At 40.0% G+C, this 52,193-nt stretch overlaps 6 protein-coding genes across 13 annotated transcripts; 3 read left to right on the top strand and 3 right to left on the bottom strand.

Moving 5' to 3' along the window:
* Positions 1-282: 282 nt before the first annotated feature.
* On the top strand, positions 283-6,238 carry LOC308118394 (cell surface glycoprotein CD200 receptor 1). Of its 2 annotated transcripts, XM_080477794.1 has the most exons (7): positions 283-663; positions 2,803-2,841; positions 3,367-3,669; positions 4,519-4,782; positions 4,859-4,958; positions 5,047-5,089; positions 5,202-6,238. In XM_080477794.1, the coding sequence occupies exons 1-7, from the start codon at positions 597-599 to the stop codon at positions 5,289-5,291; spliced, it is 906 nt and encodes a 301-aa protein (XP_080333920.1). In that variant the 5' UTR covers positions 283-596; the 3' UTR covers positions 5,292-6,238. The 2 variants fall into 2 exon arrangements, with proteins under 2 accessions (XP_080333920.1, XP_080333921.1); XM_080477795.1 differs by lacking the exon at positions 2,803-2,841 and having other exon boundaries at positions 416-663.
* Positions 6,239-8,489: 2,251 nt separating this feature from the next.
* LOC308119323 (uncharacterized protein) lies at positions 8,490-12,093 on the bottom strand. The gene is made up of 4 exons (XM_080479266.1): positions 12,010-12,093; positions 11,325-11,344; positions 11,216-11,247; positions 8,490-10,985 (listed from the first exon to the last, which is right to left on the bottom strand). Exons 1-4 carry the CDS (start codon positions 12,027-12,029, stop codon positions 10,803-10,805), a joined length of 255 nt encoding a protein of 84 aa, XP_080335392.1. The 5' UTR covers positions 12,030-12,093; the 3' UTR covers positions 8,490-10,802.
* Positions 12,094-12,468: 375 nt separating this feature from the next.
* LOC308119322 (uncharacterized protein) lies at positions 12,469-18,994 on the top strand. Of its 4 annotated transcripts, none has more exons than XR_013935944.1 (6): positions 12,469-12,655; positions 16,696-17,016; positions 17,116-17,154; positions 17,235-17,363; positions 17,464-17,495; positions 18,266-18,994. XR_013935944.1 is itself a non-coding variant. In XM_080479264.1 (6 exons), exons 1-6 carry the CDS (start codon positions 15,089-15,091, stop codon positions 18,539-18,541), a joined length of 885 nt encoding a protein of 294 aa, XP_080335390.1. In that variant the 5' UTR covers positions 15,042-15,088; the 3' UTR covers positions 18,542-18,994. The 4 variants fall into 4 exon arrangements, 2 of the variants coding, with proteins under 2 accessions (XP_080335390.1, XP_080335391.1); XM_080479264.1 differs by lacking the exon at positions 12,469-12,655 and adding an exon at positions 15,042-15,176; XM_080479265.1 differs by lacking the exon at positions 12,469-12,655 and adding an exon at positions 15,042-15,176 and having other exon boundaries at positions 17,235-17,263; positions 18,266-18,993.
* Positions 18,995-21,693: 2,699 nt separating this feature from the next.
* Positions 21,694-33,777, bottom strand: LOC308119217 (OX-2 membrane glycoprotein). 4 transcript variants are annotated; one of them, XM_080479086.1, is made up of 7 exons: positions 33,577-33,777; positions 33,084-33,195; positions 32,682-33,002; positions 30,484-30,813; positions 25,140-25,424; positions 23,909-24,010; positions 21,694-23,380 (listed from the first exon to the last, which is right to left on the bottom strand). In XM_080479086.1, the coding sequence occupies exons 2-7, from the start codon at positions 33,154-33,156 to the stop codon at positions 23,373-23,375; spliced, it is 1,119 nt and encodes a 372-aa protein (XP_080335212.1). In that variant the 5' UTR covers positions 33,157-33,195; positions 33,577-33,777; the 3' UTR covers positions 21,694-23,372. The 4 variants fall into 4 exon arrangements, with proteins under 4 accessions (XP_080335212.1, XP_080335211.1, XP_080335210.1 ...); XM_080479085.1 differs by having other exon boundaries at positions 33,084-33,170; positions 33,577-33,774; XM_080479084.1 differs by having other exon boundaries at positions 33,084-33,170; positions 33,624-33,746.
* A 1,209-nt stretch (positions 33,778-34,986) lies between these two features.
* LOC308119119 (Golgi pH regulator) lies at positions 34,987-40,002 on the top strand. Its single transcript, XM_080478956.1, has 14 exons — positions 34,987-35,230; positions 36,088-36,147; positions 36,272-36,375; positions 36,453-36,559; positions 36,648-36,749; positions 36,885-37,005; positions 37,102-37,182; positions 37,426-37,535; positions 37,612-37,700; positions 38,377-38,469; positions 38,584-38,679; positions 39,236-39,325; positions 39,429-39,494; positions 39,580-40,002. The coding sequence occupies exons 1-14, from the start codon at positions 35,189-35,191 to the stop codon at positions 39,784-39,786; spliced, it is 1,368 nt and encodes a 455-aa protein (XP_080335082.1). The 5' UTR covers positions 34,987-35,188; the 3' UTR covers positions 39,787-40,002.
* Positions 40,003-40,272: 270 nt separating this feature from the next.
* pdzk1 (PDZ domain containing 1) lies at positions 40,273-46,939 on the bottom strand. Its single transcript, XM_080478955.1, has 8 exons — positions 46,875-46,939; positions 45,219-45,428; positions 43,915-44,128; positions 42,783-43,115; positions 42,502-42,698; positions 42,209-42,433; positions 41,805-42,125; positions 40,273-40,782 (listed from the first exon to the last, which is right to left on the bottom strand). The coding sequence occupies exons 2-8, from the start codon at positions 45,423-45,425 to the stop codon at positions 40,729-40,731; spliced, it is 1,551 nt and encodes a 516-aa protein (XP_080335081.1). The 5' UTR covers positions 45,426-45,428; positions 46,875-46,939; the 3' UTR covers positions 40,273-40,728.
* Between the last annotated feature and the right edge of the window lie 5,254 nt (positions 46,940-52,193).

The following is a 52,193-nucleotide window of genomic DNA, read 5'->3' as shown; positions in this document are numbered from 1 at the left end:
ACGACATGAAAGATAATGCTGTTGTTTTGTTACGTTGCATCAGAGAGGTGTGAAGATGTAAATTGTTATGAAATCTGTCCCTTTATTCATTCATTCATTTCTTGACTCTAAACAACTTTACCTTAAAACACATGAGTTGTTTATGAGACTGTGTGACTGGGGCGCTTTTAGGATGTAATGAGGTTTTTTCATGTTGTGGTTTATGTAAACCTCTTTCGTGTGTTTTCACACTGGCTGTGTTGAAAGCAGGCAATCATGTGCGCCACGTGAGAGGAAACCGTTATTGTGCAGAGGAAGATGTCACCCTGAGACGGCGTCTGAGTGGAAAGCAGTTTTGGAGACGGGGAAGGGAAAGAAGAAGGGAGGGATTTGTTTGTCATACGTCCTATTTATATTTTCCCCAGGAGGGGCGAGGAGGATCAGAAGTTTATAAGTCATCTCAGAGTGCAGGAAGCTGCAGAAAGTAAAAGAACACGAGGAGGAGTGAATAACATGACAGTACAGAGGGAGACGTCTCAGTTCGGTGGTGCGTTGGACCGGTGTCGTTGATGATGTGAGAGGAGCCGCCGCTGCAGGTTTTCAGAAGACGAGTGAAGATGAGAGGCATGATGTGGATTTGGGTCCTGCTGATCTGTTTTTCTGAAGCGTGGAGCCTGGATCCAGGTTTGAACACCTGCTCTCATGAGATCTAATGTGATGGGATGTCTGATTGTCGCACAAACCTTTATGGCAACTCATTTTAACCAGTTCAATTCCTCCACCAACAACTTTTAACACCTTATTTTTGTGTGTTGTGTGCTTTTGGTAAACCTGGTAAAAAAAAAAAAGTAAAGGTTTGGTTGGTGTGTGATATTTAAAGAGCATGCCTGTGGGAAAAAAATCAAGGGAAACATAGAGAAGGTGGTGACACAAGTGTCCCAGAGCAGAAGTGCGAGGCGTCTGAGAGGGTTTCCTCACATTTTCTGAATGAGCAATGAGCTTACATGTAGAGAATGGAAATCATGGTTTGATGTCAGAGAATGTGATGCCGGGGGTCTCTGGCTTGAGGTGTCTCTCTTTATGTCTCAGACAGCTGTGGTTTAAACCTCCCACCTCATGTACAGTATGTATGTGTGCGTGTGCGTATGTTAGGGCTACACTCAAGCAAATAAACAACGTTTGCTCAGGCATCTCATGTGGCGCCACATTATTTACCAAAAATATAGGTATCATATAAGATTATAACTCTGATCTTCATATCAATCATATTCTTGTCAGTGATATATATAAAAAAAGAAAGAAATTAAAAAAAAAAAAATCAGCCATATAACAACTAATTATGGAATAATGATCAGTAGTATTGTTCCATTTAGCTATTTTAAAATGTACTAAATTCAATAATATAATAACTTATAATATAACCATAATATCCATATTCAATAGTTAAATTATACAAAAACATTTCTCAAAAATACAGTTGCAGTCATGTATTGTTAAATTACTGGCAGCATTTGTTATAATACTACTACTACTACTGCTACTACTACTACTACTACTACTAATAATAATAATAATAATAATAATAATAATAATAATAATAATAATAATAATAGTAATAGTAATAGTAATAGTAATAGTAATAATAATAATAATTATAATAACGTATTAAATTATTGAAGTGACTATTTCCATCATTTAAAATTGTGATAGCTGTAATGTAGTGATACATAAGAGGACTGCCTTTTTTGGAAGCAAAATGGCATTTTGTGCAGTTTTTGTACACTTTGCAGATCAAAAACAGATATTGTGTGACATATTTATTCACTGATGAACATATTGACCTGCACTCTATAATTTTGTTGCAGTTTTGTTAAATTATTGGTAAGTTATTCTCTTATTGACAAGTAAGGTTTTAATAATTTTTACAGACTGTATCTGGTAACTTTAAAAAAAAATTCCAGACTTCTGACTTTAAAATCAGTTTTATGTATTTGGGACAGTAGGACTCAGCAGTGTCAAAGATGTGACGACAGGATCTTCTGATACATCTTTTCCATTTGGAAGAATTTCTAATTCAAGCATGGTGGAAAATGTAAACGATGGAAATCTATGAGTTAGGTCAGATTTTTCACTTTTCACATTTGATTGTGAAGTATTCACAATCTGTTGGTAAGCTGAGCTACTTTAATCCCCTCTAATGTACACGGTGAAATAAATGCAAATAAAAATAAATAGATAAGTAAACTGTCGCTGAAGGATATTTCAATAATTGAAGATGTGTGTATAAAGAATGTATTCAATTGCATGCGAGTTGTACAATCAAATATCTTGCAAAATGTTATAAATCAAAAAGATGTACACATGTTGCACCATTTAACTATCACCTATACATTATTGAGTAGTGCTGTTCTACATTGCTGATGTAATAGCAATTATTCTCATTTTTATATATATTTTTTAATGCAAATTCATCAAACTGGTGCATTCACTGGAAAAAAGGTCTAGTTAATTAGTTTTTTTTTCTTTTCATTGTTTGTCAGTTTATAACAAAAATAAATGCATAAGTATGGCCCCCTTGCTCAATAAAGGATGAAATGACAGTTTGGTTTATTTGTTTGTTCATTGTTTTTTCACCTTGCAGCATGTTGATCTATCAGACCTTTTTATTCACATCACTACTTAACCTTTACAAGCTCACAAATCAATCCGCTGAATCACCGCTGACCTATACTACTGTCTTAAAAAAAAAGAAAATCAAGAGTTGCTAACTTGCTTATTCTTTTACTAACTTTCCTTTCATATATCCCCGTCTGTGTTTCTCAGGAACTAATGAAAGCACCCCTATGAACTCCACTTCCTTTGGTAAACTCCTCTCACCATGTTTCTTTCCTGTTGCCTTAAATGTCATGGAAGTTGTGCGTATACTATGTACTATAATTGAACTTGAACCCATTTTTACATACTATGAATTGAGAATCAGGGTTTTTTTTTATTTACTTAGCAAATAAGCTATTATTTCATTCTGTAATACTCCCGTGGTGTTCTATGCGTAAATACCTGTTATTTTCAACAAAAAATTGGGTTTTCAGACAAAATTCGTGAGCATAAAACTACAGCTTTTATTTGCTTATAAGAAAATGTTTTACCCTTTTTATCACTTTGATGCCTGAAATCCTTCCCTTTGCAATATGTCATTTACAATTTGCTTCATACGATGTAGATTTTAGACATAAAGATTTTTTTTATTTGTCACATTTATGCTGTTGAAAAGTGTTGTCTGCTTAAACAGTGATGACATTTGGGACGGAACTACATCCCCATCACCCACATTTCAAAGTGCTTTTTGTGCGCCGATAGTAATGCAATTCTGCTTTTTCCATTCAACAGGTCGCAGAAATTTAACGTTCAATCTTGGGAGTCAGGTCAACCTGACATGCAGCAAAAGCACGTGGAATAAGACTATTTATGTTATCTGGCGTGTAAAGTTGAAAAACAGGGAGTGCTCGATATCCATAGATGAAGCTCAAATCGTGGACAAATGCAAAGACGGGAAGTCGCTGCAGAATATATCCAGCTCTCAGTCGTACCTGAACATCCCAAACTTCTCCACGGAGGATGTGGGGATCTACAAGTGTGAGGTTGTTTATGTCGGAGGGAAAGAAGATCACATCATCAACCTCACAATCATGGGTGAGATGACAAAATAAGCTTAGTTACAACTAATTCGCCGCATTGCAGGCACTCTGTGGGTCAGTTACCAAAGTGAGTCGGCGGAAGATGTTTGAAAGTTTCACACTTTTTGAAAGAAACATATTTATGAACGAGTGAAGACGAAGCAGTGACAGAGCGCATGAGATCCACTACCATCATGCAGAGCAGCTAATGTGGATACCAGACAGTTAATGCCGAAAATAAAAAGATCAGGAAGGATGAGTCGGTTCGGGATTAAGTGATCCACTCTTATTAAACAGGAATTTAGTGTAATAGTAACTGTTAATATTTTACAGTAATACAGGAAAGTAAATGCATCACCAGCTCACAGAAGTTGGCCACAAGAGCCAAAAAAATTTAATTCAGCATTTGTTCTTAAGTCAATGTTGTTAATTACAACAGGATTACTCTTAATTAATCGGTTTTACTCTTTTCCGACTGATTTTTATTGCATATAAATCACACGTAGTTGCAGTTTTAGAGGCTGAAAGTCATAAACATAAAAAGAAAAAAGGTTTTAACACAAACAATGTAAGTCTTGACTTGTTTTCTAACATTTTTATGTTGACATTATCCATTTCCAAATATTTCAATTAGTGTCCTATAAAGGGTAAAAGCATTTTCCATCCATATGGTTAAACTCTTCACATCTTACTTTATTACAACTTTATTACAATTCAGAACCAGTACTATTGTTACATGTATTTACTCCATTCTGTGCCTTTACTTATATACCAAAGTCTTAATTCACACAGTTTTCTGTGCTCCACTGAAGCAAATAACTGGACATCAAGTCATATTTGTCCTCTCTTATCTTCCCTGTCCCAGTTCCTCCTCAGATTCGCGTCTGGTTAGAGCCCAAGAACAACAAGATGGTAGCAGTGTGCAAAGCCGAAAGGGGAAATCCTGCTGCCAACATCAGCTGGAGTCACGCAGGAAACGTACGGCTGTACAAAGTGCTGCCACAGTCGGATGGATTCGTGACTGTTGAGAGTCAACTGGAGCTTCCTGAAGACGCCGACACGACAAACCTGAGCTGTGCCGTCAGCCACCCGTCCTGGGATCAGGTCAAGATTGTAGTACTGAAAAAAGGTCAGAGGGCAAGACTTTTATATGATAATCTTTATTATGTCTATGAAATTGCTAACATGTCTCTCTCTCACCGCAGATGATTTTCCTTGGCTGTACGTATTTATTGTGGTGGCGGTGGTAATTGTAGTTTTGGTGGGATCTGTATCTTTTGCACTGAAGAAACTAATGACGTGGAGGTGAGTTTGTTTTAATTCCATGAATGTTTAATAGGATTATCATTTGGAAACTGTTCTGTGCTGACATTTTCTGTCCGATTTGTGTCAGGCGATGCCGACAGCCGGACATCTCCTCGTCTAAGCTTCCACGAGTACGTATTTCTTCTTCAACATTTGAAAAATGTACAAAAAAAATAAAAAATTCAAATCACTTTGAAATCTCTTGTTTAATTTTTTCATGGCGCCTGTGTTTGTTTCTTTCAGGCAGAGTACGTGGAGGAAGTGGAGCCATATGCCAGCTACGTTCAACGTGTTAACTCCATCTACAACTCATCTGCAGATCTGTGCACTTGAAGTACAGCTCAGGCTACGCACACACACACCCCCCCACACACTGACACACACAGACACACACACTCCTACATGTGTGCACAGTAGTTTCTATGTGAACAAGCTGGAGGCTGTGAAACCTGTGAAGCAGTAGAGAAATTAAAACGAGATGAAAGACTTCCGCTCGGTGAGAGAAGTGTTTCACATAAAGTCTCTGTCTACCTGATGGAACAGGGGTTATACCTGATGCTCACTACACTCTGCGTCACTCTCATGGAAAACATTAATAAATGGTACGGTGTGCAATCAAATGCAAAAATCGGAAAAATGCAATCTTGTGTGAAGCGTCGACGGCGGATGTGAAAGTTTTATTATCCGATTTTGATCTGTAATTGTATATCATTAAATGTATATGTAGATTACATGTGAAGTTTAACACATTTCAGGGATTTTGTCTTAATAAACGCACAAGACACTTGTAAGGATTTTCACGCAACTGTCTCATGATGTGACAAAAACCTTTTACAATTTAAAATAGGTTTTAAGAGTGTGGAGCTGGGATCCCACGCAAGACTTACTCGCAGGACAATCCTGAAGTTCAGGGGATTCCTTTTCCTAGATGTTTTTATTTATTTTTATTTTCATTTTATAAAATCAGGATAAAAACAAAGAATGGTGAGTTAAACTATTACTCATTTAATTAAAATATATGATATTGAAAGTGATTTTACTCTACTGTATGTGTACAAGAGATTGTCTCAAATAATTAAATAAGCAAGTTTAGATAGTGTATATATATATAAATAAAGACTTTAATCAATGAGCACAAGAAGTTTTTTTTTTCTTTCTTATTACAGTAGATCTAAAAAGCTTTTAACAATGAGATCATCATTCAACCAAAAAGAACTACTTTTTGTGATTAATGTGGTTCAATCTGTGTTATTAGATGTTTATACAATAAAAAACTATTGAAAATACAATGTTTTTCACTTCTTTAACAGCTGGTTCATGAATATACAGGAACCTAGAGTGAAATTCACTGCTTTCTGCCAGTTTTATTAGACATTAACCCTCATACTATGAATGAGGGTTGTGGGCTGCTTTCACGATGAATATAAAAACATTTCTCAAGAAACAGAAACAGGAAACAGGAGTACATTTGCCCTGTGGTTCTTGATGCACTGATCATAAAGTATTGCACGACCGCAATGAGTCAACATGTCTGAAAAGAACAAATCAAGATCTACATGAATGATTTGTGACACGGAAAACTAATATATAATTTGTTTACACGTATTAAAAAGTTACTCCTCCCTCGACTTTAGTCATCGAAATTAGTGAAATGAGATCTCCCCTATGGCGACCAGACTAAAGCAGAACTCCTCACGCAATTAACTCTAAACTCACTTGTTTGACTCACCAGCGTCACTGCGTGTGGTACATTTTGATTCAATGCAGTTTATCCAATGTCTTCAATATCAAATATCTCATTTTCATCTCGTGACCTATAAGCAATAATAAAATATGTTCTATTTTTGGAATGACACACACATTTGCATTTTTGTAAATGGAAAACTTTTCAGTGTTTTCCACCATTTCCTACTGAGGCGCCGCTCTCGGGTACAAGCCTTCAATAAACCAGTGGCTAAAGTAAAGTTTATGCCCTTCTCAACGTAGGGCAAGCTCGACCAGCGCCACCTGCACATGCATGATGTTTTCATCATAGGAGCCTATCAGGGAATAGTTTTCCCTCAAATTCCCTTGCAGTCAGATGGACTTTGGTCTGGATGACCGTGAACATGCCTCCAACTTCCATTAGCACCCTCCCAGGCAATTTCAAATAGGATAGCATCTTCCAAAAGAAGCACCGCTGTTGGGTCTGTCATGTGTTTTAGGATAAATTTATACCTAAAGGTCCGATGAAGAGCCTGCCTCTGTATTTGTGCTGAGACACAGTGGATGAACTTTGTGATTAATGCACTCATGGGTTATTGTGGCCGCCTGCAGCAAGAAATAGGAAGTTAAGTCGGCCTCACAAATATATTTCTGTCATGGCCTGACTCGTGTGGACTCTGAACACATCAACATCATTTCTACACCCCAGTAATCAGCAATGTTTTCACCTCATAAATCGTACAGTTTTTAAATATATGCAGAGATGTCATTGGTAAATGCAAATATACATTTTTCTTAAAAAAAAATCATTATTAAACAATGTTGCTTCTCCATCCATTTAACATCAATTCATTCAAATGTATAGTTTTGTCGTAAGATTCAACAATGCGTAGAATAAGTTTACGATTTTTGTTTAAAGTAACAAATTATATGCATTCAACAGGTCATAAATGCATGTTAGAAAAGTATATTTGGATCATGTGTGGTGGATAAACTGAGCGCAGTGCTGCTAAAAAAAGCAAAAAGACAAATGTAGAAATGTGTCGATACCTTTTCTGACAAATCATGTGTGAAACTACAAAACTTGGTGACTGGGCTAAATATATTGTTCAGTACAAACACCAGGCTCTGAAAATGTGACTTCCTGAAAGACTCATCAGCATCGTGATCATTTGTGCAAACAATGCAAAAGCTTGTTATTCAGTGAAATTCGGAAAAATATCCTGAAAATATTGAAACAGGAAGAAGCCAATTCAGTCCATAAAGGTGAAACAATATATGAGTTTTAAATGCTACAACAAATATAAAAAAAAAATAACAAATTTGTGCTAAACCTGCAACTCAATTCAAGACCAAGACACACTATGCTCTGTGTTTTATTGATATGGAGTTAATCTCAGTCATCTCAAAGAAAAGCCCTATGTAAAACTCATTTACATTTTATTCATTTAGGCCTTTTCTATTGCATGTCGTAGCTTGCAATGAAATAATAATAATTCATGCTCATGTTTAATCAGATGCAAGCTGTACGTCTTTACAGTTCAGTGGCGTTACTACCAGAATTGTGGTGCAGAAATGATTTCTGTCAGAGCGAGTTTCCTCAGTAAAAAAAAAAATTATCTAAATAAAACATGTCCACCCCCTTTGAGGAAGTCATGCCTCTGTTGCACATTGAGTGGTGGTGTTGAGTCATTTGGCACCAGTTGTTTTTTGTTTTTCTTCACAGGTTTGGTAGATTCAGTGGTCCAGATTTGGTCCATTGGGCACATGGCATCAAGCTGTTTATCACATAGACTACAGCGCCGTATAATAACCCCGAGCTTGACCCATTGTTTAATCAACTTTAATCAACTGTGACCAACCTTCCACAATGAAAATAGAGCTTTTGTATGTTTAGTAACAATTATTGACATGGCCAATCTGTATAATGATCAAGCTGCATATTATAAATACTTTCTTAATATAACAAATAACTGCATGTTGTCTTCCAAAACGCCGGGTATGAGAAGAACTATGAAATGTACAATGCTGTATATTAAAGAAAATCTAAAACATAAATTCCTAGAAATCTTCAATTATTTTCAATATTTCAATCATAGAGTGCAAATCCAGTGTCTTTTATATCGCTTTATTCAAACAATTACTGTGAGGCGCTGAAGCCAAGCCCAGCTGTGAACACAGGGAAACACTTTGGACGGGTCGTCAGTACATCACAGGGCAAACAAAGAGAGACAGACACTCACACACACTCTCACAATAAGACCTCCTGACATTTTAGAGATCTTCGTATTTGTCTGGACTGTCCAACAAACCTTGTAGAAAACCTATAGAAATATACGAAATGACTTATCTGCATTCGAAATCTGTATTTCCAAATGATTTGACCCTTGTCTAAATTCATGCATGCGCTCAAAAAGCATCAGTGAGAATCTTAACAGCTTTTCCAGCAAATAAATCTACCATCAACTCATCGTGTTGAAGTGAGAAAGGCCGAACTGAATGGATTCAACCAGAGAACTGTATTCAGCGTCAGGGCTCACGCTATCACATCTGAACTGGGATCCAATGACAAAAAAGGCAAATTCACGCAAAAATGTTGACCAAACAATAAAACCATTTATTTATTTTTTTTAGCTACCTGGTGAATTTGATGAAACTACCACAGTGTTGTGATTGGTGCTGGTGGTTTTAGCAGGGTATCGCTTTGGAAGTTTAGGACCATCATCTCCACAGGATCAACATGGAAAAGTTCAGTCTGTCATTAATGTCCACATCCATTAAAGTGTTGTCCGTAAATGTCTTCCCAAAATCTCAGGATCTGTCTGAAACCTCCCTGCCCAAGCTTGAGTTTCATGTACTTTAGAAACTCGAATGAAATCTTTAGACAAATGAGAGTTTTGCCTTAAGTGACTTTACAACGCTAAATTTGTCCCACAGTCTTTTGTCCCCACCTTACAACTGCTGGTTCAGCTGGTTCACTTTTTCAAAAGACAGATCCCTCAAGGTGTTGTGACCTGAACAAATCCAGGACATTTTGCACAAATAGCTTGTTGGTGAACGATGCAATGCTGCTCAGACATTTTACGAAGCAACAAATCCTGAGTGATTAACGGGTCAGTTTTTTTTGGGCCCAGTTTTAGAAGTGCTCCTTGGTAAACCCGGCGACTTCATTAATGGAAGCAGACAGGCAGCTGTGCCGTGCGAGCTCGGCGAGGGTGCGAACAGAAACCTGCAGACACACATCCATTAACATGCATGTTGTCATTGGTCCAGGGAGGAGGCGTCTCAAGAAATTGTAACTTGAAAGTTTTCCAAGTGGTCCGTGGCACAACTGCCCCGCAGTGAAACTCATCACTTCTAGTAGAGTGTCCCAGTTGAAGCGGGTATCTAGGTGAAGGTCATTAAGATGTTTGGGAGCCAAGCGGTCTGGTGACGACCCGGGGGCCTTAAAGCGTCCCAGACAGCGAAACAACGGGCAGCACCTCGGCCGCAGTTTCTTCAATGATTGATGAAGTGAATTGGTAAGTCCTAGGAGACGTTGCTTTGATAAAATGCCGCTCCATGTTGCAGATTTCCTGCCGCAGATCAGACAGGGCAGGCGTCCAGGTTAGACGTCTTCTCATTGGCATGACTGAACTCTTTAATATCCTTAATTTAGACTATGTTGTTTACCAAGTAAGAAATGCAGTTTCGGTTTAACAGTCTGTATTAACTGTTCATCCAGCTGCTTCTTTTGGCTCAATACAACAGCTTGTGGTGTAAACTTTTATTGCGAGACTAAACTAAAGCTGGGAGACGTTGCTGAGTGCAGTAAACATACCAGCAACACAGCCCAGTAACACAAACCATATTTTTTTGTCTTAGAGATGATATTATAACTTCTTTTGTCTCTAAATTCCCCTTTATTTGGCGTTACATTGACTTTATCATCAATCCTGATACTATTTATTGTATCTTTCAGGTTTTCTCAAACGTGGAAAGAGTTGAAGGGAGGTAAAAACAGTCCTGATCTTGATTTGCTGTCGACAAATCAACTTTCCAGCAATGCTTCGCCTGCTGCCACAAGACCACAGACATTTCCTCTCGTTGTTGACGTTGCGTAGTTGTCTTGTCAAATGAGTGTTTTCTTCTCGTTCTTGTTCAGCTCATAAGAACATAATCATCGTCACACTCGTCTCTGGCTGAGGACTTTGGCTGTCGATGCTTTGGCGCCGGGACTTTAACCAGGGTGTAGTCACAGTCGCCGAAAGACTCGGCCCTCGCTCTCTGCGGTCTTTGGAAATTGTCGTGGTTGATGGTGGCATAAGTCACATCCTCATTTGGCTGTCGGGGGATAAAAAGCACAAAATGACGCACTTGTCCTCAATGTGGTTTATTCATCTCCTCTGCAACCAGCGGACATTGTGCTTATTGTCTATAAAAACTAAGCATCTGTTCATCCAGCATGCAAATCAAAGGTCAGACTACGCTTTTATAGAGGTAGGAAAACTGCTGATGAGTGTAAAGATGAAACACAACACAAACAGACTCGGTGCTGCTGTGTGGACGTCTACCTTTTTGTGTCTATCATCCACTGCAGGGTCGCCTGAAAGAATAATGGTAATATTAATGAAATGTAAAAATACTGAATACTCGTAATTAATGATGTTTTTTTTTTTTTACCTTGTCTTTTCATCTTCAGCCTGTAAACAAGGAAGATAGAATTTAAACATCTTAACATAAACACAGTTGGATGGCTTTATTTCTAAGACTAAACAAGTCTCTATAATGTCATAATGTCCGTTCATTAAGAGGGTCGGTATATGAGCTTCAGGTCTGATCCTAATGCAGAACCGGGCTTTATAGTAGTTACCGTATCTGGTGTTACTCATTTATTTTTGCCCCACATTTAATTTCTCGAACATCGACTACAGTCTTGTGACACCACAGCAAATTCTGAACAAGTTAAAGACTATCAAATAATTTTTGAAAGTTTTTTGTTTTTTTCTAGTCTGTCGGTATTTCCTTGACAGCTTCACGGACGACAGCGTGTGCTGCAACAGGAAGCATCAGCTCACAACTGAATTCTTTGTCAGTGTCTACCGGGTTAAAAAAACTGTATAACAGGCTGAAACTGAGTCTGCTTTTAACATGAAAGAAGTTCAGAGCTGCTTACAGAAGAAAAGAACGCAACTTAATTCTACTTATCTTATAGTTTGAACTAGTTTCTTGTAGATCTAGTTCCTGTGTGACCATGCTTGTCTGAAAAATACTTTTCTTTTAAATTGTATAAGCAACATATGAATGAACACGTTATATCATAAATATCTTATGAATGACTACTTTGTTTCTGAATGCGATTACTTACACTGACGTGCAGTTTCCCATGATGAGCCGACAGGTTACCTGACTGTGACTTTCAAAGGCTGATGCCTCAGAGACTGACGTCTCCTCTTCTGGGTCATGGGGGGGGGGGGGGGGCTGTCAACCTATCTGTGCGGAATTATTTGCCATTCTGATTTCCTGTTCAACCCAACCGCAGCTACATCACATGTACCTGCTGCACACACAGAAACAAACACAAGCACAGATGCATGGAGGCAAAGTTAATAATTATTAAAGGTGTTTCACGTGCATCGCACTTCACTTGTATAAATGTATCGCACTGCATTTCACACAAAGCACACAGTGACTGCACACGGTCGCCAGTAATTTCATAATAAAGAATTTGGTCCCTCTAGTGCAACAGGGTAGCACAAGCTGATGTGCTTTCCAGCCTATAACAAAAATGTTCATAGCTTATATCTCAAACCTACAGGAAGTATCTACAGTCATATGCAGCAACAGGTTCATGCTGACTGGGATGTTGGCATTGCCCCATTCACATGATTGTGCAGATTTTCTTGCCGTGCAATTTGAGGAAGTCAAAGACGTCTTCATCGAACAGCTCAGAGTCGGTCGGAAAGGTCATTCTTTACAGATGTCAGTGTCATGGTATATCTTTGATACACACAGTAAGTACCATCTTCAAATGAAAGTGTTAAACTCAACCGAAGGTTTCAGCATTGTTTTGCCCCTAAATGAATTATAATGCTGGCTGGGTATTCATCAGGAATTCTAAAACAATCTATCCATCTACTAGCGAGTTAACAGTTTCTAGAATACTTATGGTAATACTGGGAAATGTCATCATGTGCTATTGTATAATATTAAAATCCAGTGGTGAGCAATGAAGTGACGAGTCAGAAAAAAAAAAATACCACTTGTATTCATTTTTTTTAAAAGTGTTCACCAAAAACACACAGATTTAATTTCTTATTCCTAAAAAATATCTCTAAATGGAAACGTCCCTCCTATAACAGCTTATGCTATCCCACCACATCCGAAACCTTACTGAGTGTTTTTATCCAACAATATAATGTTTTTTAGCAAACAAACAGTCACCTAAAACTTGTTGTATGCATTGGGCAGAAAAGGCATAAAATAAATAAAAAAATTAAAAATCCCCAAGTTCATATCACTACGAGAAATTAAGGGAGAAGTTTAGTCAATTTTCATCATTGATAAATTGCTAGATATTCTGCACAATCTGTAGGTTTCTCAGTATGCAGCACCACTTTAATCGATTTATGGTTAGAATCAAGCTGACATTAAAGAATGTGGAGAGTTCGGAAGACTCAAACCGACTTGATCCCAGGCCTTAGAGAAGTAATGGGCTCGATACGAGGTAATAATACACACTAAGTGGACATTACTGCATCGCACACTAGATGGTGCTGTGTGCAGAGTTTCGCTTCATTTTCATTTCAGTATTGTTTTTATTTATGTTTAATGATTTGTGAGAACATGTTAACATATCATGGAGGTGGGGCTGTTTCTGCTTTTTTTTTGTTTTGTTTTGTTTTTTTGCTTTTTAGTTAGAGAAAGTTCTGCTTCGTCCATTCTCTCCTCCAGACAGCTCAGGAGTGTAGAGAGAGTGAAGATGAGAAGATGGATGAGCCTGACTTTGTTTATGCAGAGTTGAGTATCGGCAGCATAGCGGTGGGAGGTTGTCAGTCCATCACAACACAGAAAGACAAACAGCCAATTTAGAGTCATTGTTTACTCATGCGAAACGTGCAAACTCAGCAGAGATAGTGCACATTGGAACAACCAATACCCGCGATAAAAGCCAATAACATAACGAATGCCAATAATGGAATAATTTGGGAATTTTTCTTTGTAATGAAACCAAAAACATAACGACTTGCCAAAGTTTTTTGAAAAATATTTGGCACATAATGATGGTAGTTAGTTATATTTTGTCACCATAAAGTGTCACGTAGAACTGTCCTTCGAAAAGGTATTTTAAGTGAGCGGTTAATGATTGTGTTTATTATTGATACCTTTTAGGTTTGCTGTGCACACAGTTATCAAGAAAGAATAATAAAAGAAAAAATATACAGTCAAAAGTAACAGTCATTCACGTGCAGTATAACTTATCAACACAAGATGGTGCTGTGGGAAAAGCTGGAAAACCCTCGGAGCTGCAACGTGCACACATTTAAAGGAAACCGCCGACACCATATCTTGTTTTGCATGGAAAGACATTTAAAATAAAAACATTCAACATTCCTACCATGAATCCACATACAGCGACCACCAACAACTGTAATCAAACACAGTATTTGTGTCCTTTATGAAAGAGACGTGTTAAACACCTCTCAGAGAAAACACAAGACTTCAGATCAACTGCAGCTGTTTTGCAGACTCAACTTTATTTGATATTTATGCATGAAAACAGATTTGAGTCTTTAAAAAAAAGACTGTCGAATTTGCTGAATACTAGTTTTGTTTTTTTGTTTTTAGCAGCAATGCGGCTAATACTGTTTCATGTCTACATCTCCATTTGCTGGTTATTTTGCCTTTTATTATTAAACTAGTTTTGATTTTTTCTTGTAGGTGCATGTTTGGTTCAACTACCTCAAGTTCAAATTGCACCGTATTTTAATTCCATGAAAATGTGATTCCTTCAGTTTGTTCATTTGGGTCACAGGCCTGTCATTTTAGAGCGAGCGTGGGTCCTGAAGCCAAACCAGTTGAGAAAGGTTGATCTATATGATCCAAATAATGGATTTTTCTTCTTCTCTTTTTCACAAATGTCTTTAAAATAGAGGGGGTTAGATGTTTCTTATGATCCATATACTTCTTCCAAGGAAAACAATGCCCTGTTTTTGCTTCTATACTGAACAAAACCCAAAAGCTTTTATGTAGTCAAACTGCTCGGTAAGGTAAGACTTGAGGTTTTTCGACACGCGTACAAGCACTTTTGTCATTTCAGGAAACTCTGCGATATGTACTTGTGCAGGGGGGGGGGCTTTTTAAAACGTATGTGGGTGGTCAGGAAGTGGTGCACTTGTCAGACATAATAGGTGAAGCACTCACAGTGGCCACACAAGTTTCCAGACATGAACATGCTGAGCCTCGAGGAGAGACTCAACATTGTCGTGATGCTTTTCTGCTCTGCTTTTGTCTGCATGTGTGGAGGAGCTGAAGGTGAAGTGTGGCCTACTTTCATTTGTCGTGCGACTTTAGAGAGAGGATCTTTATCTATTAAATTATATGTATATGGATGGGTACCAACTGAATTAAAGTGAAAAGGTAAGAAGGTGATAACAAGGGGGAAAGAAACTTATAGTAATGCAACTAACTTTTTTTTTTAATTGATGTATTAGTTTTTCCATTTTTCGTAGACTTCACTTGGACTTTTTTGCATTTGCTGTGTATAATGGAAGCGTTCATATTTGGAAACCTGGACCTCCCTTCATGTATTCCTCTAAACTGATGATGGTAAATTGTAGAAAAACAAGATGAATAGTTGAGAAAAAAAACAAAAACTTTATGGTGATTATTGAGGTATGTTTATTAAACTTCTAATAATGGCATGAACACAATAGTGTTTGACCTGTTTGCTTTAGCAAAGCATCTCCTGACCAGTTGCTGCACCTGATTTATTGATTCATCCTAAAAAAAAAAAAGATGTGGGAAAAACTGTGCTTGGACATCACCACTGTACTGCAGATTATTGTATTTTATTTCAAACATAAGTCATATTTAGTTTACTTTCTGTAAATACAATGTTACTGTACAGGTGACCTTTAATTTATGTGGTCAGTTCAAGTTTTTTTTTTTTTTTTTTGTTTCTTTAAAAGTAAACATTACAATTTAAAACAATTTCAGAGCACAACATTTCTAAAAAATATATATATATATTTTTTTTTTGCTGCACAGTAAAACGATGTAGCGAATTAAAACTAAAACCACAGAAATGCAAAAGATATTTTGAAACTATTTGGTAATAATTAACTATTTTTGAGATTTTTTGTAAATGGTAGGAGATGTGCCAGTTTGATGTTTTTTTTTATTATGTTATTATCATTTGAGAAACGTCTCAAAGCTCAAACTGCTGGTGTCAAAAACTGAAATAGAGATGAGTATCCATGCTTTTATCTCTTCTGATTTGGATTCTTGTAACAGTCTTTTTTACTTGTATAAAACAAATGAGCTTTTGGCTGTTTTCAGGGTGCGAAATGCTGCAGGTGTAAAAAAAAAAAAAAAAAAAAAGTTGTAGGATTAATTTTAAAATTATAGTCTTAACTGCATCAGTTCACCTCTGATCTGCTGAAAGCACCTTTTACTGAGGTCAAGAGGTCAGAATTTGCTGTTTATCCCACACACTTGGTAGGGATCAGGGGCTCCAGCCACTTCTCCCCCACCGTCTCTGCTCATCACAGACTACATTGACTCTATTAAAAACAGCTGAAGATCATTTTTATACATAGAAGCTTTGGATGTTTTGCATTTCATTTTATCTTTTGTCTCATTGTGAAGCACTTTGTGTGTTTTTATCTGTGAAACATGCCGTATGAATATAATAGAAATTTGTTTTGGAGTTTTCATAAAATTCACGCATAAAAGTGAGTTAAACTCAGAAACATATGATATATTCATACAATATCTTTAAAAAAAAAAAAAAAAAAGACATATCTTACTGAAATAATTTCCTTGATTCCAGATGTGTTTGCCGCATGCGAAGCTGCGCTTATTGTCCGAAGGGGCACGACACGGAGAGCCGTCCCACAACAAACAGTGACGGTCAGCTGTACCCTCAAACACTGCGGACAGCCTCTTAATATCACCTGGTGTAAAATACTGGAACCAGACCACTGTGAGCGGATCAATGAATCAGAGAACGTGGGGATAACACAGAAGCACATTTCCGAGGATCAACTGATTTTTTTTTTGAGCTTTACGAAGGTTTCTGTGCATGAGGACGGCCTGTACAGGTGTGAGTTGACGGGTCTGGTGAGTCATGCCATCAACATCTCAGTCTCAGGTAAGCACTTTTATTTTACACTCCCCGCAACTAAAATAATTAGTATTCTAACCCCCCCCCCCCCCCCCCCCCCCCCCCCCCATTCATTATTCCACAAAGACTTGAATCAGGGAGTTGAAGATTCTGATGATTATGCAGGTGAGAACTACTTTTCTTTATTTCTCCTGCGTGTAAAGAAGGCAGGTTCGCTCCACTAACCTTATTTTTCCTCTGTGCAGCAGAGTCACTGAAAACAGACCATAATGGGGTGAGGTTGTGGCTGCCGTATCTCGCCATCTTTTTCAGCATCGCTCTTCCAGTCGTCCTTTTGACCGTATTAACTCTTCAGACTTTCCGTTGCCGCCATTGTAAGATCATCATTATGAATTTTGGATTATTGTAAGAAAATGTGTCTATTCTATCAGATGAAAAAGCTTTGTCATTGTTTTTTGTGTCTTTTTTTTGCAGACACAGAGACTCACAACTGCTCAAAGAGACAGGTAATGACATGTATATCATTCAGTAATGAGAGATAAAGGACGTGACACTAATGAATATAATGTAGCAGACGTTAGTTGGTCAGATGTATTACGCAGCAAGGGAACATCATGTCTTCAAAGTAGGAAAAATGATGAGGATTTTAAAGAATTTGACAAGGACCAAACTGTGAAAGATAGACAACTGGAGCATCTCCAAAACTGCAGCTCGTTTAGTGCTTTCCTGCTCTGCAGTGGTCAGTTTTTATCAAAAGTGTTTCCACTGATGGCCGTGTGGAGTGAAGGCTGGCTCATGTGTTCTGATGGAACAGAGAAGCTGCTGTACCTGATTGAAGGCTGCTGAAATCCTCACATAAAATGTGTTCTGTACGGGTCTGATCGGAGAAGGTTCTGAACAGTGAGCATGTGAACATCAGAGCCAGTGGAGACGTTGAGACGTTTTGGAAAAATACATGTGGATGTTATTTTAGATTCTCATGAGGACTTTAATGCCAGTTGCTTCTTTCTGCAGGCGTATTTTCCCATGACTTTAGCATCCATACATCTATCTTGTATGACGCTTTATCCAGTTGAAGCGAGCTTGGCATGGCAGCCCATCACGTTTCACAATGGGTTTAAGCGGGGGTACATTGTGGACAGGTCAGATTTGGGTTTTTCTGGGGGCAATTTAGGGCACGAAGAGACCATTTTAAATTAAAAACTTATATTAACCATTTGGCATCATTAGTAAATTACTGTCCTGTGCATTCTCGTTCTGGTGTTTCATGTCACAGGACCCATTCACCCATGGAACAGCAGAACTTGCTGAGTGCAGCGTTCCGTCACCTCCCAGACCCGCCGTAGTGAGTGTTGCAGAAACTCCCAGACCACATCCAACTCTGACGCCCGCCGGAACTCAGCCTGCCGCTGCAAACGCAGCACATGGAAGTCAAGTGTCCTGCTCTCCACTGTATGCTGTCATCAACCACCGCAAACCTGGGAATCAAACCAGTGGACGGCATGCAACTGCTAAACCAGAGGGAGAATATGCTGCAATCATTTTCCCCTGACGTTTCATCGACTTGCCGTGGACACATACAGATATGGAACGGAATTAAGAAAAGCTATGTTATGTGGTGGTGTGTCGAGATGGAGCCGACAGAGGTGAAACCATCAACCACTGCAGTAGAGGTGACTGGAGATGGTCTGTGGTCAGGTCACTGTGCACAGCGTTGTTTTCAGTCAACCCGAGGCGACAAGAACTTCATTCTCTCACGCTCAGGTTGGTTCCAGCCAACGCTGATGTGCTCTCATTATGGGGTCTGTCATTTCTGATTTTATACTTGTTTTTCTTCCAGTTATTGCATGTACGTGACTTGGATAGCTTTGTTGGCATGTTTTCCTCTGCCTCCAAAAACTATGGAAGGGTCACCGAAAAAAAAAGTCAGTGAATCAGTTTTTATCCTGTACTGACCCCTTGACTGTTTATTTTTGTATCTTTATTAAAAAGTTCCAAAAGGTCAAACTCTTGCCTGATGTTGTTTCTATGGGTTCTGCTACTTGAATGTTTCACCCTTTGTACCATCGTCACTTGTCACATGTAATAAACGGTCTCTGCAGAGTAGTTTAGTTCAGAATCTTTGGGAAATAATTCTGACATGGACATAATTTGTGCCCGGAAATGATCTGCCTCAACTGATTGTCCGGAACGTTACGGCCACTAGTATGACAGAGAAAGTTTGTGCTGCTGAAGTCTGCATCTTGTCCTCAAAGTTGATGTTTTAGATATAGTAAAATAGTCAGCAGGAGTACTAAAAGGGAGTTTTACAAAGGCAAAATGGTACAACCTGGGTAAGACCATCCCAGAAAAAAAAAGCTGATTTTCTGGGTTGGTTTTAGGGTGAAGTGGTAAATTGGTGACAGACTCAAGTCACTTTCAGGACTCAAAGGGTCTGCTGTATCTTGGTTATAGATACCACAGTAACATGGTGTCCTGATAGGTTGGAGCTGTTTAGTCAGCAAGGTGAGCAAAATGTCCCAATAAGCAGCATTTACAGAAACGTTAACGAGAAATAAACAGGGAGCCTGAACAACGTGGAACAGAATCTGTAAGGGCAGATGAAAACAGCCTGAACAGATAAAAATGCTGCTCCCATGTTCTCCTGCTCACCTTATGCAACCTGCAACGAGCAGGCTCGTCTCGCTGAAAAGACACACAGACTAACATATTAGATTTTTCCGTTTTCTTTTGAGGTTAACCAGGGAAAAGCGGCTCTAATCTGCCGTTTAAACCATGTTGAAATGTTCAGACTAAATTTGTCACGTTAGATTCAGAGGAGCAGGGGAAGGTGAAAAAGTCGACGTTTCATGAGCAGTGAGTATGAGTGGAAACTTGAGGTCACCACACACACACGCACGCGCACACGCACACGCACACGCACACGCACACGCACACACACACACACACGGTTAGTGATTTTACAGTTCTACTCCCACTCGCTCTGCCGCTTTCTCTCGCTCACACGTTCAGTCTCGCTCACTCACTCTCTTTCTCGCTCGCAATTCATCTCACACTGTAAACTAAACTAAACTTTATTTATTCCCCTTGGGGAAGTCCCTTTATGTCCGCACCTCCCGGCGACCCGTTGACCTGTCGGCCGTGGAATCTGAACCTGCAAATCCACTTCTCTAACCTCTAAACCAGCAAAACCCTCACTTGCTCGCTCGCTTGTATTTTCAGACCTGATCGGAGTTTGAATCAAAAACGAATAAATTACAAATGATCATTCTAAGTACATAGGAAGCAGGTTTCAATTGAGAGAACTCCAAATGAGTTTATTTCAAGTGGAAAAACACTTTTCATATAAAATGACCTGTAATAATTCTGATAAATTCTTCAACTGACCCAAAGCAGCCGTTTAGTAAGAAGGTGAGATTTTAGGTTCTGATCGAGGATGCCTTCGTTCTCCTGCTGTAAAATGTCTTCACACTTAAAATGACCTCGGGCTAATATTTTAGGGATTTGTTCTGTATTGAAATTGAAAACTAAGTCTCTCAGCCCCTCACCACAGCGCCGTCTGCATACCAGCCCTCCTAAAACACAGTCGCTTAATCCCAAAGTACACATCCATGCAGACCTGAATGCTTTTAATGGGAATGAAAAAAAAAAGTATCCAACATGGAAACTTTAGAGAATAAGACATAAGGTTTTTGGCCAGAGGAAACATATAACAACCAGGGAGCTGAAGCTATTTGGTAGATAAACAAAAAGAAAAGTATAACTCTTGTGTGTGAAGGCAGGCTAAAATATATGCGTTGCAGCTTATTTAAAGTTCCTCCGCCAGAGTCCACAAGGGAAAAATGACAAAGTTTAGGACCTAATTACATCTCTTATACGTTGTCAGTACCTTGCTGAAGAAAATTCGTCATACAAACTCTTATTTCCAGCATTTAAATTTCACGGAACATCCCCAGCTTGTTGACATCTTGGCGTCACGGAAACTCCCAAACTTTTCCAAAGGCACAGTGTCTCACGATCCCGTTTTTACACCCGATCTCGCGAGATCTTGATCAACGAAAATGATCAACGATCAGTTCAACAACATTTAAGACTATTCTCAGAGCTTGAATACTCTTTCTTTGAGAAAGTCTGGCTTTTTTTTTTGCGGGGGGGGGGGGGGGGGGGGGGGGGGGGGCTGAATCTGTCAATATTTCTGTCATTATTAGTTATTATCTGTCAATGATCTGTTAAAATATGTTCATATTTTGGATTGAGCTGCTGCAACGCCATCTTTCATATACCAGAAACCCCTGCAGCAGGTTTCTCTGTGCAGAAGTGACACCTTTTATGGGAAGTACATTTTAAAGATTTTATTCTGGTAGAGTAACTTCAAATGCAGATATCGTTAAGATCTTCACCGAGACGTGTAGGACAACTAAAAAAATCAGATGCGCATTTTCAAGCAATTTTAAACATATTTCAGTCCATTAACTAAGTGGGTATCTATTCGGCGCTGGTCTCATCTTTCTCTATTCCAGGAACTTAAGATGTAAATTTGCATTGTATTTTTCTTCAAATGCAAAGGTCAATACACAATGTCTGAATCAGAGCGGGGCTTTTTACGCAGGAGGGTTTGTGAGAATTCGAAAGGTTCTTCATAAGCTGCATGAGTTGGAATGAAAGAATCAGGATCTAAAAAAAGAGCATCTGGGATCCAGGTTTGGAACAACAGAAAGGAATTTAATGTGTTTTTAGTGAATTCAGTGTGAGCTGTCCAAAGCAGAGCTCAATTGTTGAAATTGTTACATGAGTCTTTCGCGAAGAAAACAACCGGACATTTATATTTGTCTTTATTTCTGCGTGTTGTATTCATCACAACAACAATCCAAATGGAGAAGGTCCTATTATTGTTTTGTTCGATGGACAACAACTTCTCTATAAAGAACTGGATGCAGCTCTATTCTTGTATTATAACACATGTGTACTGTAAACTAATGATGACAAACCTAACACATAAAAGTAATTTCTAACTGATGCAAATCATATGCTTTGATATCTCGTATTACTCCAACTTGCACTTTAAAATGCCTCTGTGCACATGCATGACCAACAAGCATCATTGCAATGTATTTAGCACTTCCAAACCGACCGAGATGTTTAACCTTTAGTCTATCAAGTAGCTTCACAACACATCGTGCTCGACGGGCCACGAGACACGCATTCCTTTCTGGAGGCGCCCAAAAGGTTTAGTGCTGCTTCATCGGGCAGTTGATTTAACCCATCTGACCATGGAATGTAGCCTCCAATAGAAATATACAACAAACCTCAAAACGTGAAGAAAATATACAGAAAGATATCAACACAAACCGGACTTAGGTACAACGCCCTTTTAGTCAAATACTATTCAGAACTCCACCTTATGCTCTACTGGAGTGGGAAAGGTCTTCATCTGAGGTATAATAAGGAGAAAGAAAATGTAAATGACAGCTCAAGAAGATTGGTTACTTAAAGTAGTGGTTCCCAACCTGCCGTTCAGGACCCCGCCAGAGAACACAGGATGGGTCAGGCATGAGGCTTTGCCTGCTGTGTGGTGGACGTTATTAGATTTTCACAGGTCAAAAAACCCCAAAATGAAACATGGTATAGACTTTACAGTAGACCTGGGAAACCTGGTGATGTTTTAGCCATGTAAAAGGGGTCCACATCCTTTTACTTCGAGGCAATCTAGGGGGTTTCTGGTTGGAGTGAAAAGGATGGAAACCGCTGTCTTTAAGAATAATGCAAGTATTTGTTTCATTAAAGGAAACGGTTAAATGATTTCTTGAAATAAAATCGGACGCTGTAGCTATGGTGTTACTGAAAATGGAAAATAATCACTTTCTGAATTTATCGTTTTGAGCTGTGGAAGAAGACATATTTTGTGTATTGCATCTGAACTGCAAAGCATGTCGATGGCGCACGTGCTGAGTAAGAAAAATATATAATATCACCACGGGTTTTCTTTAAGCACCACATAAAAGACACAGGTAGACAGAGGAAAGTATTGTAAAACACTATGTGACATGCTGCAGAATTATAATACAGCTGTGAGTGGTGGAGTACGGAGACGTTAACTCAATCGATTGATGTTGTTTGAGGAAAAACGTGATCCACTCGAGAGTTCGTCTTAAACTCCATGTGAGGACAGCCTGGAGATTAAATAAGATTCAGAGGCAGCAGAGTTGAATGTCATTTTTCAGTTGGTTCTCATGGATGGGATTGTATTGGAAATCCTACGGCGGTGTGTCAGAACATCTTCCTTTTGGACAGAGATGATGATGATGCAGCAAGTAGAGAATTCTGCGAGCCTTAATCTGAACAGCAGGACCTCTTCTTCTCACTCTCTGGTCCGATCTGAAAAATCAATCAGCTGAAAAGAAACAAACAATATTTTAAGAAATGAACTTAATAATAGAAGATTATGGGCCTGATATAATAAACACGGGGGGTGTTCAAATGGGTGCTGGAGTGATATTGTGCATATACATGACATGGATTTTCACCCCCTGCATTCTCCCTGTCTGCACTTTTTTCTTTGAGCTTTTTCCAGAGCATCATTCCTCAGTGGGGTTCTTCTTTTGCCACAGACAGATTTAGCTCTGACTGGGTCTATGGCATCAATGGTGTTTATAACTTCAGGGCTGAATCTATCTACAAGGTACGCCACTTTTCATCAATGTGACGTCTTCTGATCAGCTCTGTTTTACTTCTGCTGCAGTCAGCTGAGACTGAGACTTTAAATGAAACAAAGTCATGATCGGAGCCAGCAACATCCTTCAGCACGAACTCAGAAATGACCAAGTCTAAAATGTGGACTTTGTTTCATGTTGGAAAAGTCAGATACACACTTTGTCATAAATTCTTGAATAGATCATCAAAAAGATTTGTGCCCACTCACCTTCTTTGCGCAAGAAACACTTCCAGAGGCAGAAACACAGAGACATAACCAGCAGGGCAGCTACTGTGGTGACTGAGATCAGGATGGTGAGAGCTGTTCCAACTAAAAACAAGCAAGAGAGAGAGAGAGAGAGAGAGAGAGAGAGAGAGAGAGAGAGAGAGAGAGAGAGAGAAACCTGTTCAACCTCAAGGGTTACAGATATCAGATAGTGGTATATTGTGCAGCTTCATCAGTCAGACCATGACGTCTCTATTAATCAAGTTTAGCATTTAACATTGCTCTGTCAGTGTAAAATTACTGTTATGTACTGTATATGTATATGTGTCCAATTAAAAGTTGTTGTTTTTTGACTAAAGATGTCCAGCAAGCTGAAGTCATGACAGGACTCCATGTGTTGCATACTTTATGGACTCCTGGGTATTTTCTGTGTAATAAAACAAAAATTCAAGAAGATTAGGATTCTCTTCTTGTTGTGACAATGCTCTTATTTCCATTTAAAGTGTTATATTTGTAATGAAAATAAGCAAAATAACCCACCAAACACACATTTCCTCAATGTTAAAGCAAATGTGATTTAACTTTGAAGCACTTCTTTAAAACATTCATGGTTTCTGTGCCAAACTCAGTCGGTCGTCTATCAGTAGTTATACTTTGACAGAAATTGAAAGCGACATCTTAAACTTTCACAGAAATCCAAGAAGTACATTTTCTGAAACGTTGAGCTACGCCTGAAACCCCAAATTATTTTACAAAAAGCTTCACAGTGGCAATGAAAGAAGAGACTTCAACCCTCTTATATCCACAATTTCTACCAACATGAACTTTTGTTATCAGGCAGATTTTCATTATTACCGTTTGTTTTTGACTGCGCTGAGAAGCTCAGATTACAAAAGTGTGACATGCTGGGGAAACTTTTTCTGTGACTGGCCGACCCTTCCACAGAAATCCTCGAGACTAATGTAGTTATCAGAACATGAATGCAAAGCTATATTTCCCAGCTTTGTATTAGAATTACAATTTTCTGGATTGACGCAGGTGGTGAAGGCTCCAATCCAACTACTGCAAGACAAACCACTGCAAAAATCCAAATTTGTCAGAATACGCTGTCCACGCGAATTATGGGGCTGTAAAGACGGGACATAGAGGCACAACATCATGGCTGATCAGTGAATGTGCCAGGATATCTCGTGATAGAGACGGAGGTTTGGACTGATCGCCGACAGCGACTCACTCTTTGTGTTCATAGACACGGCGATCGGTGACTCAAGCCCTTTGTGGTGAACCAAGCACTTGATGGACACGTCCTTCAGCAGGCCCGATTGGACCGTCAGCGTACTGATGACCAGCGTGGTTCCATCGGCCTGCGGGAGCTGAGTGGTCACAGGCGGGCCCATGGTGCGGTTGTCCCGCTCCACATTCCACACAATCTCCGCCGGCGGGCGCGACACAGAGGTGCAGTTGGCTTCTATCACACCTGGGGAGGTGGTCTTGTAGCTCACCTGAGGTTTGGGCAGCACTGGGAGGAAAAGAAACAGATATGAACTCATGTTGCTCGACATGTGAAAAAAAGAAAAGTCAAAAAAAAAGTAAAAAAAAAAAAAAAAGTCAAAAGAAGTTTAAATGTAATAAAAATCCCTACTGAAATAATGTCAGGTATGCTTTGGTAAGGCGGGCCTATAAAACACATTGTTTTAACCCACGAATTGGATTGTTTTGTTCAGTTTGGAGGTGTTTATATTGCAAGAGTCTTCGGTTAAATTGTTAAAATAATATCTGGGATCAGCCGTGATCCTGGAAGTCCTGCACTTAGTAAATGTTTGGCTGCTCTCAGTCCTCTGTTCTCTGGGCTGAGTGAGGAATGTGATGCACTGGAATAGAGAACATTTTTGTTGGCTTGAACACATTTAGCCACAGATATCTGGCGTGTACAGTTTTCACATTTTCTCAAGGCTTTGTGGTGATGACGATATCAGTATGTGCAGGGAGACAATATTGGGGCGGATCAGAGCATAAAGTCAGACGAAAAGCAGCAACTGTGATCATATCTTACAAATATGATTAACAATTTTTCTACTGGCATCAGTTGATTTTTCATTTATCATCACCCGTTAAAAATAGTGGTCCAGTAACTGAAAGCCTTGGCACAAACAGCAAGAGACAAACCCGAATTATGTCAAACAAAATTAATGAAATGAGCAGGAAAGTCTCAGATAAAGCCACGTCGGTCCTTCAGTCCTGATCATCCTGCCCTCTGTATCAAACACGGTCCCATCATACTTGTTTTATTAAAATGACATCCCTGTGTCAGTGCTGTGGGCCCAGGTGGTGTAGATCAGTAAGTTGATTTTATTATAGATGTACAACTTGATATCCTCCATGTTGCGCATTTGGCTGATTGTTGCTCCACTTCGGAATCGGTATCCATCGCCCGTCTTTGTGATGATCTGATTTAGGGGGTTCAGGTCTGTGCAGAACAGCAGTATGCTGCACTTGATGTTATCTTGGGCGATCGGCTTTGAGTTGGCGTCCAGGGTCGTCTTTCGCAATTCCGTTTAGTTCTTCAAGAAGACTCAATAATTATCTTGTACAGCGCCAGAGATTCCAGTATTCATGTGTGTGTGGCCCTGAGTCATGGGTCTTCTTGTAATCATTCCAAGCAGTGCACAGGTTGCTCTGTCTGTTCTGTCAACCAGTAGTGGTGTTTGACTCCTCTGCTATTTGTCTTGGGGTTAGGGTAAAAATACTAATAATGCTCTTTTTAAATTAATATATTGTTCTACTTTGAATACCTAGACTGATAACATATCATTGAAAGTATGTTTCAGCGTCAACACGAAGGATATAAAATGTATAAAATCACATGTCATTTCATACCGGACATATTTGACCCCTGTGGCCGCTCATAGTGTGACGCTTGCTTTTGCGCTGAAATTGCATTACATATCCATGTCACTTACAATTCTACCAGTGGCTATTTGTTTTTAAACACTGCGATAAAATAATCTAATGACACAGAATGAAACCAAATTAGCTGAAAAAAATGTGTAGCTGGGAGTGCTTTTTAATAGCAAAAACACAATAAAATAGCGTGTTATTTTAAAGAAAGAGTGCAGTCACATGAGCCTAGACATGGGCCACGTCCGGTACTGAGTCCCATATTTTGCGGTGAAAATTGAAAATTGAATTGCTTCAGTTAATGGCAAGATAGTGGTGATTTTAAGAGAATTTGAACCACAAATCAAATGAAAATTGTCCAAATTAAATTATTGGGTTCATTTTAAGGCAAAATATGCATGTATGTTGATTAAAATTACAAAATACTATAAGTCTATTTTTTAAATTAGCTGCCGTACTTCTAATAAATCATCGATGTGGTTGGTCATAATTTGGGCTTCTGGTAGTCAGGATGATTTTTGAGTGACGTTGCCCATCACTGACCCACTGCATGATTTACTGGTCATTGTTCCTGGACAGCATGTTTAATAGTGGGAACAAGAAACCATCATGTCATCCAATGTTGGACTGCTAGGAGAAGGGAAAACATTAATATTAATGGTGCTCCAGCACTGGGAACACCTACTGTACTGTACAGTTCAATATCAAACAAAAGCACATCTGTTTCTTGAAACGACTGTGAGAGAAAGGCGATGGGAGATAAAGTGGAAAAGCAAAGCAGCACAAAGAGAGAAAGAGAGACAAAGCATAGAGGGAATCACTGTCTCGCGCAAACACTAACACAGTCATGCGTCAGGACCTCGCTCCCTGCCTCCATCATTCTTTCGAACGCTCCATTCATCGCGTAAACACACTTGTTCTGTGTTTCCGTGTTAACAAATCAGCCACCAGCCTGGCCCCGCTGCCGTAGCATGAAAACATGGAGGAAGCAAGAAAAGATCAACATTCCTGTCTAAATCCCAGGAGTACCTGTCTCTCCTGCAGGCAAAGTCCAGGATAAGCTTCTTTTTTCTTCTTTTTTTTTAACCTCCCACTCCACTTTTCTACTGTCCTGCCAGCTTCTCTATCCATTCACAGCATGATGGACATGCGGCTTAAACTAAACTAGATATTTAATTGACTGTCCTGATTGAAATCTGATGAGTATTAAGATTCGGACATTCATGGCAGGAGAGTGAATCCGCTGATTAAGTTTTGAAATTGTACAGTATTTAATAAAAAAAAGAAAGAAAACAAGTTAACAATAGAGTATAAAAACTAAACAATTAGGATAGAAAAAAGTTATTAAAATTAGTTAACTAAATCGAAAAAGTATTTTCAGAAGTCACGTTAGGCCCCAAATTTATCCGCAGGTTAATCTGTGTGCAGACACAGGACAGTTGCAAAGGGAACCTCCGCTTAGGCAAAAATAAGACAATCGTAAAAAATCCTAATCCTCCCATCATTTCCTCTGGTCCCACCTCATCTGAGGGTCCAAGAAGAAGAAAAACCCACCATCTTTAACAAGTAACAACATCACACAACAAACTTTTCTAACACTCAGCAAAACCAAAACGGCAGAAAGATGACAGGAAACCACGAATCACAAATAATGTGGAATCTGTTAAGAGTTAAGTAAGGTGAGGGTGCAGTAAACCACATTGAAATTAGAGAGAGAGAGAGAGAGAGAGAGAGAGAGAGAGAGAGAGAGAGAGAGAGAGAGAGAGAGAGAGAGAGAGAAAGAGAAAGAGAGAGAATTTCACTCTACCATCTGACACCTTCAAGAGAAACTCTGGTCCAGCCTAATAATTCTGAACTGGTGGGTAATGGCCCAAAAGTGAATCGATTTCAGCGGCTCTAAAAATAAATAAATAAATAAATAAATAAATAAATAAATAAATAAATAAATAAATAAATAAATAAATAAATAAATAAATAAGTAAGTAAGTAAGTAAGTAAGTAAGTAAGTAAGTAAGTAAGTAAGTAAGTAAGTAAGTACACAATCTACTTTATGTTTCTTGTAAAGTGTCCTGACAAACCATTTCACTTCACATGGTAGAAGAAGACCCAGAGAGTTTGTTTTCAGAGCTCACTGAGCAACACAAAGGTACGACACAGAACTAGAAGTGTGACTTTCATCATGTTAAGCACAGAAACATCCGCGCGTGGGATACAAATGAACACAGCATTGCGGTCACGTCTTTAAAAGAGTTGGTGACCACAATTTTCTCATGGTTGAATATCCACAGCGAGCATGTAGAACCACAGGTATGAATGACACAGAATATGAGAGATGTAAAAAAAAGACGTCCAGCAAGGTGCTGGCATGTTGCGGGATGAACCCATAACAATTGAGTGATACAGTTTAAAAGTAAAAATTAATTAAATTAAAAAAAATATGTGCATGATTACAGAGTTGAGACTCTCAAAAACTGGTGACGATACCGTAGTGAAATTTTGTTTTTGTAGTTAATTGCAGCTAATCGAGCACAAAATAAGGAAATATTTATCTTTACACCTCAACTGGCAGGTAATCTTTTTCATTTATCACTGAATTTAGCATATTGTAATATTCAATCTGACTGTCTCATGTTCAAACTATTTGAATTCAATGAGTTTATAATGTTTGCTGTTTGGGCTCTGTGAGGGGTGACGGTGGGTATTAAAGACATTTATGTATGTTTCAGTGGATCTTTGCTGAGTTGCAGCAGTGGGTTGTCCTGTGGGCTCCATGTGGAGGAACTGATGGGATCAAACCTGCAGATAGACACGCTCAGCTGTCTTCCAGAGGATTTTGAAACACAGGCTTTTCAGATGAACATGCAACATGTGACAATGTTGTCAAGTATCACAATAGCAATATGATTGGATATATGCAAAAAGACTTCATGCATCTGGTGAAGAAGGGCGACTTCACTTTCACATGCAAAGCATATATATATTGCACACATCTTATCATTTCACCTATGGTTTTACAACGTACCATTTTTCTAATTTTGGCAATTTCTTAATTACCTAATGTAACCGTTACATCCAGCTCTCGAAATATGTGCGTTAATTCTAAAATCCACTCTTTGAATTACATGATGACTTTTCAGAGAATCAAAAATTTTGAGTATGACGCCATGCTTTGAGCCATCCCTGCTTGCTTTATCTGAAGATATGAGAGTGGTATCAATAATCTACAGCACCATGAGAAGCAGAACTGATCATGGCTTTAGAATTTACAGCATATATTTTGTGCTGAAGCCTCGTTTGAAAATGTCATCTTCCATGATTCTGCCCTCTCTGTAATTCATATATAGAGAGCATGAAATAATCTAAAATATATAATCAAATTTTAATTTCAAGAAAGGTGTACCTTCATTCCCATACTCAGGTTTACTTGTGTTAGGTAACAATTACAAGTAATCAAAATCAGATACAAACCTTTTTTTTTTTATTAATTCTGTCAAACGGTTTGCGGATGGCAGTCGGCCTGCCGGCGTAAAAATTCAAAACATAACGAGACGCAGGAGATCAGTGAAGGTCACACTGGCACAGGCAGGCACTTACATACAGTACAGTAGTACTTACACATATTGTACACCAACTGCCCACACTAGATGTGTAACAGCTCAATGGGAGGAAGAGATATTTACCGAAGGTCGAGAGGCAAACCACGGAGCTCTTCACCCCTTCGAGGTACGTCTCATACAGGCAGGTGTAGCAGCCCTCATCCTGGATGGCGACTGGCTGGATGGTGAGCTGAGTGTCAGACAGCGAGGCGGCGAGCCACACCCTCCCCTGGTACGTGGGCTCGATCATGGGGTCGCTCCGCTTTGCGAAGGAGGCCACCTCTGTGGCGTCCCCCTGGGGGGACGTGTGTTTCCAAACGACCTGCTGCACCTTCTCGGGCAGGCCGTAGGAGCAGGACAGGGAGGCCTTCTTCCCGCTCACCGCGGTTTTGTTCCTGTCACCGGTGACTTGCGCTGGGGTGAACAAAGCAACGCCAGTCAGTGAGGGGATGACGGATGAGAGGGGGAAGATACAGAAATGGACCAGGGGGAAAGAGGGTGCAACCAAGACAACGCTAATATCCAGAAATGTGAGGCGCCCAAACAGAAACCAGTCGCTGGAATCTAGCGCAGCTGTTTCTGGTTAGTAAGCTGAGCCCTCGTTCTCCCTCTACGCCACAGCTCTTTATTAACATGACCGGCTGAGCCTCCGCAGACTCATCAGCTTGTGTTCACATGTTTGCGTTTGGACGGCACATCTGCAATCCCATACTTTCACTATTAAATGTTCAATATGCCAGCGTCCAAAATTAGACTTTGAAACAGAGAAAAAAGAAACTGAAGCATGAGAACTGTCTTTTGTGATTCACTGGTACGCCTCTCTGCGTTAAGGTGTGATACGTCTCTGTTACACCGATGGCTACTATATCAACAGCTACAGCCAACCTGAGGGATTAATTCTTCAAGTGACTTGCCAGACTCAAAAAGCAGAAGCAGATGTGAATGGTTAGGAGGCAGTATCACCCAGAGGACAGGCCTCTGAAGGAAAGCATCTGATTCCTGATCTTTTCTGTCACCCACCTCGCTCAGGCAAGCTTTAACATCAAGACTATTATAGCCCTTTTCTCATCACTGGAGCTATCTTTTCGACATTTTTTTGTACATTTTCTCTGCTTATCTTCACGTCATTTTGGGTTAGTACCTGACGTCAGAGCAGATTTGCTTACTTTAGTGATGTTTCAGGCATTTTGAGTGGTTCAGGGATTTGAAACAGTGACTAATGATCAACAGAAGGACCTTGACTGTCAACACTGCAGTCAGTGAGCAGCACTTTTAGCCATACTGAAGGTCCAATTAGTTCTCCCCCCTCATAAGTGAGAAAATCCTCCACTTGAGTCAAAGCTGGGGAACCTTTTCTTTCTTGTTTCTACAGGTACTCCAATTTCTTCACACAGTCCAATGACGTGCAATTAATGCTTTAAATATAGCATAGGTGTGTGTGGCTCTCACTCTGTGGTTGATACCACACATGTATTATTGCTTTGCTGAAAACCCCTGCATCTGTCTTAAAAGCATATGAAAGCCTCGAGAAGTGAGCTTGTAACCTCCAAAAGTCACAAATGAAAGCCATAAGATGTCTTAATCACCAGAGCTGTAGGCCCTTGAGCATGGCCCCTGAACTCCTAATAGGGCGTCACACGGTGGCTTTTGTGAGGGATGGATTAAAAACAGACCTCACTGTGTTGATATGACAAATGAAGGACTAATTCTAGTTCTTACAAAAGCTTCGAATTTAACATGTTTCAAAGAAAATGGCCTGACAGCTGTAACCTGACACAACGGGTGTTGATGGCCTTGCTCAGACTATCACAGTGGTGACCCTTCAGCAGAGGGATTCGAACCAGCAACCTCTATGCTACCACTGCCGCCAATGGTGGCTAACCCTAACCCTAAAACACAAAGATGCTGGGCCTTGTGGTCTTTACAAGCTGCATGTAAATGAATCTAGCCTTCATTGGGTGCTACTTAGAATACTTGACATTTTAAAAGAGTGACCATTATAGGTTTTATCCTTTTCAAAGTCAATAACATGGAACACCAGTCATATGTGTGTCATGGAATCTGTGGGAAAGCATTCAAATCAAACCAAAATGACGTAATTTCCCATTTAAAAAAAGTATTTGACACAAAAAAATGTTTCTAAATAACCAGGTTTAACTTTTATAAGAGCGGGTAAAATACATAAATGATGCACTGGATCACTCTTATTAACTTATTGCTATTACTTTTTAGGAAATCTAGATTCAACCTGAGATCATGACATAAAACAGTGTCCCACTCACAGTGCACAGTGAGACACGTCCGTCCCTCCTTTGAACCGGAGGGTTGCATGTCAAAGATGCAGGTGTAACAGCCTTCATCTCGGAAGCCCACCCTGCGGATGGTGATGGCCGAGGTGTCCCTCGGGGAGGAGACCAGCTCCACGTGCTGCTGTCCGCTCACGCTGTCTCTGTTGCTGGGCTGGTAGGTCAGGAGGGTCTGGTTCTGAACATCCAGCCAGCGCACCTGCCTCAGGGTCTCCCCCCGCTCCCTGGAAACACTGCAGGTCAGAGTGAAGGGCTTCTCCACCGGCGCTTCAAGACGCTCTGGGGCTGTGACTTTCCCTGAAAAAAAAAAAAAGAGATGAAAATATTGAAATGGTACCATGATGCCTCAGTTGCACTTTCTTTCAAGGTCAAACTCACCTTGTGCTTGTCCCAACATCAGGAAGAACAAACACACCTGCAGACGGAAGCCACAAGAAGCCTGGACCATCATCTTCTCCACTGTTTCTTCAAAGGATGAAAAAAAGAAGGTCTACATTCTTTATCAACATCTGTGCAGCATCTTTAAACTTATGATTCAAGAAAAAAAAAAAATGAAACCAGCGCAACTCACGTTCAAATCTATTTACTAGAGAGTTACAATACAAATCTCACCTGAAAATAATCAAACTAACTCGTAGTATACAAAGACTTAAATGTTTTTCCTCCCAATTCACCTGATAAAGTATATTAAATGTAATTGTATTCAACCTAAGAACAATCACAAGTGGCTGTTCGAGATAGAAACAATTAAGGTTACATTTTAAATTCTGACAAAAATAAATCATCTGCAGTTATTAATGAGAAGAAGACAAGTACTTTTTTTTTCCGCTTCTTTTTATAAAGGTTGCCTGTAAGAAACTGAGACACTTACCTCTTATGTCACTAAACAAATGCTAGAGCAAGTTTAAGACGCTCTACCTCTGCAACATCTCCTTTTCATCCTCATCATCCAGCAGTGTTTGGGAACATCACCCCAGAACAGAAGACAAACTCTTTTAACTCATCCAAATGTTTTCTGCTGCGCGCACCATGGACTGATGTGCACCAGCCAGCGGCAGCAGCAGACTGCAGGAGACCTCCTGAGACCAGGCTGAGCAGCAGCGAGCACAGCGCCCCCTAGAGAAAGCCCCATGTTACTGTGACCACAGCGCCCCCTCCAGGAACTACATGTGCTCAGCCTCAGCAAGTCTTTCATTTATTTTTTTTACTTGAAGAAATTATTTTTGTACAATTGTAGAGGTCACAAGAGTCACTTTAGTGTCTTTTTAAAATGCGTTATTATTATTATTATTATTATTATTATTATTATTATTATTATTATTATTATTATTATTATTATTATTATTATTATTATTATTAATATTATTATTATTATTATTATTATTATACTACTGGTACTTTTACTTCTTCCGTTTTTTTCTTCAACCCTCGTCCTTATTCTTCTTAAGCTTCTTCTTCAGCATTACAGTTGAGCTGTTTTTCAGCTCCAGCATTCACACTTGTATTTTCTTCAGTAAATGCAAAAAACGTAAAAGTTTTAGCAATTCATTTTTATTGACACTATAACAAATAAGATTAATGGAAAGGTGGTGTGCATTCGATTAATTATCAATCAATTAAAAATGGTTAATAAAACATTTATTGTTTGATCAAGTTTATTATTAATGGAACACATTTGCAGATCTATGTCTCTCGGCCATTAATAAGACAATCCACAGTGGTACATGAACCAGACAGATTTGTTTATTTATTTATTTATTTATTTATTTATTTATTTATTTATTTATTTATTTATTTATTTATAGATCTATTTATTTATAATATTATCAAATTGATGACTGAATAAGAGTGAGCCTCAGAAAACAAGTGTTTTATTTTTTGCAAGCTTGAGACAAGATCTGTCTTTTAACTAAAGATGACAGTAATACCCAACTATATAATTATGAGGGGGAAAAACGTAACACCGTCATATAAGTGATAGCGTTTGGATGGCTATATTTAAGAAAATAGATATTTTATGGTTTTACCAAATAAAAACAGTAAGAAAAACTAAAAAAATATCATAAGAAGATAAAAAAAAAAAAAAAACTTGTGTTTTATTACATTTAAACAATAAATACAGCGCAGCATTCCACAAAATGTTATGGACTGAAATTGTACACACCACAAACACCGAAAATGTGTTATTACATTATTAAGTTATTAATAATTTGTTTAAAATGTTTTCTTTCATGACGTCACAGTTTGTGCGACGGAAGTGCATTTTGTTATGTCGGACTTTGATGACGTGTCGCGCGCCGTCCCTTCTTGACAGCTACTTTACTGCAAAAGTTCTCCTAAAAATGAGTTTATTAGCAACATAACTAACAGTTCTTTTGTAGGCCGAATAGTTTTCATCATATCAGTGATGAACTGAGACCACCCTGGTCGTGGTACACCTGCAGAGCCACGTTGATGCGGACTGAAAGTAGGTTTTTACAGACATGTCGTTCCTGGTGGACTCGGTGATCATGTTCACCTCGCAGGTAAAATACACACTGCATTACACTGGTTTCTTTAGTTTGTTGATGGTATTATCATCATTATGTAAAATAAACTTAGAAATATGTGTAATTTAGGGAGATTTCCTCGCCTTCCGGGTATTTGATAAAACATGTTTATTATTCAGATGTTTACAGTCAGTCTTCTACACTGAAGTTGACATTGTGGATGTGAGAAATATTTACTTCAGACCAATTTATTGCCACTTACATTAATAAGATGGAGCAGCACGGCGTTCTATATGTATATGAAAGGCATTGTGAGTTGTAGTCATGCTGGTTTATTGGATTATTTTAAGCATTCTTTCTGTTATTTTAGAAATACATAGTAGAAGTGATTCATTCTATCCTTGCTTTGTGATTTACAAATCTATTAAGACCTGATTTTTTTGTTCTTATTGTATACCAGCATTTTCTATGTTTGGCAGGGTACTCATGAAGTTGAAAGTTACGTTTCCTTGTATGGTGGCAGATATAATTTGTTCGATCAGAATGGGTCAAAAATTGGACTTTGAATTATTCACTCTGGTTTGTTTTGAATGTTGTAATATGTTTGTGTAGAAAGTGTTGTTTCGTAAACAGAACTGGATCTAAAGTGTCAAGCATTGATTCGACTATTGAAGGTAAACTATTGAACGTTTATTAGCAGATAATGGCAGTTAAGTTAGGCGGATAAGTCCCTTCAAATCGACACAGTTAATTTTCCCAGTTAACTCATAATTGTTGAATTGATGATATTCAAGAAAAACCTTCTTCTTCTTCTTCTTCTTCTTCTTCTTCTTCACCCCCCTCCTCCTGCTGCTTTCTTTTCACTCTAAAACCTTCCTCTTAACTCCACCCAGGTGCTGTTCTTTGGATTTGGCTGGTTATTCTTTATGCGGAAGCTGTTCAAAGATTATGAGGTACAGTGTGATTGCAATGCATTAATCAAAGATATCAAAGTGAAGCATTCAACCCATGCATCACCTCATGATTACTAGTAGCCATATTGAGGTTTTGACTGTTGACGGTTTTGTTTGTCACCAGGTGCGACAGTATGTTGTCCAGGTGGTTTTCTCCGTCACCTTTGCTTTTTCATGTACCATGTTTGAGCTCATTATCTTTGAGATTCTGGGTGCCTTAAGCAGCAGGTCAGTTTGTTTTCCCTTTTTAACGTGTCAGTGTTTATTTCTCATCACAAGGATATTAACTGGTGTTTTGATTGCAGTTCCAGGTATTTCCACTGGAAGCTGAATCTGTATGTGATTCTACTGGTTCTAATCTTTGTGGTGCCTTTCTACATTGGCTACTTTGTTGTCAGCAACATACGCCTGTGTAAGTGTAACCACATTTGTTCCTGAAGAGAAAATACGGGTGAACGCTCAATTTGCACGTGTTGATAAGCTGCTGTGTGTCTGTTCAGTGCACAGACAAAGGCTTCTCTTCGCCTGTATGGTGTGGTTCACCTTCATGTATTTCTTCTGGAAGCTGGGAGATCCGTTTCCCATCTTGAGTCCAAAACATGGTGAGTGTGTCCTTCTTGTAACTCTGCATTTCATCCATCCCGGATGTCTTTTCTCTGACAAAGTGACCGTCGTTTCTCTGGAAAGTATGTTGAAAGGCCAGTGAACGGACGATGTTGCTAACATCTTTTGTCCAGGGATCCTTTCCATCGAGCAGCTCATCAGCCGCGTCGGGGTGATCGGCGTCACTCTCATGGCTCTGCTGTCTGGGTTTGGTGCCGTCAACTGTCCCTACACGTACATGTCCTACTTCCTCCGGTAAGAGGCTGCGTTTTCCTGGTTGATCACACAGTGTGTTAGTGTTTAGTATTAGTATTGGCGCTCAAACAGAATATGTCGTCGTCGTGTTCACAGAAATGTGACTGACAGCGACATCCTCGCATTGGAGAGGCGACTTCTCCAAACTATGGACATGATTGTCAGCAAAAAGAAACGGTGAGACAGGACAAGTTTTTTTTTAGTTTTCAATTTCACTTCGAAACAATATTTTTGTACTTCGCGTGCGGCTGTGCCTCAGTTAGTACAGCGGGTCATCGCTTCCAAAGATGTGCGAGCACATTGGACCATTTTTTGTACGAGTGTATGAGTAATCAATATGAGAGTGCTCAAGCAGTTAAACTTGTGGTATACTGTTACTACTGCATTTTTTAAAAAAAAAGCAATTTTTTTCTATTTAAGAATTGCCATGACACGGAGGCAGATGTACCAACGAGGGGAAGACCAGAACAAACAGACTGGATTCTGGGGAATGATCAAGAGCGTAACGTCCACACAAACAGGCAGCGAAAGTATCCTTTGTACTTATACTCAGAATGTTTAACTAAAGTATTTAAAGAGGATTCCAGCCTTAACTTCTTGTTCCAGACCTTTCTCTGATCCAGCAGGAGGTTGATGCTCTGGAGGAATTGAGTCGACAACTCTTTCTAGAGACAGTCGACCTACAAGCCACTAAGGTCACACACACACACACACACACACACACACACACACACACACACACACACACACACACACACACACACACACACACACACACACACACACACACACACACACACACACACACACACACACACACACACACACACACACACACACACACACACACGCATACTTTTTAGATGCGTTGAACGTGACAGACTGAGTCAGCATGACTGAAAGTAAACCAGTGGAGTCTAATCTTGTAGTAGATTCGGAGCCCCTATAGATGACCTTACATTGATATAATCTTTTGAATCTGACTGCTTGAAATGTCATTAAGGGGCCACCTCACCTTCGTTATCTACTTTTACACGCTTATTATCATGTAATCATCATTCCACTTTGTCAGATAATGCAAGCTTTACTTTATACGTTTGCCTTCCACTCAAGCCAGGCTCATTGTCAATCTAAACCACTTAAAAATAGTTTTTAGAATTTTCCATACATTCTATCACTTCTGTTTAGGTCATTTTTATGGATATATCCAGGGTGAAGACCCAACTAACTGCATACAATTATGCCTTCTTATGAAGTAGTGATAAAGACCAGGATGACTTTGACATGATGATGAGAAAGAAGTTGCCTTCAGTACTGACATACACGTCATATTCACATACATTGTTTAACGCCGCCTGTCTTTGTCTGCAGGAGCGGATTGAGTACTCAAGGACATTCCAGGGGAAATATTTCAACTTCCTTGGTTACTTCTTTTCCATTTATTGCGTTTGGAAAATATTCATGGTAAGAATGCTGTCATCCCGCTCTCTGATATTGTGTCTCCGCACTATTCTCACATTCACTTGAAAAGGAATTTTTCAATGTTTTAATAGTTTCTCTACATTTTGTATTTCGTAGGCCACAATAAACATAGTTTTTGATCGGGTTGGAAAGACGGATCCAGTGACAAGGGGCATCGAAATCACTGTCAACTACTTGGGCATCCAGTTTGATGTGAGAAATGCACACACACACATACACACACACACTCGCACAGATTTCTATGCCATATGTTGGCTTACTCTCAACTCAGCTATAAATACTTCTTATCTAACCTCCATTTTTGTCCCGCTGGTAACCCGAGTCGTCATCGGTTCACGTGTCGTCAGGTCTCCGCAGGTCTTGTGTCTCCACGAGTATAGAAAATGGAGCCCAAACACACACACACACACACACACACACACACACACACACACACACACACACACACACACACAGGCACACCTACAGTAACAAAGTCACGTGGGAAACGGCGTGATCTCTCGTAACGATCATTTCCAGCCCATTATCATCTGTCTGTGCAATAAACCCGGTCATGCTCTCTTTTAATCTTATCCCACGCAGGCAATTATTAGATTGGGGTTTTTCACGGTTCCCAGTCAAAGATCATTTCATTTCAATTTGAGTGAACGAATGACGGCTTACTGACATTTTTGTCTGTGTTGTTCTGCATTTTTTGTTTTTTTTCCTTTTTCTAAATGATCTTGTTCTCATCCTTTTTTTGTCTCAGGTCAAGTTTTGGTCCCAACACATCTCTTTCATATTAGTAGGCATAATAATCGTTACGTCCATACGAGGCTTGCTGATCACTCTCACGAAGGTAAAGTAATCCCCTTGCACATATTGATAAGGCAACCTTTTTTTAAACGGACTAAATGAGAGGATTCCTTTCATTCCCACTCTTACATGCTGCTTTATTTCAGTTCTTCTACGCGATATCAAGCAGCAAGTCCTCCAATGTCATCGTGCTCGTCCTCGCTCAGATCATGGTGAGTGCGTTTGCGTCGCAGTCGTGTTTTAACGCCAACGCTCAGAACACGTGCAACAGATTGACTGGCTCTTCCAATCAAACAGGGGATGTACTTTGTGTCGTCCGTGCTGCTGATGCGCATGAGCATGCCGCTGGAGTACCGCTCCATCGTGACCGAGGTTCTGGGAGAGCTGCAGTTCAACTTCTACCACCGCTGGTTCGATGTCATCTTCCTGGTCAGCGCCCTGTCCAGCATCCTCTTTCTTTACCTTGCCCACAAGCAGGCGCCAGAGAAACACATGGCCCTTTGATTTCCTCTCACTGGGTTTTGGACTCCGCCAGAGTGTCTCTTCAAACATGTTTCTGTTGTTTGGGATTATCTGGACTGCCTGTTTCTGAATCAGGAGCTGTTGATTTCTCTTGCAAAGTTTCGGGGCGGGGGGTGGGGGTGGGGGGGTGGGGGATGTTGGAGCACATAATGCAGCAACTTTGAATGTGGACTCTCTTGAAATTAAAAGTATTTCCAGAAAAATAATTGTTAGGGTTTAAACTTCTCTTGCAAATACACATTATTTCTTCTTTTTTTTTAATTGTTTTTGCAGACATTAGAGTTTAGATACTATTAGTTTAACACACTGGAGCCTGAGGTACAATTGTAATGAAAAAATGAAGCGAGCCTGTTGTGATTCACATACTGTAATTCACAGCGTAGCGTGTTCATTGATTAAGAATGGGGGGGTGGGGGTGGGGGGTGGGTGGGTTGGGGGGATAGATACCACAGAAAGCCAGGTTATTTTAGACATCACTTGTTGATTTATTTTTCTTAAATGTTGTGTTTTTCATTTTAGAAATGGGAACAGCAAATCTTGTCTTTCAAGAACATTAAATAAAGGCAGCAGCATGTGCATAAGGTAAAATACATGGAAACCAGTATTAACTTTCAATATTAACCTTGTTTTTTATTCTCGGTAACATTGGTAATCTCAGGTATGGGAAAAGATGAATGTCTTTACTGCAAAATGTTCCTGAAACAAAACCCTTTTTTTGTTTTTTCCAAATAATGCAGCTGCTATAAATACAGATATTGACCACACATTTATAAATTCTGTACATTGCTTTCATTATTGTTAACTTATTATTTGTTCTTCGTGGGATATTAAAGATGTGTGATTCCCGAGAAGTTGTTCATCGACAAAAACAGATCAAACATTCGATTAAGGCCAAATCAGGACAGGTTTCCTTCTGGTGGCTTCTCAGAATCTCTCGTCAACACTGTCAACAGACGAATTTGATGACACGGATGAAGTCTGAAAGAGAGAACAAACAATCAAATGGTTTAGCCTCTTGCCAGTTTTGCTGTAAAGCAGCTGTGACTCAGTCTGATGTGGATTATCTTCCAATCTGAGGGTGCCGGAGGACACTGAGCCATCACCATTGGTGTGCGAGTGAATGGGAGAATGTGACCGATCATATAAAAGTGCGTTGAGACTGCTCAAGCAGTAAAATGTGCAATATAAGTAAAAGTCCATTTACCATTTAAGCCATGTGTGTCTTAACTCATTTTAGCTCAGGATCCACATAGAGCTGGTGGGGAACCACAAACTGATATATACTCAGAATTACAAAGTTCTTCCTCAGGTTTGATGAAGGAAAAAAGAAAAATCGGAATCGGAAATACCACGAGCTGCAGTTTTTCTCTTGCACATCCCAAAACATTTCAGAAACTTTTTGTATGTTTTCATAAACTCACCTTACGGTATAGCTTTGGTATTAATGTTGTTTTGTTTACAATAAGGTAACTATCATATCTCTTACCATGAATTATTTAGCACTGTTTTGTTTTTTTTCCTTATGTTTTCTTAGACTTGGCTGTATTTTCTTTATTTTTTCTTCTATTTGTATTTCCCCTAATTGAAAATTTGCACGGAACTTATTCTTTTTACTTTTATGTTTTGCATCAAACGCCATGATTGAATACCTGTTGTGGGCCAGTTTTGGACGACAGACGGCACGATTTAAGCTGATGTTATTAATACTAATACATTTGATGTCTCATGCTCTTTTTATTTAAAAATCTCAAAGTGCTTATGTTAAAGACATAACCACATATAAATAGCAAACACAAACAATTCAAGTTACCCTGATAAAGTGAATATCAGAGCAGTTGTTTGGAACCTGATGAGTCGGGGCACCACCAGGGTCATTTGCATTTATTCTCTGTGACCATAGAGATCTATACTAAATACGACATAACTTCCTAAATCAGATTGATCAGAAGTATTAAAATTTTTTCTTGCTAAAAAGTGAAGATTTTTTGAGTATTACTGACCCTCTGTCTCTCTGGTTCAGTTGGGGTTTCTGCTCTGGGTTCCTCTTGTCTCTCTGTCTTCCTGCTCTCGGGACTGTTGGCCTTGTGGACCTGAGCGTATAGCGTTTCCCTGAGAAGCAGGCTCGTGATGGCCACCCCTTTATCTTTCAGCTGGTCGTAGACGCTCTTTTTAGCCACCAGCATCTCCAGAGTGTCTCCACTGCTGCGGATCAGCTCCACCGCCTCCTCGTGGTTGCACTGCTCCACATTCACCCCGTTTACTTCCACCACGATGTCTTCTTCCTCCATGCCGGCCCTGTCAGCCGCTCCCCCCCTCACCACCTGTGTGCAAAATAAACTGTCTCCCCACTGTGGTTTGAAAAATAGTCGTGGAAAAAACAATTGCAATAACTTCGTATTCTTACGTTTTTGATGTACTGGCCGTGCACCCCCTGGATGCCATTCAGGTGAAAGCCAAATCCATGAGCGGTTTTCTCCATTTTACACAATTTAGGCTTAAGTTCCTCATCACACGCTTGAAAAGATGTGGATGATTTGGTCAGACTGGGGAAATTGATGGCCTCATTGTAACTTGGTGGTGAATTGGCATCCTTATTTTCCTCCCAGTAGAGCATAGGAGACACATTCCCCTGTGAGGAACAGGACATGATTATATCTGCTGGCCGAACTGAAGATGAACAGTGGCACACTGGCTTACCAGCTGGTACATCTGGTCTGTTTCTTTGTCCACCACGAGGAGGCAGCATTTGTGGCCACTTTGCCTGATTAAGTCCACCACTATGTCATGGCTGACGTTCTCCACCTCCTTTCCGTTCACAGCCACCAGTTGGTCCATTTCCTTGATGCCATTTCTTGCCGCTGGGCTGCCTCTATCAATGTTTTTGATGAAGTGTCCTGCGGGGAGCCAAGAATGACATTATAGGAACAGCATTCTCTTACAACTAAAAGGTGCATCGTGCCAATATAATGATTTCTTGCCGGTTTTGTTGGGCTCCTCTCTGAGTATGAAGCCGTATCCATCAGAGTCTCTGGTCATATCGATGATGCGTGGTTTGTGAGGGAGGTACTTTGTTGTGGCGTCCCACGTTCCGACCTTTGTGTGCTTGCTCTGGTAGAACCTGTCTGTTTCGTCGTCAACCAGCAGGAACATGACGCTGCTGCCCGCCATCATAACCTTCTCCACCACCTCTTCATGAGTGCGGTTCTCAACGTTGTCCCCGTTGACCTCCACGAGACGGTCGTGCAGTTTGACGCCCGCTCTGTCCGCAACACCTCCTTTGATCACGTCCGTCATGAACAGACCAGGCTCGTCTACAGAGGATTGGAGTGAAGAGTTGGTTAAACCAATGCAAAACTAAATGGAAAACCAGTGGTTTTTCTTTCCTCTCCGAGGTTTGGTATGATCTTTGGAAGATAAGCAAGGAGCACCTGCAGCATAAAGTGTTAGAACGTCTCTGTATTTATAAGATAGTAAAAAATCTAGTCTGTTTTTTGTTTTTTTTACTTTGATGGTGATGTGTATTTACCAGTGGTCCCAAGTTTAACAGCCACACTGCAATGGCGCATACAGGTATTACATTGCGGCGGGGCAAACAAAATGAGGTTTCTCAGGGTCTTTGGGAAAATGCTGTTGTTTATTGCTATGATACGACTCTCGGGTGTGGCTACTTCAGCTATGTAACACATCAACCCACACCCAGTGTGTATATCAGTGATGGCTGCTGTTATATGTGTGACACCCAGCACTATTATAACCTTGCGCTAAGATACGCCGGGATTTTACACTGTTTGATAAGGAAAACATGATCAATAAAGGTTCTTTGTAAAGTTTATTCCAAAGGAACGTGGTGAAGAAAGCTCATTTGTTTAGAATAAAAACACAAGAGAGTGTTGTGAAGGATTTAAACCCAGAGGTTTTGCATGGCTTTAGTAAATACAATGGAAAATGTTTCCAATAATTGCATTCAAGCAGTTTTGCTCTTTTAATTTTTGTTTCTATTAAAGTCATGAAAACCAAAAATACTGTTTCTCGTATATTATTACCGTTAATCATCCAAATAAAATTAAAAATAAAATTTAAAATCATCATTTTCATTTCTTTGTGACTCACATTTGACTGAGCGGATGGAAAATTCAAACCCTGAGCTGGACTTCACCATGTAGCAGAGTTTGGGCTTTGGACTCTGTTTGGCTTCGCCGTTGACGACTGGTGTGCTGCTGGGGTCGGACAGGTTGACCCCTTGTCTTTTTGCTTGCTTGTAGGATGATTCACCCAGGATGTGGAACGCGACGGATGCCCCACTGGTTCTCACCAGGTCCACCACCTGTCCCCACGAGACAGAGAAGGGTCTAAAGCACACGGCTTGTGAAAGAAGTATTCCCACAGTCTAAAGCAGCAGTTCTCAATGTCCCCTGAGACAAGTCACACCAAATAAAACACATTGAATTGCACTGTTGAGGAATGCCGGTAATAGGATAAGCATGTAAGGATACTTAATCATCCATCAGCTAAAGATTGCAACTTTGTCAAACTTCTCAGCTGCATTCCTGGTTACAAATAGTTTTAAATACAATCGCCAGTGTCTACAGCTTCTTCTTTGCACAGACCGCCTGCTTCACTGGTTTGCCATCATTGCTCTCGTGCTCCGGTGGGGCCTGCTCCTCCCAGAGCACGTCACCCTCGCTGCCACCTGACTTTCGAGATGCAACACTTCACACAAATTAATTCGACAACTGACTGTCTGGTGTCTCCTGATCACATGCAGGATGTTCCTTTAATTTCTGAACCCCTCATACTGTTACGCACAACTGAACATGAAAACATGAGTTGAATATTAAACCTTGAATATAGGGCAACTTTTTCAGACCTTTTTCTAGGAAACAAGGAACTAAATATCAAATGCATTTTTCCAGCTGGCTCAGACCTTGTTTTTCTGATCAGTTTTTTTGGCATTAAAAAGAGCAGGTTTGAGTCTTTGAGTCAAAATTTGGAGAATAAATCCAGAGTAGCTTTGAGGACCTTAACTTTTGTTTTGAAGATGGCTCCTGCATTGACTTTTTACAACATGTGGAAGCTTTTCACCTGTTCTGATGGCTTGTAGAATCAGTTCTACTAGAGTGGATTAAAGGTTTTGTGTAATCATTTTTGTTTATGCTTGGAGCAACGTTTTCTTTTTTATCCATCAACACTATTGTCTGACTTGCAGTGTTGTGATTTATGGATCATTTCACCCTGTTTTGTTCAGGAATTGACTTCATTATAAGCATTAGCTCAGAAAATGCCACTCATGGGAACTTATGCATTGCAGAAAATGAATCCTGTAATAAGAGCTGCAAATTGTTTCTATCCTCTAGGGCAAGGGTACTTAAAAACTCTTTTATTGATGTATTGTTGTAGGTATGCATCCCACATACCTCAGAATGGGGCATCGAATCAGTGAAGGTCCCATTGACCCGGAGGATGCGGTCTCCATCCTTCATGCCAGCCAGTTCAGCCGGGCCTCCCATTTCCAGGCAGCGGATCAGGTGACCCTCCTCACCCTGCTCCACTCTCAGGTAGAAACCAAATGTCTGCCCTTGTCTCTTGGTGAGAGAAATCACCTTTGGCTTGTAGCTGTCCATGTCCTGATGTAGGAGAAAGTGAAGCATCACAAGTAAATGTACTGATGGGATATATCTCAAGATCTTTTGTCAGTGCAGGGAGAAACAATTAAATAACATCATGCCACAAAATTGCTGACTCTGCAAACTTTAAATATACATATGTGGTTATAACTCCTGATGTTTAATGAAACTTGTGAAGTTTGGAAGCAGTGCGACTGTCTAAAAGTCAGGAGGTGGAGCTGTAATTGCCAAAGATGAATTGAGAGCAAGAAGCATGGGCAGGAATAAATAGGAACAGATGAGAGGGACAGTAAAGGTTGAGCACCTCAGTGACTCAGAAAGATGTTGAAGTAATGGGACAAAGGATGTTGGAGATCAAGTTGCCAGGCAGGAGAAGAAGAGGAACGCCTGGTGTTCAGCAGAAGCGGTAAAGGATAGGAGCAGCCAAACAATCTGACGGTATTCGTACGAATCTGACCAGGTATTAAATCTGCAGTGTTTTCCTCTTTGGTGGCCTTAACGGCTTCCCTCTCAACACGGTTCTTCCAGCAGGTATTTGAACTGCAGGGTGTTGGTGGGGTCAGACGAGAAGTTAATCTTCTGTGTCAGCTCTTTGGTGGAAGTTAATGGTTGATAGGAGGCACAGCTGACAGCATAGTCAACACTATAAAAAATATAGGACAGCTTGGACTTTGAATACCCCGTGAAGCATGTTACTCTTGTCTCTGTTATTTCTACACAGGAAGGTGATGAATCGTGTGCAAGGTGAAATGTTGACAGGCGTGTCCGTTGTTGCAGTAACTCTACGTAACAATACTCAGAAACACTTTAAACCAAACTGAACGCTTGATCCTTTGTTGGTTCGTCTGTTTTTAAAAGTGATTATGAGCTGTTTTAAATTTCTAAATTGTCACTTCATTTCACCCTTAAAAGCACTTGAATTTTGAATATTGTTATTCCGCTATATCTGAAAAATAAAATCTCTCCACAAGATTTTACATCAGTGCATTTCAAAACCACTTTGTATACAAAACACAGTAACACATAATATACTACTTAAACAGTTTGTGGGACAAAAACCCCTTTGAATTCACATAAATCCCATAAAGTTCGGGTGGTTTGAACAGCACATTTGAAACATTGTTGCATTTCAGAAATGGTTAGTGAGAACAATTTTTTATTTTATGTGTCAGAAGTGTAATAAAGAAATATCTGATGTCAATAATTAACTGGTGAAATAACAGTCCCTAACTTCATTAAAAAAAAGTTACTATTTTACGTTTCATGATTTTCATGTTGCATATAAATTCCTCCTGATCCTCGGTCACCAACTGCTACTCTGTGTGAGAATCTGAAATGGACCATTGAATACAGTTTTTGTTTAGAATTATAAATATTTATTTGATTTATCAGGGGAGAAAGCAATACTATGTACAGTACAGCTGCATGTTTTAAAGGTGAACTCACCGGCTCTTGTCCGCTCAGCGTCCGATTCCCAAGAGAGAGCTCACCTGCCACTGATTACCTGTTATTTCTTTTCTTTGCAACCTGTCTCCCTCCTTGTTTCCTCCTTCTCCGCCCCCCTTTCCTGCACCCTGCATGGACTTTGACAGGCCAAAGGTGGGAATAAAAGATGAGTTATTTAACAGTGTCTCATGTCACCACTGTCCAGGGAGACGTCAGCCATGTTCAATCTGTCCTTCCAGAGGTGTATAGTAATGTATTGGGTCAGAGGTGCTCGATGTAAATGAGAAAAGTAAGGTTTCACGTCACAGGTCAACAATATGTCAGAGTGGATGCGTCCAACGTGGAATTCCTAAACCCGTAAATCCAGTTTAAAGGAGCGAAGTCACAAGAGTGTCGCTCTTGTAACCATTTAAGAACGTAGAATTGATGTCAATCAGTTTGGGTCCTCTTGTGGTTCTAAAAAGCACATGTCCATAGAATAATAATAAACCTTTGCACACTGAGAGCAGATTTGAAGGTTTATGGTGGCCAGGATAAGCTTGGGTGTAGTTTTTGCTTGCAGGTTTGTGGAGAGCCCTTCACTCATAAAACCATTATGATGGTACAAGAGTCCTCGGATTGGGACAAAGGCGATAAGAATAAAGCAAAGCCAAGCAAAGCCTGACAATTCATTGCTAAGCCGATGTACACAGAAAGAGTTGTTGTTGAATCATGCTGTTAGTATTTAGTTTGACGTTTTACCTCTGGTGTTCTTCAGAGAGGCTGTAAAGTAGATTTGATCGATATGACTTTATAGAATAGCGATTTGACTATTGTTTACATCAACAGCAATCTCTTCGAAGACAATTCTGCACCACAATGTGTTTGATTAGTACAAAGTAAATGTTTTGTGTAGCTCGTGATGGTATTGTAGTGGTTCTGTACTCAAAATGCTCATATGCGCTCCGTGCTTCAGCCAATCAAAACATTATGATATAATGAAAAAGTTGCCGCTGAAAATGACTAAAAGCTGCACTTCTTTAGTTTTCATGCTGGAGGCCTTTTCTGCTGCTGCCAGGATTCGGCACGGTCAAGGTGAGAACTCCCTCTGCCAATGCCGCCACGGGAGCCATTTATTAACCAACAGAAGAAGGAAGATATGAGAAATGCGACTCTCCGCCTTCATAAACAAGCATCAAATAATGATGTATCGAGTTGGATGAAAACACCCTTGACAAGTAATGAGTTTTTACGCATTATTAACACTTCCACATTGAAAATGCTTCTCCGATATAAATATTTCAATCGCAAAAACTTTATCAGACATTTTTTTTTCTTTCGCAAACTCCTTTTGGTTCCTTTAAACTGTATTTCAATGACCCGCCATTCTTCCTCCTGTTTTTTTTTTTTTTTTTTGGCACAATGCTGCCTTTCACAGCACATTTCCTCCAGCAGCAGTAATGCATATCGACATAAACGAGTATCGGTGGAAAGATGTACTGATGTCCATTACCGTCCCTCAACAGTCAGCAGAAATGTGTATCTTGCTGTTCATGTCGAAGTGGTGATAGAAACGATAGGAGTGCCACCTCATTAAATATTACTCTGCAGCACTTACCAAGCACAATCTGTCTCTAATCATTATCTTCTGACTCTTGGAGCAACAAAGTAGATACTGAGTGTCTGTGCACACGCTAAAATCCAATGTTAATGATAAAATACACATACTTTCATCAGTGTGCTTGTACTGAATGTTAAAAGTTAGAAACTATGCATGTATTTTTTTTAAACTGCGGAGCCTTTGCAGGCCTAAGGGCATCAGCCCCCCTGCTGGATTATGCATAAACAGCATTGGGCAAGTTGCCTGAGGCATCAACCAAGAGAATTCAGTGAATGATTAACATTATGACTAGAACCCAAAAATGCTTACTATCTACCCCTATGTACTATTTACTGGAAGAGATAATCAACAATTAGAGCTTGGCTGCATTGACGCATACCTTCCACATCAATCTGTCACCTCAGACAGGAACTACATCTGAAAGAGAGCAGAAGGGAAGAGGCTTAGTTCAACTGAAGGACGCATAAATCCAGAAATAACATTCCCTGCTACACGCTGGTCTTTTGCTTTGTCCTGATTCAATATTGGTTGTGAAAGAAAGGAAGTTCAGAGCTGAAAACTGCAGCTGAGTGGGGGGAAAAAAGTCCTGTGTGGCATGAAAGTGTCATTTTACCATCAAATACATGAGAGTTACCGGCCCTAAGATTTAGTCTATGCTTTGCTGCGGCTCGCCAAACTGGCTACTGCCAGCTCAGTAAAATTGTTGCTTTATTATTGGAATTCTTTTAACTATGATATGTGCTCAATGGCTTTTAACAAAACATAACAGAACATAATGCTTTTCTCTTAAAAAAATTATTATAATTTTTTTTTCAAGACACTAGTGCTATTTTACACAACAGGATCATGAAATTAATTTTAAGACAACTTAAGTCTACTTTGAGGGTTGTTTCTTTTAACAAGTTGTGAAATGTAATTTTGGTCATTTTTACTCTTAACATTTTGAAGATGAGCACTGGAAAGTCACATAAATAAATAAATCACCATGTTGGTGAGAATATAAGACAATGTTTTTTTCCTGGGAAACAGGCATCATGTTCTTTTACAGAACTCTGTACACGACCCATTGATGTATGAGCTCAAGTTCCCCTTCACTGCGACCTCGCCCGGAGCCGGGAGGGAGGAGAGCTGCGTGGAGATTTCGGCTAGGGCGTGAGGGATAGTGTGGCGCTCCCAGACCAAAGCAGCTCGTACAGATGTGTGCACATTCAGCCGAGGCACCCCAACCGCTGATGGGCTCGTCTTTTGAGCTTCCCCATTAAAACACACACAGAGGCTGTGTTTAAATAATCGATCGCAGGGCTCCGGGAGCTACAACCAGTGGAGAGCTGAGTGGAAGGAGACAGAAATCCTCTTCAGCCTGCCTGAGCACGGATGCATTCGCTATCCATTACCCTCAGACATCACCTTGTGTTTGCCAGAGTAAAAAAAAAAAAAATCTTTCCATGATGCCGACGGTTGCATCGACGTGTCGTCCGATTGTGTAGTTGTTTCTTCAGCCTTGAACGTAATCTCAGTGGTGTTTACAGAAGCCGCAGAAGACTCTGCCGCCACTGTAGCGTCACAAGTTGCCGGCATGAGCTGTAAATTTCCACCTGAAGAGTGATTATCTCCAGCCTGCCTTCATCAGCAGTGGAGCATCAGTAATCAACACGTCATGCCACTTTGCACTCACCACACTCAACAGGGAGCCCGAGTCTCTCTCTCTCTCTCTCTCTCTCTCTCTCGCTCTCTCCTTCTTGATTGGCATCCTCGCCAGGCTTGTTTATTTGGGGAAAGTGGCTTGGCACATATGACCTGCCCAAGCCAGCTAATTAGACGAGCAGGAAGATTAAAGATGGGGCTGCTTGAAATAATGGCCTCCCTTCCCTCCTCCTGTGTGTCTGAATGTTCCGAGGCCGAGCAGATGCTCCCTGCTCTCCGCAGCAATAACACGCCTCAGAAAGCAGTGACATTTTAACCTCCCAAATGCACAGGTGGCATGGAAGAGAGACTTTCTCTGTTGCCTTCTTTAAAAAAAAACAAAAAAAAACAAGCATGCGGCCTGTCCTGGCCCAAGACAGATATCTTCGAGTAAAACCTGATGAACCTTCAGTAAATGATTAGAACAATTATTTTGACTTTTGTTACCAAAACCATTAATCCCTAACTATATTTTTTTCATTTGCTCAAAGGCATTTTGGAATCGACAGCTAATCATAAAAGTGAAGAAGAGGCTGTACTAAGTCGGTATCGGTACGGGTGTCGAGAGTACTAAAGGCCCTAATGGTTGCGGTAGAAATGAAGGATATCACAACCTGAAACGGGTTGTTACCTTGCAAAATGAACCATGCAGGTGTTTTCCACCCTGATATCAGGTGATGCCTTTTTATCTCGTCTTTCCAAAAAGAAAATATCTGTTCACGGCTTTGTTTTGTTTCCGGCGTGCTGTTTTTCTTCAGGTTTTCCAGCTCTCCTCTCCTTCTGCATCTCAGCGGTGTCAGGCTTCCACACTTGAGAACTTTCTTATTTTTGGGGACTTTTTAGTGCGTTTCAGTAATTGTTGCGGAGGAGAGGATCTAGCGCTGATCGTCATAACCGCCGATGATTAAATCAAGATTCGCACAGTGGCTGGGTGTGTGAAGGATCACAACCAGGCTGTTTAGAGCTTTTAGGAGGGTTCCCGGCTTCCCATCATAATCATCTGGGATGGCTCCAGCCCACTACAGCCGTCAGTTGGATGAAGCATTAAGGATGGTGGATGGATCTATGCAGTGTTAAAGGAATGACATTACAGTGCTTTTCCACTGATTCAGCAGCACCCAGAGCACTTTATAATCACCCATTCGCGCACATCAATGGAGGCGGCTGCCGTGCAAAGCGCTCAGTTCATCTATTGGGAGCAGTTTAGGGTTCAGCATCTTGCTCAAGGACACTTTGACACAAGGGGGATCCAACCTGTGACATTTCCATTGTGAGACAACCTGCAGCCAAATAAAACCATCATCATTCATCCAAAACACAAAACACATTATATTTAGTCTTGGTGGTTTAGGATAATCTCCAAAACACGCTCTTTTCAGCTGTGTTTGGTCTGCAGTGGTCGGACAGAAGAAAAATCAGTGAACCAGCACCCAAACATTATTTAACCATTACATCCTGCAGCTAAAACCTTGGTGTCAGACGTCTCACCTTCTGAGGAGCAGTCCGTGTCTCTGTGGGTCAGGGTCTGCGCAGGAGAAACAGTGGAGACAGGTGATCATAGTCTCAGGGCTGATCAGTGCACGTTTTAAACTTTGCATAGGGCTTTGCATTGTGTATAATTATTTCTGATGGCGGAAATAAGTGAATAATATAGTGACTATTTTAGTCCATGGTCACAGCGAGATGGCAGGGAACAAAAATCCAAATAATGCTATAGAAATAATCATTACCAGCCCTGTTATATCCTGGGGTTTCTTTAGAACTTCGCTTCAGATGAGTTTAAATTCACAAAAACGTCCAACCTCAATATGTTTCGTGCAGACCTTTACTCGTCAAATCACCACTAGAGGGCACAGGCGCACGTGCAAGCCAGCTTCAAACGCTTCCCGTCATCAGATTGCACACAGCAGAAACACTTGTGATTGTGATTAAATTTGAGAGTGACATTACAAGACTAAAAAAATATTTACTGCCGACTTGTGGCGACTGGTTAGACTAAAGACATCGCAACCACGGAAGAGAAAGTATTTCCACTC

This window comes from Lipophrys pholis, assembly GCF_963383615.2.
Source record: "Lipophrys pholis genome assembly, chromosome: 13".
In the NCBI taxonomy this organism is placed as follows: Eukaryota; Metazoa; Chordata; class Actinopteri; order Blenniiformes; family Blenniidae; genus Lipophrys; species Lipophrys pholis.
Note: the sequence above shows the minus strand (reverse complement) of the source record. Positions and strands in the feature narration are given on the sequence as shown.

Coding starts and splice junctions, on each gene's coding strand:
- LOC308119217 (XM_080479084.1), bottom strand. CDS start 33,654: ATGATGAGGATGAAAAGGAGATGTTGCAGAG. Junction 30,814..32,681: donor GACGTGTCTCACTGTGCACT/GTGAGTGGGACA, acceptor TGTTCACCCCAG/CGCAAGTCACCGGTGACAGG. Junction 24,011..25,139: donor CGTGTCTATGAACACAAAGA/GTGAGTCGCTGT, acceptor GCTTGTTTTTAG/TTGGAACAGCTCTCACCATC.
- LOC308119322 (XM_080479264.1), top strand. CDS start 15,089: ATGAACATGCTGAGCCTCGAGGAGAGACTCAACATTGTCGTGATGCTT. Junction 15,177..16,695: donor CATGTGTGGAGGAGCTGAAG/GTGAAGTGTGGC, acceptor CCTTGATTCCAG/ATGTGTTTGCCGCATGCGAA. Junction 17,496..18,265: donor ACAACTGCTCAAAGAGACAG/GTAATGACATGT, acceptor TTCATGTCACAG/GACCCATTCACCCATGGAAC.
- LOC308119323 (XM_080479266.1), bottom strand. CDS start 12,029: ATGGGAAACTGCACGTCAGT. Junction 11,345..12,009: donor ATGGGAAACTGCACGTCAGT/GTAAGTAATCGC, acceptor CCTTGTTTACAG/GCTGAAGATGAAAAGACAAG. Junction 11,248..11,324: donor GCTGAAGATGAAAAGACAAG/GTAAAAAAAAAA, acceptor TTATTCTTTCAG/GCGACCCTGCAGTGGATGAT.
- pdzk1 (XM_080478955.1), bottom strand. CDS start 45,425: ATGGACAGCTACAAGCCAAAGGTGATTTCTCTCACCAAGAGACAAGGG. Junction 44,129..45,218: donor ATTCGATGCCCCATTCTGAG/GTATGTGGGATG, acceptor TCGTGGGGACAG/GTGGTGGACCTGGTGAGAAC. Junction 42,434..42,501: donor CAGACCAGATGTACCAGCTG/GTAAGCCAGTGT, acceptor TGTTCCTCACAG/GGGAATGTGTCTCCTATGCT.
- LOC308118394 (XM_080477794.1), top strand. CDS start 597: ATGAGAGGCATGATGTGGATTTGGGTCCTGCTGATCTGTTTTTCTGAA. Junction 4,783..4,858: donor GATTGTAGTACTGAAAAAAG/GTCAGAGGGCAA, acceptor CTCTCACCGCAG/ATGATTTTCCTTGGCTGTAC. Junction 4,959..5,046: donor AAGAAACTAATGACGTGGAG/GTGAGTTTGTTT, acceptor GATTTGTGTCAG/GCGATGCCGACAGCCGGACA.
- LOC308119119 (XM_080478956.1), top strand. CDS start 35,189: ATGTCGTTCCTGGTGGACTCGGTGATCATGTTCACCTCGCAG. Junction 36,750..36,884: donor CATCTTGAGTCCAAAACATG/GTGAGTGTGTCC, acceptor TCTTTTGTCCAG/GGATCCTTTCCATCGAGCAG. Junction 39,495..39,579: donor TCGTCCTCGCTCAGATCATG/GTGAGTGCGTTT, acceptor CCAATCAAACAG/GGGATGTACTTTGTGTCGTC.